Here is a 72,089-nt window from a genome sequence, read left to right on the forward strand (position 1 = left end):
ATATGTGTATGAAATGAAAGATTGTAAGTGGAAGAAGAAACGACTGAGTTCTTCATCATCACTGAGAATTTGTTAGATTTAGAGAGAGGAGATTTTCTACCTATAAGAAGAATTTCAGTTTGATCAGCATTTAATGTGAGAAAATGGTAAGAGAACCATGTTCTTAATTCTATTAGATAATCAGAGAGAGAGGAGGAAGAGTAGCCGTGGGCACAGTGGACAGGTATAGCTCGGTGTCGTCCAAACAACAATGAAATCGAATGTTGTATTTCCTAAAGATACGTCCAATGGAAAGCAGGTAAATTATAAATAGTAGAGGCCCCAGGACAGAGCCCTGAGGGACACCACTAGTAACAGGAGATGACTGTGAATGAAAGTTTTTTGAGTTGAACATACTGTACACGTCCAGAAATGTATGAAGAAAACCAATCAAGCACAGTATCACTAAGACCAATATATGCTAGCTGATCCAACACCTTTTTTTTCAATTCACTTCCACTATTAGCTGATAGCATTCATATCAGGCTCTAAACCTCCTGGTTCTACCCATTATTCACTCCACTATAGATAATCACATATTATTTTTCAGTAATAGTTTAACCTAAAGATGTATACTTTTATTATTACTATTTTCTTTAATAATGTAATAAGTTAATAACTTAATAATTATGTAATTTTATGTCATGTTAGAGTTCAATAAATATTTGAATGATTCAGAATATAGCGCTGTGAGTTTGATTCCCTGAGTGAGAGAAATAATCGGCCTAACAAACTGATCTGTTATGAATCTGGATTTCCTGGTAATTTCCCTAAAAACTGACAGTGGTGCCTGTAATTAATTATTAGCTATTAATTTATTAATTTAGCTTGTTTGGTACAATCTGATGTGTCACACTTGTGTCTAAGCACTGATAAATGAGCAAAGCAGCTCCAACACTGACAGCTTCATTTCTTTGAAATGTGAATGCGCTGGTGTTTTTTTTAGATACTCCTGTCTATTAAAACTCTTCTTACACTCTGAGCACTGATACGGTTTCTCTCCAGTGTGAATGTGCTGGTGTGTTTTGAGAGCACTTTGATGATTAAAACTCTTTCCACACTGTGAGCACTGATACGGTTGCTCTCTAGTGTGAATTCGCTGGTGTTTTTTGAGATCACTCTGTGTACTGAAACTCTTTCCACACTGTGAGCACTGATACGGTTTCTCTCCAGTGTGAATGTGCTGGTGTTTTTTCAGATTATTCTGTTCATTAAAACTCTTCCCACACTGTGAGCACTGATAAGGTTTCTCTCCAGTGTGAATGCGCTGGTGTATTTTGAGAACACTCTGTATATTAAAACTCTTACCACACTGTAAGCACTGATACGGTTTCTCTCCAGTATGTATGTGCTGGTGTGTTTTGAGAGCACTCTGATGATTAAAACTCTTCCCACACTGTGAGCACTGATACGGTTTTTCGCCAGTGTGAATGCGCTGGTGGATTTTGAGATGACACTGGACCCTGAAGCTTCTCCCACACTGTGAGCACTGATACGGTTTCTCTCCAGTGTGAATGCGCTGGTGTCTTTTAAAATGACTCTGTTGATTAAAACTCTTCCCACACTGTAAGCACTGATATGGTTTCTCTCCAGTGTGAATGTGCTGGTGTTTTTTAAAATGACTCTGTGTATAAAAACTCTACTCACACTGTGAGCACTGATACGGTTTCTCTCCAGTGTGAATGCGCTGGTGTCTTTTCAGATCACTCTGTCCATTGAAACTCTTTCCACACTGTGAGCACTGATACGGTTTCTCTCCAGTGTGAATGCGCTGGTGTTTTTTGAGAGCACTTTGATTATTAAAACTCTTCCCACACTGCAAGCACTGATACGGTTTCTCTCCAGTGTGAATGCGCTGGTGTTTTTTTAGATCACCCTGTGTATTAAAACTCTTCCCACACTGTGAGCACTGATACGGTTTCTCTCCAGTGTGAAAGCGCTGGTGTGTTTTGAGATAACCCTGTGTATTAAAACTCTTTCCACACTCTAAGCACTGATACGGTTTCTCTCCAGTGTGAATGCGCTGGTGCATTTTGAGAGCACTTTGTCGATTAAAACTCTTTCCACACTGTGAGCACTGATATGGTTTATCTCCAGTGTGAATGCGCTGGTGTTCTTTTAGATCACTCTGTGTATTGAAACTCTTCCCACACTGTGAGCACTGATAAGGTTTTTCTCCAGTGTGAATGCGCTGGTGTCTTTTAAAATGACTCTGTTGATTAAAACTCTTTCCACACTGTGAGCACTGATACGGTTTCTCTCCAGTGTGAATGCGCTGGTGTATTTTGAGAGCACGCCGGGTACTGAAGCTCTTTCCACACTGTGAGCACTGATACGGTTTCTCTCCAGTGTGAATGCGCTGGTGTATTTTGAGAGCACGCCGGGTACTGAAGCTCTTTCCACACTGTGAGCACTGATACGGTTTCTCGCCAGTGTGAATGCGCTGGTGTATTTTGAGAGCACGCCGGGTACTGAAGCTCTTTCCACACTGTGAGCAGACGTTTCCTTCTTCCTGTGTGGGACTGAGAGACGTGTTAATGCTGACAGTACCAGAGGACGTTTGCTGATTACTGGAGCTTCTGGTTGGCGTCAGATCCTCATGTTCAGTCTTAATCTTCACCAGAGTCTCATATTTATCATGGTTGCAGCTCTTGATGTGATTGTGGAGCTGATTTTGGGTTGTAGAGGAACGTGGACACGAGGAGCAGGAGAAATCCTTGTTCAGTTCTGAAGCAGAAAATAATCAAATACATTTATAACATTATAAATAATCAAATACATTTATAACATTGTAAATAATAAAATACATTTATAACATTATAAATAATCAAATACATTTATAACATTATAAATAATAAATACATTTATAACATTATAAATCATCAAATACATTTAAAACATTATAAATCATCAAATACATTTAAAACATTATAAATCATCAAATACATTTATAACATTATAAATCATCAAATACATTTATAACATTATAAATCCTCAAATACATTTATAACATTATAAATAATAAATACATTTAGAACATTATAAATAATAAATACATTTAGAACATTATAAATCATCAAATACATTTAAAACATTATAAATCATCAAATACATTTATAACATTATAAATCATCAAATACATTTATACCATTATAAATCCTTTAAATACATTTATAACATTATAAATCCTCAAATACATTTATAACATTATAAATCCTCAAATACATTTATAACATTATAAATCATCAAATACATTTATAACATTATAAATCATCAAATACATTTATAACATTATAAATCCTCAAATATATTTATAACATTATAAATAATAAATACATTTAGAACATTATAAATAATAAATACATTTAGAACATTATAAATCATCAAATACATTTATAACATTATAAATCATCAAAAACATTTATAACATTATAAATCATCAAATACATTTATAACATTATAAATCATCAAAAACATTTATAACATTATAAATCATCAAATACATTTATAACATTATAAATCATCAAAAACATTTATAACATTATAAATCATCAAATACATTTATAACATTATAAATCATCAAAAACATTTATAACATTATAAATCATCAAATACATTTAAAACATTATAAATCATCAAATACATTTATAACATTATAAATCATCAAAAACATTTATAACATTATAAATCATCAAAAACATTTATAACATTATAAATCATCAAATACATTTATAACATTATAAATCATCAAATACATTTATAACATTATAAATCATCAAAAACATTTATAACATTATAAATCATCAAATACATTTATAACATTATAAATCATCAAATACATTTATAACATTATAAATCATCAAAAACATTTATAACATTATAAATCATCAAATACATTTAAAACATTATAAATAATCAAATACATTTATAACATTTTAAATCATCAAATACATTTAAAACATTATAAATCATCAAATACATTTAAAACATTATAAATCCTCAAATACATTTATAACATTATAAATCATCAAATACATTTATAACATTATAAATCATCAAAAACATTTATAACATTATAAATCATCAAATACATTTATAACATTATAAATCATCAAATACATTTATAACATTATAAATCATCAAAAACATTTATAACATTATAAATCATCAAATACATTTATAACATTATAAATCATCAAAAACATTTATAACATTATAAATCATCAAATACATTTAAAACATTATAAATCATCAAATACATTTATAACATTATAAATCATCAAAAACATTTATAACATTATAAATCATCAAAAACATTTATAACATTATAAATCATCAAAAACATTTATAACATTATAAATCATCAAATACATTTATAACATTATAAATCATCAAAAACATTTATAACATTATAAATCATCAAATACATTTATAACATTATAAATCATCAAATACATTTATAACATTATAAATCATCAAATACATTTATAACATTATAAATCATCAAAAACATTTATAACATTATAAATCATCAAATACATTTAAAACATTATAAATAATCAAATACATTTATAACATTTTAAATCATCAAATACATTTAAAACATTATAAATCATCAAATACATTTATAACATTATAAATCATCAAAAACATTTATAACATTATAAATCATCAAATATATTTATAACATTAAAAATCCTCAAATACATTTATAACATTATAAATAATAAATACATTTAGAACATTATAAATAATAAATACATTTAGAACATTATAAATCATCAAATACATTTATAACATTATAAATCATCAAATACATTTATAACATTATAAATCATCAAATACATTTATAACATTATAAATCATCAAATACATTTATAACATTATAAATCATCAAATACATTTATAACATTATAAATAATAAATACATTTATAACATTATAAATCATCAAATACATTTATAACATTATAAATAATAAATACATTTATAACATTATAAATAATCAAATACATTTATAACATTATAAATAATAAATACATTTATAACATTATAAATAATAAATACATTTATAACATTATAAATAATCAAATACATTTATAACATTATAAATAATAAATACATTTATACATTATAAATCATCAAATACATTTATAACATTATAAATCCTCAAATACATTTATAACATTATAAATCATCAAATACATTTATAACATTATAAATCATCAAAAACATTTATAACATTATAAATCATCAAAAACATTTATAACATTATAAATCATCAAAAACATTTATAACATTATAAATCATCAAATACATTTATAACATTATAAATCATCAAATACATTTATAACATTATAAATCATCAAAAACATTTATAACATTATAAATCATCAAATACATTTATAACATTATAAATCATCAAATACATTTATAACATTATAAATCATCAAAAACATTTATAACATTATAAATCATCAAAAACATTTATAACATTATAAATCATCAAATACATTTAAAACATTATAAATAATCAAATACATTTATAACATTATAAATCATCAAAAACATTTATAACATTATAAATCATCAAAAACATTTATAACATTATAAATAATCAAATACATTTATACCATTATAAATCCTCAAATACATTTATAACATTATAAATCATCAAATACATTTATAACATTATAAATCCTCAAATACATTTATAACATTATAAATCCTCAAATACATTTATAACATTATAAATAATAAATACATTTAGAACATTATAAATAATAAATACATTTAGAACATTATAAATCATCAAATACATTTATAACATTATAAATCATCAAATACATTTATAACATTATAAATCATCAAATACATTTATAACATTATAAATCATCAAATACATTTATAACATTATAAATAATAAATACATTTATAACATTATAAATCATCAAATACATTTATAACATTATAAATCATCAAATACATTTATAACATTATAAATAATAAATACATTTATAACATTATAAATAATCAAATACATTTATAACATTATAAATAATAAATACATTTATAACATTATAAATAATAAATACATTTATAACATTATAAATAATCAAATACATTTATAACATTATAAATAATAAATACATTTATACATTATAAATCATCAAATACATTTATAACATTATAAATCCTCAAATACATTTATAACATTATAAATCATCAAAAACATTTATAACATTATAAATCATCAAATACATTTAGAACATTATAAATCATCAAATACATTTAGAACATTATAAATCATCAAAAACATTTATAACATTATAAATCATCAAATACATTTATAACATTATAAATAATAAATACATTTAGAACATTATAAATAATCAAATACATTTATAACATTATAAATCCTCAAATACATTTATAACATTATAAATCATCAAATACATTTATAACATTATAAATCCTCAAATACATTTATAACATTATAAATAATAAATACATTTAGAACATTATAAATAATCAAATACATTTATAACATTATAAATCCTCAAATACATTTATAACATTATAAATCATCAAATACATTTATAACATTATAAATCATCAAATACATTTATAACATTATAAATAATAAATACATTTATAACATTATAAATCATCAAATACATTTATAACATTATAAATCATCAAATACATTTATAACATTATAAATAATAAATACATTTATAACATTATAAATAATCAAATACATTTATAACATTATAAATAATAAATACATTTATAACATTATAAATAATAAATACATTTATAACATTATAAATAATCAAATACATTTATAACATTATAAATAATAAATACATTTATACATTATAAATCATCAAATACATTTATAACATTATAAATCCTCAAATACATTTATAACATTATAAATCATCAAAAACATTTATAACATTATAAATCATCAAATACATTTATAACATTATAAATAATAAATACATTTATAACATTATAAATAATCAAATACATTTATAACATTATAAATAATAAATACATTTATAACATTATAAATAATCAAATACATTTATAACATTGTAAATAATAAAATACATTTATAACATTATAAATAATCAAATACATTTATAACATTATAAATAATAAATACATTTATAACATTATAAATCATCAAATACATTTAAAACATTATAAATCATCAAATACATTTATAACATTATAAATTCTCAAATACATTTATAACATTATAAATCATCAAATACATTTATAACATTATAAATCCTCAAATACATTTATAACATTATAAATAATAAATACATTTAGAACATTATAAATAATAAATACATTTAGAACATTATAAATCATCAAATACATTTAAAACATTATAAATCATCAAATACATTTATAACATTATAAATCATCAAATACATTTATAACATTATAAATCCTTTAAATACATTTATAACATTATAAATCCTCAAATACATTTATAACATTATAAATCCTCAAATACATTTATAACATTATAAATCATCAAATACATTTATAACATTATAAATCCTCAAATACATTTATAACATTATAAATAATAAATACATTTAGAACATTATAAATAATAAATACATTTAGAACATTATAAATCATCAAATACATTTATAACATTATAAATCATCAAAAACATTTATAACATTATAAATCATCAAATACATTTATAACATTATAAATCATCAAAAACATTTATAACATTATAAATCATCAAATACATTTATAACATTATAAATCATCAAAAACATTTATAACATTATAAATCATCAAATACATTTATAACATTATAAATCATCAAAAACATTTATAACATTATAAATCATCAAATACATTTAAAACATTATAAATCATCAAATACATTTATAACATTATAAATCATCAAAAACATTTATAACATTATAAATCATCAAAAACATTTATAACATTATAAATCATCAAATACATTTATAACATTATAAATCATCAAATACATTTATAACATTATAAATCATCAAAAACATTTATAACATTATAAATCATCAAATACATTTATAACATTATAAATCATCAAATACATTTATAACATTATAAATCATCAAAAACATTTATAACATTATAAATCATCAAAAACATTTAAAACATTATAAATCATCAAATACATTTATAACATTTTAAATCATCAAATACATTTAAAACATTATAAATCATCAAAAACATTTAAAACATTATAAATCATCAAATACATTTATAACATTATAAATCATCAAATACATTTATAACATTATAAATCATCAAATACATTTATAACATTATAAATCATCAAAAACATTTATAACATTATAAATCATCAAATACATTTAAAACATTATAAATAATCAAATACATTTATAACATTTTAAATCATCAAATACATTTAAAACATTATAAATCATCAAATACATTTATAACATTATAAATCATCAAAAACATTTATAACATTATAAATCATCAAAAACATTTATAACATTATAAATAATCAAATATATTTATAACATTATAAATCCTCAAATACATTTATAACATTATAAATCATCAAATATATTTATAACATTAAAAATCCTCAAATACATTTATAACATTATAAATAATAAATACATTTAGAACATTATAAATAATAAATACATTTAGAACATTATAAATCATCAAATACATTTATAACATTATAAATCATCAAATACATTTATAACATTATAAATCATCAAATACATTTATAACATTATAAATCATCAAATACATTTATAACATTATAAATAATAAATACATTTATAACATTATAAATCATCAAATACATTTATAACATTATAAATCATCAAATACATTTATAACATTATAAATAACAAATACATTTATAACATTATAAATAATCAAATACATTTATAACATTATAAATAATAAATACATTTATAACATTATAAATAATAAATACATTTATAACATTATAAATAATCAAATACATTTATACATTATAAATCATCAAATACATTTATAACATTATAAATCCTCAAATACATTTATAACATTATAAATCATCAAATACATTTATAACATTATAAATCATCAAAAACATTTATAACATTATAAATCATCAAAAACATTTATAACATTATAAATCATCAAAAACATTTATAACATTATAAATCATCAAAAACATTTATAACATTATAAATCATCAAATACATTTATAACATTATAAATCATCAAATACATTTATAACATTATAAATCATCAAAAACATTTATAACATTATAAATCATCAAATACATTTATAACATTATAAATCATCAAATACATTTATAACATTATAAATCATCAAAAACATTTATAACATTATAAATCATCAAAAACATTTATAACATTATAAATCATCAAATACATTTAAAACATTATAAATCATCAAATACATTTAAAACATTATAAATCATCAAATACATTTATAACATTATAAATCATCAAAAACATTTATAACATTATAAATCATCAAAAACATTTATAACATTATAAATAATCAAATACATTTATACCATTATAAATCCTCAAATACATTTATAACATTATAAATCATCAAATACATTTATAACATTATAAATCCTCAAATACATTTATAACATTATAAATCCTCAAATACATTAATAACATTATAAATAATAAATACATTTAGAACATTATAAATAATAAATACATTTAGAACATTATAAATCATCAAATACATTTATAACATTATAAATCATCAAATACATTTATAACATTATAAATCATCAAATACATTTATAACATTATAAATCAAATACATTTATAACATTATAAATAATAAATACATTTATAACATTATAAATCATCAAATACATTTATAACATTATAAATCATCAAATACATTTATAACATTATAAATAATAAATACATTTATAACATTATAAATAATCAAATACATTTATAACATTATAAATAATAAATACATTTATAACATTATAAATAATAAATACATTTATAACATTATAAATAATCAAATACATTTATAACATTATAAATAATAAATACATTTATACATTATAAATCATCAAATACATTTATAACATTATAAATCCTCAAATACATTTATAACATTATAAATCATCAAAAACATTTATAACATTATAAATCATCAAATACATTTAGAACATTATAAATCATCAAATACATTTAGAACATTATAAATCATCAAAAACATTTATAACATTATAAATCATCAAATACATTTATAACATTATAAATAATAAATACATTTAGAACATTATAAATAATCAAATACATTTATAACATTATAAATCCTCAAATACATTTATAACATTATAAATCATCAAATACATTTATAACATTATAAATCCTCAAATACATTTATAACATTATAAATAATAAATACATTTAGAACATTATAAATCATCAAATACATTTATAACATTATAAATCCTCAAATACATTTATAACATTATAAATCCTCAAATACATTTATAACATTATAAATCATCAAATACATTTATAACATTATAAATAATAAATACATTTATAACATTATAAATCATCAAATACATTTATAACATTATAAATCATCAAATACATTTATAACATTATAAATAATCAAATACATTTATAACATTATAAATAATAAATACATTTATAACATTATAAATAATAAATACATTTATAACATTATAAATAATAAATACATTTATAACATTATAAATAATCAAATACATTTATAACATTATAAATAATAAATACATTTATACATTATAAATCATCAAATACATTTATAACATTATAAATCCTCAAATACATTTATAACATTATAAATCATCAAAAACATTTATAACATTATAAATCATCAAATACATTTAGAACATTATAAATCATCAAATACATTTAGAACATTATAAATCATCAAAAACATTTATAACATTATAAATCATCAAATACATTTAGAACATTATAAATAATAAATACATTTATAACATTATAAATAATCAAATACATTTATAACATTATAAATAATAAATACATTTATACATTATAAATCATCAAATACATTTATAACATTATAAATAATCAAATACATTTATAACATTATAAATCCTCAAATACATTTATAACATTATAAATAATAAATACATTTATAACATTATAAATAATCAAATACATTTATAACATTATAAATAATAAATACATTTATAACATTATAAATAATAAATACATTTATAACATTATAAATAATCAAATACATTTATAACATTATAAATCATCAAAAACATTTATAACATTATAAATCATCAAATACATTTAGAACATTATAAATAATAAATACATTTAGAACATTATAAATAATCAAATACATTTATAACATTATAAATAATAAATACATTTATACATTATAAATCATCAAATACATTTATAACATTATAAATAATCAAATACATTTATAACATTATAAATCCTCAAATACATTTATAACATTATAAATCCTCAAATACATTTATAACATTATAAATCATCAAATACATTTATAACATTATAAATCCTCAAATACATTTATAACATTATAAATAATAAATACATTTAGAACATTATAAATCATCAAATACATTTATAACATTATAAATCATCAAATACATTTATAACATTATAAATCATCAAATACATTTATAACATTATAAATCATCAAATACATTTATAACATTATAAATCATCAAATACATTTATAACATTATAAATCATCAAATACATTTATAACATTATAAATAATAAATACATTTATAACATTATAAATAATAAATACATTTATAACATTATAAATAATAAATACATTTATAACATTATAAATAATCAAATACATTTATAACATTATAAATCATCAAATACATTTATAACATTATAAATAAGAAATACATTTATAACATTATAAATAATAAATACATTTATAACATTATAAATAATAAATACATTTAGAACATTATAAATCATCAAATACATTTATAACATTATAAATAATCAAATACATTTATAACATTATAAATAATCAAATACATTTATAACATTATAAATAATCAAATACATTTATAACATTATAAATAATAAAGATTGTTAGTAAATGTTAAACTGAGATCTGATGCTAAAGTCCTGTAACGTGATTCATCCTGCATTCATCATTTCCTGCTCACACTGATCTGCATGAGCACAATACAAGCTTTCACTGTATGATGCTTCATCCCAGCTGCCTCTGATTCTATTCAATACAAATCTTATTTTACTCAAGATAAAAAATATCTTACTGAGATCATCTTTATCTTCAGCTTCTTCCTTCTTCACAGGCTTCATCTGGAAACCTCCACACTGTTGGTCCTCTGGGGTGACGTGTTCCTCAGGGATCGAGGTTCCTTCACCTGAAACTTTGTTTGTTTGTTTTGTGAAGAAAAAAATAATACGTTTGTTATTGTTGGTAGTAACGACCAACTTCTTTATTAAGCACTTAAGTTAGAACTAACAGACACGTACTTCTATACTATCTGTCAAAAAAGACGACCCATACAACCCCCCAAAAAAATACTTGGGACAATATGGAAAATGGAAAATAATAAAACACAGAGTTTCTTATATTGACTTTGACTTTTATTTGATGTCAGACAGGATGAAGCTGAGATATTCCTGCATTTCAGGTCTGCAACACATTCCAAAAAAGTTGGGACCGTTCTTTATTGGGGACAGGTCAGGACTGTAGGCAGGCCAGTCCAGTACCTGTACCCTCTTCTTCCACAGCCACACCTTCGTAATGAGTGCAGCAGGTGGATTTGCATCATCTTGTTAAAAAATGCTGGACATCCCTGGAAAAGACGACGTCTTGAAGGCAGCACGTGTTGCTGATAACAGTCTGGATCCTTTTCGTCTTTGGTCCGGATCACATGCTGTCCATTTTTCCATAAAAAGACCTGAAATGCTGATTTATCTGACCACAATAGATGTTTCCATCTTTGTGCAAGATGGCGGCACAAGCACCCGAGCGTCTCATCAGGCTTAGCGATCTAGTGGTTATTGCCAATTTACTGTGTTATCACTTGAATCACTCCTGCTGACCTGGAAAACCTGCTTATAATGTGTAAATCCTTTATAACCAGTCTAGTCTACACACTGTACAGTCAGCATGATCTGTTTAATATTCTTTACTTCTGTCTCCTCATTTCACTCACCTGCTCACTTATGCACTAAAATACACAAATATTACAAATGATGAGAAATGATTTAATAAAAACATTATAAAAATATCTTACTGAGTTCATCTGTATCTTCAGGTTCTTCCTTCTTCACAGGCTTCATCTGGAAACCTCCACACTGTTGGTCCTCTGAGAAGAGCAGTTCCACAGAAGCAACAAGTTCCGGAGGGATTAAAGTGACTTCACCTGAAATTCATCAATATGAGAAGAAGAAACTCAACAACTGGAGGAAACTGAAGGTTGTGGGTTTGATTTTCAATCACAAATAAATCCTAGTTAGATTAAAACTGAAATCCAGACTGGAGTGTAGCAGCACAGGACAGTACGGTACAGTACAGGTTCTAATCCCACTATCCACATTCTCTTATTACTGATTAGTGACTCCAATACTAACTGTACTGTACTATACCATACTGTACTGTACCATACTGTACTATACCATACTGTACCATACCACACTTTACTGTACCATACTGTACTGTACCATGCTGTACCGTACCACACTGTATGGTACCACACTGTACTGGCATCATGCTCCACATTTACTTACAGGAGAAATCATCATCATCTTCATCCTCCTCCTTTTGTATTATTTTCTTCTGGAATACGTCATGTTGTAGATCCACAGGGGTGACGTCTCCCTCTTCTGCTGACTGCATTATTAAAGCTCTAAAAGACAGACAGACAGTCAGATGTGCTGTATTCATAATGAAAGGTTTTTCATCCCATTATTTTAAATTCCTACAGTAAAATTATCTAAAAATCACAAGATTAGTACTAGAGTAAATGTTCTTTATGATCACAGGGGGTGACACCTGACAACAATTTGATTTCAAATTTTTGATTTTCAAAAAGTGGTATTAACACAATCGAACAGACACTTCACATGAGTTTGAGATCCGATCACAACAAATTCCTCCAGTAAAAATGTCTGAAATGTATTTCGTTAATAACAGAGTCGATGCTCTTCTTGAACTGAGTGGATTTTGTGCATCAGAACACGGTAAATAATGTTTATTAAACTGTAAACAGAAGTTTTACCCTCGGGTACCGTAATACACGGTTTAGACGCGCAGTAAACAGTTTACTTTATCGAGCTAGTACACAATTAAAGACGCTAGCTTACACTTTTCACCTGACTGTGACTATAAAAGTCTACAAACCACCTGTAAATAGTGATGTTACCCTTGAACCTGAAGCTTCGATACGTGCATTAAAAAAACGACACGCGTTGCTTTGAATCACTGTGTCGGTGCTTGATTCGTTTTACAATGATCACGTGACCAATCACATCCGAAGCTTCATTTCGGCACACGACCACGTGACTGCTTCAGGGAAAGATTCAAAAGCAGCGAATCCTGGTTTGCGCTTCCAGGGTCGTTTTTGTATAAATTAACAGAATAATAACATGACAAAGTGAAAGCAGCAACAGTGGGAATGTAATAAGAATAACAACAGTATAGTTTTTAAGTGTGCCTCATCAAGATGTGTTCTGAGTGTATTCTATATGTATTTAGAGTATATTATTGTTTAATGTGTTGTAATACATTACATTACTTAATTCAACTATTACATTACAGTATCCTGCCAAACCATGAATGTATGTACACCTCAGCAAATATATTATGAAGACATTTAGTTTTATCCGTTTTTATTTAAAGATCAAATGTCATGACTGTTTTAATGCACTGGAACAGTTTTTAAAGCTGTAAAAACCCTTGTCCACTAGATACACAAAGCACTTTGAGCTTTTGGCCACCAGATGTCGCTAATGTTCACCATGTTATGAAGCTTCGAGTAATGAACCCTTTTTTGATACAGTTAAGAGGAAAGCTTCAGTGCTTCAGAAAGCTTCGGTTTGCCATCACTACCTGTAAACAAAGTTTAAAAATATCACGTGTTTATATAAAAATGTGAGATTTAATCATGAAGAAACTCAATCAGTTCCGCTCAATTCATTCATTTAGATGGATCGATTCAAATGAATCGGTTCATCAGTACTGAATCATGTGTGATGCTAACAGTTAGCGGAGCAGATAATAGTTTGTGTGTTTGAATGAAAGTTAAATGAGAGTTAAAGCTCCTCAAATCCTCACAATGATGTTTTATTATGAACTCTAGTTTTATTATTGATTAGAATGTAGTTATAATGAAATATAAGGGTTATAATTAAATACATATTTTACTTACAGATGAGGCTCTACAGTACAAACACAGCAGCTTCTTGTTCTTATGATGATTAATGGCGGATGGCAGAACAACTTAAGACGCAGCAGCGCCACCAACTGGACTGGAGTTAAACAGCAGCTCAGCAATAATAAATCTCCACTAGCACATCTGTATCTCTCTATTGCCAAGGAGTTAATGTGTGTTTATATCACTTCATGTATCTATACGTATCTATTCTATTAATATTCATAAGCATGCACACACACACACACATACACACACACACATACACACATGCTTCCACATTCACATGTTTTTGCTGTATGTGTTATGTACGTAGATAATATTTAGGTGATTTGATGTATTTTTTATGTTGTTGAGCTTTGAATGTTATTTTTGCTTCACTGTATGTACGGTGCATCATTAAACTGTTATACATTATTTTATTCTATTTTGTTAGATGAGATGGTTTGTTTTTGTATTTTAAAGGACAGCTAACGATAGTGATCCGACTCTTTTAAGTATTGTGTAAACATATAAAATGTTGACTTCATCAAAAAGAATCGACTCCCTTAGCTTCCAACTGCTCATTGCTGAGTACAATCAAATTAGTGAATCGACTCTTTCGAGTCTATTCCTGTCGTTTCACTTAAAGAACCGGATTAGGGAATCGACTCGTTTGATTCATTTGAACGCGCAGACTCACTCGCTCTCCCGCTGTGCGCTTCTCAAACTGAACTGCGTCTTTCTGTACATGAGGAAGAAATCTATGTAGAGATCTCAAATAACATGAACCTGAAGGTCTGAACTTACATTGTAGAAAAGAAAAACAAGCCAGTAGCAGCAGTGTGCACATTAAACCATTTACAGAAGGGTCATTAAGTTTAGTAAATTGAGATAATGGCATGTTTCTGACCTGAATGAGAGGGGACAATGTTTGAAGTCCAGGTTAATAGGACCTGCTAGTTAGAGAAGAATCACTTGTTTATTAGTTTAAGTCCAAAAGTGTGTGTGGCCCGTACGGGGATCGAACCCGCGACCTTGGCGTTATTAGCACCACGCTCTAATCAACTGAGTGTTACACATCTAGGACACACGATGTTGTAGCAGATATATCCTGTGAAAACAGGAGAAATAAAGACACAGGAGAACAGTAGTTGTGCTTCGTGGACTACACAGTGTTGTGTCTCATATCCGTTTGATCAACAGGCAGGTTGTGCAATAAAAGACACTCGTCCCTGGGTGGACTCGAACCACCAACCTTTCGGTTAACAGCCGAACGCGCTAACCGATTGCGCCACAGAGACACGCGCAGCTCTTTCACATGAGTGAACACACGAGTCACATGACTTGCTAATGTTTACTTCATGCTAATAAACAGTATAACATTTTACTTACGTGTCCAGCCCTGCTACACAAACTGTCATTTTTGTCCCTGTTAAAAACTTTAGCTTAGTTAAAGCAAATAAAGACACATTTAAAATGTTCATCTTTTATTACAGGTTTAAAGTTGCATAAAACAAATGTTTGTACAAATAATATAAAACCAAAGTACAAAATAAACATTTCACTTATTTTAATGATCTCAGAAATTACTCAGTTTTAAAGGTCAAGGGCAGCAGCATTTAGATCAGAACATCTATTAACATTAAATATCACTAAAGAGGAAATCCTGAACACAGCAGTGTAAACCTTTCATTTAAATAAAGTAAAGTTACATAGTTGATGCATGGTAAAAAGAACCTCACAGCTCAGCACAATGGTTAAACTGCACAACCCAACAAGGTAAAATAACCCATCATGTGTTCTGTCCAATATTTACACAGTGCTGTGTTGCCATATAGCACTTTTTCACCTGCATTCGGCCTTTTCTTTCCTGTATACCAAAAACAGTCGCCATTGCAGGTCTACAACACGTTACAAAAACACTTTGGACAAAAGAGCCATAAACACTCTTTAATTTTTATATATTATAAAATCTGTACCCAAGCAACAAGCTGTAATATATTTCTAGCAGCACTAGATGAAGACGATGTCTGTACAACATTTTGAACTTCACTTTAAAAGTCAGTTGAATGTGTTTTACTGTAGTAAGAATGAAAGTTTGAGCTGATCTTTGTGTCATTGTGTAGCTTTGATGAAGAACAGCTGGGTCAGTGTGTAACAGGAGGTTTGGAGTGAAGGTGGGTGTGTGTGGATAAAAGCTTCCAGCACCTGGTATTCCCAGGCGGTCTCCCATCCAAGTACTAACCAGGCCCGACCCTGCTTAGCTTCCGAGATCACGTGTTCTCAGGGTGGTGTGGCTGTAAGAGAGAGACGCTGTTAACAAGCTGCTTCTTCTAGACGTCCGTCGTTCAGCCTTATAAATAAATAAATAAATAAGTAATTAAAACCTTAACATTGTTTAGGTTCATTAAATGTCAGGTGTTTTTTATGTAAACACAAATCTTAAAAGGACAGCTAATGAATTGTGTTTATTGATAAATAGTGGTCTTGTTAGGGTTTTACTCTTTATGTTAATATTAATTAAAAAAATAATAAATAATAATGAAATAATAATAAGTCAGAAGGAAAGATTTATGGTGTTTAGGGAAATTCACATCTTTAAAAGCACCACGTCTTGTTAAACTCTCATGAGTTTTGCTCAATAAAATGCCAATAAAACAGACACAGAGTTTCTTACATTTACACTGATTCTTATTCCACAGATATTTCATGTTTTATCTGGTCAACTGTTATGATTTAAGAATAAATAAAAGCTGATGCTTTTAACCTCATACTTTCCTAATCCTTTTTTCTACACGGTCTACATTTCTTTTAGTCTTCTGCCATGTGCAGTGCAAGAATTCACTAAATTACACAGCAGTTCTCTTTTTATTTATTTATTTATTTATTTTTGCCATTTTCAAAATTGATTGTAAGCATTTATAAAGGTCATGCCACGTTCATTAGGTGAAATGAAGCCAGAAAAACAGGGTGATATTCTCACTTTCAGAGATCAAATTACTCAGGTTAGAAAGTCCTGAAACACAGAACATGCTCACCTGACTCTCTCTCAGCCATGCTACCATTAATCATTAAGGGGTGTGTGGCCCATACGGGGATCAAACCCACGACATTGGCGTCATTAGCATCACACTCTAACCAACTGAGCTAACCGACCAGTATATATACAGTGTATCACAAAAGTGAGTACACCCCTCACATTTCTGCAGATATTTAAGTATATCTTTTCATGGGACAACACTGACAAAATGACACTTTGACACAATGAAAAGTAGTCTGTGTGCAGCTTATATAAGAGTGTAAATGTATTCTTCCCTCAAAATAACTCAATATACAGCCATTAATGTCTAAACCACCGGCAACAAAAGTGAGTACACCCCTTGGTGAAAGTTCTTGAAGTGTCAATATTTTGTGTGGCCACCATTATTTCCCAGAACTGCCTTAACTCTCCTGGGCATGGAGTTTACCAGAGCTTCACAGGTTGCCACTGGAATGCTTTTCCACTCCTCCATGACGACATCACGGAGCTGGCGGATATTCGAGACTTTGCGCTCCTCCACCTTCCGCTTGAGGATGCCCCAAAGATGTTCTATTGGGTTTAGGTCTGGAGACATGCTTGGCCAGTCCATCACCTTTACCCTCAGCCTCTTCAATAAAGCAGTGGTCGTCTTAGAGGTGTGTTTGGGGTCATTATCATGCTGTAACACTGCCCTGCAACTCAGTTTCCGGAGGGAGGGGATCATGCTCTGCTTCAGTATTTCACAGTACATATTGGAGTTCATGTGTCCCTCAATGAAATGTAACTCCCCAACACCTGCTGCACTCATGCAGCCCCAGACCATGGCATTCCCACCACCATGCTTGACTGTAGGCATGACACACTTATCTTTGTACTCCTCACCTGATTGCCGCCACACATGCTTGAGACCATCTGAACCAAACAAATTAATCTTGGTCTCATCAGACCATAGGACATGGTTCCAGTAATCCATGTCCTTTGTTGACATGTCTTCAGCAAACTGTTTGCGGGCTTTCTTGTGTAGAGACTTCAGAAGAGGCTTCCTTCTGGGGTGACAGCCATGCAGACCAATTTGATGTAGTGTGCGGCGTATGGTCTGAGCACTGACAGGCTGACCCCCCACCTTTTCAATCTCTGCAGCAATGCTGACAGCACTCCTGCGCCTATCTTTCAAAGACAGCAGTTGGATGTGACGCTGAGCACGTGCACTCAGCTTCTTTGGACGACCAATGCGAGGTCTGTTCTGAGTGGACCCTGCTCTTTTAAAACGCTGGATGATCTTGGCCACTGTGCTGCAGCTCAGTTTCAGGGTGTTGGCAATCTTCTTGTAGCCATGGCCATCTTCATGTAGCGCAACAATTCGTCTTTTAAGATCCTCAGAGAGTTCTTTGCCATGAGGTGCCATGTTGGACCAGTATGAGAGAGTGTGAGAGCTGTACTACTAAATTGAACACACCTGCTCCCTATGCACACCTGAGACCTAGTAACACTAACAAATCACATGACATTTTGGAGGGAAAATGACAAGCAGTGCTCAATTTGGACATTTAGGGGTGTAGTCTCTTAGGGGTGTACTCACTTTTGTTGCCGGTGGTTTAGACATTAATGGCTGTATATTGAGTTATTTTGAGGGAAGAATAAATTTATGCTGTTATATAAGCTGCACACAGACTACTTTTCATTGTGTCAAAGTGTAATTTTGTCAGTGTTGTCCCATGAAAAGATATACTTAAATATCTGCAGAAATGTGAGGGGTGTACTTACTTTTGTGATACACTGTATGTGTAATGTATGTGTGTGTGTTCAATTCCCAGGTGGAGCGGTCGGGGTTCTTTCTATGTGGAGTTTGCATGTTCTCCCTGTATCTGTGTGGATTTCCTCCGGATGCTTCGGTTTCCTCCCACAGTCCATAGATGTGCAAGTGAGGTAAATTGGAGATACTAAATTGTCCATGACTGTTTGATATTAAAACTTGAACTGATGAATCTTGTGTAATGAGTAAATAGCGTTTCTGTCGTGAATGTAACCAAAGTGTAAAACATGATGTTAAAATCCTAATAAAACATAAAACAAACTTAACATATCTGACTGAATATATTAGCAATTTACCCTCAATCTTTTGATAAAGTGTAAAAAAGTTTTGTTTGCCAATATATCAATAAGTTATCTTTTATTCATTATCAAATGTTATGTCAGACCATCATACATTTTCCTGTCAATTGATTAATTAGATGTTACAGTATTAACATGTCTTTCTCCAAAAAAACATATTTGTTGTAAATGCGAGGAGGAACTTTAATATTTTTTTATTCGTATGTTTATTATAGCAGGTTATCAAGACTTAAAGTCATTACAGAATTTATCAGTGTCAAGCTGGCAGCAATGGGGTAGCAAATCCATATTAAAAAAAAATCCATTTTAAGTTAAATGTAAAAAGATTTTATTTCAAGTCTTTTTAACACCATTCAAGTGGTCTATTCATCATGAAATGAATGCTAAACAACTGCCAGATTCACAAAACGTGAGAAACAGCAAAAACTGTTTTACACACTCAATGTAGAAGCACTTTGTAGTTCAACAATTACTGACTGTAGTCTATCTGGTTCTCTACATGCTTTGTTAGCCCCTTTCACTCTGTTCTTTAATGGTCAGGACTTCCACAAAGCAGGTATTACTTAGGTGGTGGATCATTCTCAGCACTGCAGTGACACTGACATGGTGGTGGTATGTTAGTGTGTGTTGTGCTGGTTTGAGTGGATCAGATACAGCAGTGCTGCTGGAGTTTTTAAACACCTCAGTCAGTGCTGGACTGAGAATCGTCCACCAACCAAAAATATCCAACCAACAGCGCCCCGTGGGCAGTGTCCTGTGACCACTGATGAAGGTCTAGAAGATGACCAACTAAAAAAAGCAGCAATAGATGAGCGATCGTCTCTGACTTTACATCTACAAGGTGGAACAACTAGGTAGGAGTGTCTAATAGAGTGGACAGTGAGTATAGGACATGGTATTTAAAAACTCCAGCAGCACTGCTGTGTCTGATCCACTCATACCAGCACAACACACACTAACACACCACCACTATGTCAGCGTCACTGCAGTGCTGAGAATCATCCACCACCTAAATAATACCTGCTCTGTGGTGGTGCTGGTCATCAAGAACAGAAAGGAGTCTAACACAGTATAGAAAGAAACAAATGAACTACAGTCTGTAATTGTAGAACTGATAAAATAATGTAGATAGAAAGTTTACATATAAAAGGTATGTTTACATAATGAAGAGGCTTTTGTTGGCTTTTTATGCTTTTGTTTAAAAACAGAAAGAGTATAAACTATAATATATATTTACAATATTTAAATGTGCACGTTCTTTAAAAAAATTGCAGACAAAAACGAATGTTTAGCTCCATCCATTGACAACTGGTCCAACCTCACGATACAGTAAACAGCTGATTTATGCTCCCAGAAATGGACATAGCGATCACTGTGTCGTACAACTTATGCTCTTTTACCCGCAGGATGCAGCGTTCAACATGAACCCTGAGAATGTTCCGATCCACCCCGATCTTGTTTTTGAAAAGGCAAAACCTTCTTACTAATTTTAGAACTCAAACTCTATATATTCGCCGCTATACGACACGTTGTGTTTAGAAACTTGCCGGTGTTTAGAACAAACCGGAAGCTAGACTGCCCGACTAACACTAAACGGAAACGCATCACAGAGCTTGCGTGCATAGAGCCTATTAAACTCTTCTGTTTGTGTCTCGTTTTGCCGATCGTGTTTGTGCTCCTTATTTCTCGATATTATCGATACCAACGTTGGTATTGGTATCGGATCGATACTAGTGTGATGGGATCAATACTTTAGTTTTTCTTTTTATTTTAGTTTTTAGATTTTATGGAAATAATAGTGTAAACTATAAGTATAGATGCACCTTATGCACTTTGCGCACCCTAGGCAAATGAATCAGAGCATGTAGTGAGGCTCTTATTCCGTGTTTTGGTGAATGAGAGCTCTTTTCTTTTGACTTTGTGCTTATAAATGTAAAAAGAATAGCATCATTTTTTTATTTTAAATCAACAAGGAAACATACGTATATTCGGTCACTACACACAACACAACTATGAGTGGTGATACTCCATGATGGTAACGTTGTGAGAGAGTAAAGCACCAGAAACAAGAAATTGGAACGCTTTAAACAACTGAATTTATTTACAACCCTTCTGAGAGCAGCTACTTAGAAAAAAAAATGTATTACGAATATACACATAAAGGTCATGAAAATTCATTCAGATCTAGCAATTTAATGATGCATCTACCTTAATTATTAAAAAGTATCGGTATTGGATCGATATCGGCGATACTGGCCCTGTATTTACTTGGTATCGGATCGATACCAAATTTTGCAGTATCGCACAACACTAGCATCAAGTAATCACTCAGCTCAGCTTTGGTTTCGTCCTCTTGTGACTGGGGGGGTGGATGGAGGGGGCACGTTCTGCTTCTAACAATATGGACTACAATTCCCATGCTCCCACGGGCTGTCATGTGACTATCACATGTCCCGGTCAGCCAATCTTGATCACGCTCATCAGCTCCGGAATTTTGATTCAGTTCGGCTGTGTTTGATTCAGTGAATCTTAATGAAACTCTTCTGTTTGTGTCTCGTTTTGCCGATCGTGTTTGTGCTATTTTTTTTCTTAATCTAACCGTTACCGTGTATGACACTTGTTGACTTCTTTTAACTGTTTTAGTCTATCTGGTTTTAGACTAAACCTGATTTTGTACACTGTTTTGCCCTTTTGATATTAAACTTTCCCTGATTTAAATTCCATGAGTGTCTGGTCACTTTCTGCCTCGTGACATGTTGGTATTTTAATTAAAATATAAAGTATGTAAACAATCGTGATTGTCTCATTTCTAACATCGTGTGAAAACGTTCATGCAAATGAACCAAATTAATCGTGAAAATCGCCCAGCACTAGTTTGATTCTCATCCAGTTCTTGATGCTTACATTTAGATTCTGCTTTTCAATATTATTATCAGATGTCTCACTGTAAATAGAACAGGTAGTGACCATACACTTACAGTCAGAAGGGTGTGAGTTTGATTCTCATCCAGTTCGTGATGCTCACATTCAGATTCTGCTTTTCAACATTGTGCCTAAACTACAACTACAAAAACTGTCAGATTCAGTCTAGCGCGTTAGCGCAGTAGGTAGCACGTCAGTCTCATAATCTGAAGGTCGTGAGTTTGATCCTCACACGGGCCAAGGAAGTTGAGGGATCATTGTAGTTACTGTGCCCAATCCAGTGTTTCTCAAAGTGAGTGGCATGACAGGGGAGCCAAGTCTGATGGGCGGAGAAATGAAGTACAAAACCAATGCTTTAACATCAGAATCTTTTTTTTACGGTGAATAATAAGCAAACTGCTTTCAGGTTGGCAGTATTCATTCTGATAGAGAGTCTAGATCAGGGGTGCACACTACGTCGATCGCACAGTACACGCTGGTATATCATTCCTCATTCAAACAGGTCAGCGTGACTGACATGAAATGTGGCCACTGTTTCTTTAATTTGCGGTTTGTTACCATAACTACGCCTCAGCACGTCTAATCACTGCTAATCTAGAAAGTTTTCATTTAGCCAGTTTGCTGACAGAGACATTTTAACCCCAAAATCTGACATTCTTATGAAACGCTGCACTTAGATAAGACAAGACACTTAAATTACTAATATAGACAATTTCACTGGATCCTGTAAAAACTACATTTCTACAACTCTACATGAAAAGGTGCTGTAACCATAAACAAATTAGATAGTAAAGCAATAAGGCACCAGAGACCGTGCACTACTGCTATGATTTTATCACGGGGGAAGTTATCTTTAACATGAAACCCATCTGCAAACTGGGCTTAGATCAGAATCTAAATTCTAAAACTCACACCCTTCTGACTGTAAATGAATGTTTGCTACCTGTTTTATTTATGATGAAAGTCACTAAATGACATGAAACCAGTCTGCTAACTGGGCTTGGATTAGGCACAGTGACTAAATGAGGCCTTGCCCCGTGTGAGGATCGAACTCACGACCTTCAGATTATGAGACTGACACGCTACCTACTGCGCTAACGAGGCTGACAGCAACAGGGCTAGACTGAATCTGGCAGTTTTTGTAGTTGTAGTTTAGGCACAATATTGAAAAGCAGAATCTAAATGTAAGCATCAAAAACTGGTTGAGAATCAAACTTACACCCTTCTGACTGTAAGTGTATGGTCACTACCTGTTCTATTTACAGTGCTGATGAAAGTCACTAAATGACATGAAACCAGTCTGCTAACTGGGCTTAGATTAGGCACAGTAACTAAACTGGTACATCAAGGTCCTTGCCCCATGTGAGGATCGAACTCATGACCTAAATGTAAGCATCAACTGGATGAGAATCAAATAGGGCTGCACGATATATCATTTCAGCATCGTCATCGCAATGTGTGCATGCGCAATAGTCACATCGCAGGACGTGCGATGTCACTTCATGCAAATTAAATCAAATTCGTCATGCTACAAATTTTTTGCTGCTTGAACTAAAATTCATAACTTCTAATTTTCCATGACATATCTACCAGTGTGTTCAAAAACCTAGTGAGCTAGTTAGCGATTCCATCAGGTTTCGCGTTTAGCATTTAGCATCTTGCCATTAAAAACTGTGGAATGAGGTGGGACGGCACTAACAAGTCAATATAACCTCTCGATTCATGTACAGAAAACTGTTTCATTTGCTGACAAGCCCAAACTTGCAAATAAAAACACTCGTTAAAAATCAATAATTATTTATTTACTTTTAAAAAATAACTTCCTGTCCGCACCGTCAGCCATGTTTATTTTTCTGTGAGAGAAGATATGCCGCAATGAATTCTGGGATTGCCTTCATCACTAGGGACGCTTCAGATTCTCACTCGTTCTTAAGTAAAAATAACATTGAAATATTAAGATGCCTCAGTAGTGAGCTTAGTAACTAAGGCATCTCGGATTTTGAACAGGTGTATTAGGTGTACTACTTGAAGAGGTTTTGATTGTGAAATAAAATAATAAATGACCAATTTTGTCAATCCTGTTAATTCCCTCATGTGATATTGAAGCTTTCTTAGTTTAATGCTCAGTTTCAACCCAGTACAAAGATGTAGCTTGTCATAATCTTTTGTATCCTTTGTAGGCACCACCCTTTTTCACAGATGAGCCCTTTATTTAGAGTAAGATATTATTAATAATGTGGTGAAAATTTGTGCACTTTTTTTAATATTGCAATATACATATCGCAGGGAAAAGAAAAATCACAATGTCAGTTTTTTCCAATATCATACAGGCAGGATGGATAAGTGTTTTACTCAGAATGAAAGTGTCAGCTGGCCTTTTTCTTCACGTATTGCTTTGATGATGATGAAGAAAAAAGAAAATGTTCGGCTCCTCCAGCAGGAGGTTGAAGTAAAGATGTGTGATGAAAAGCTTCCAGCACCTGGTATTCCCAGGCGGTCTCCCATCCAAGTACTAAACAGACCCTACCCTGCTTAGCTTCCGAGATCTGACAAGATCAGGCGTTCTCAGGGTGGTATGGTTGTAAGTGAGAGATCCTACAAATAGCTTCACGTTTCTAGTCGTCCATCCTTCAGCCTTTCACTTCGCGAGGTTTAGTCTTTATTTTTCTTTTATTCTACACGCCCCGTTTTAAAATGCGTTCGATAGTCGCAAAACACAACAAGAACAACACACACCACACAGCTGCTAAACCCCTTTTCACCTCAACTGCTCATTTCATGCCTCTTTAACATCTTACAAGAACACTTGGGACGGGGGAGCCTTTATAAACTAATCAAGCTCGCAGTTCATTCTTTTATAGACGGTGGTGTTTATGCTTTTGCACTTCAACCCAGGACAAGATAGTGTTTACTTTTTCTGAAGAGCAGAGACTAATGGTACCATCTCAAATTATATCCACCGCCCTATGTAGTGCACTATGATATGATAGATAACTACTTATTAATCATTCAGTGACTGCTAAAAGAAATGGTTTGTACTGTTAGGAAGTACCCCAAGTAGGGCATAGGCGACATTTGAGATGGGCCCACAGTCTCCTCCTAAACGGCGTTACTAACGAAGCAGAGGCTCTGAACTCTAACTCACCTTCTTTGCTCTTTGGCTATGCTGTAGTTCCTCACTGCCAAACAGGTTGTCCAGTTTCCTGCACTTTCCTGCATCTGTTTGCAGCTTTTTTTTTTTTTTTTTTTTAAATCACGGTGCTTTTTCTGCACCTCCTTTATGCTTTTTCGACCCTTTCTCCATCTCGCACTCATTCATAGTTTTTGTACTGGTGGTTGTGATTACGGTTTATCCTGGGGGAGGGACATTTCTGTGATTGGCCAATGGACATGCAGTGAGGATACTGTGGTGGGCCAATGCACACTTCAGGATTATTTAAAACAGAATGTATTTTTCACTTCCTCAGCGAAAACTCCCGACCCTCCCGATGACCAGTCCATCCCTGACCCTGGTGCATTTCAGACCCAGCAACACCTTTAGTCACCTTTAGATAAACACTGCTTCATCCCAGGGACAAGAGACTTCACACCAATTGGTCAGCCACCCATAAAGCCCTCCTAGTCAGTTTAACCCCAATTCACACCTGGCAGGGTGGGGCAACGACTCTCAAATGAGTAACACCTTGGCTCTTGTGAGCCAAGAAGCAAAAGAGGTCCAACAGAAGAATATTTAAAAGGAATTCTCAGTATGAAATATTCAAACTATGGCTAAAAGTTAGCATATGCAGTGCTTTGCTTGGTGGAACGTGAATCATTTCTAATTAGTTAGTCATTGATGAAGATTTCCGTCTATAATATTTTATCACTTATGTGAACAGTTGCCTGTTCATTTCTGTTCACGTTGTTTAATGACTTATGTGAACAGTTGGGTGTTCTTTTCTGTTTCTGTTGTTAAGCGTGTACAGAACAATGAGAGATCTTTGGACAGACATAAGGAGTGCCAGTGGAAGAGTTCTAAACAACAGTGATGTGCTGGGGAGTTGCACAGTCTTGGATTAAACACATGAAAAGTGTTCCTGTTGATGACCACTGGACTAGAGTTTAGGAGATCAGTGCCTTTATGTTGTGTTTTAAATATTTGTTGTTGGAATGTCAGAACATGTCATATGTAACATGTTTTAATGAACAAAATCAGTTTAGTGAAAAGCTTTTTGTTACATGAGATTAGACCCTCTGCTAAGGTCTAAGGTCAGGTTTACTTTAGTGATTTAGGTGAAATCTTGTTCCCTCGAATGTTGCTGGACAAAATGTGTCTAATTGTCATTTTGATGTGTCAAGGGTCTTTTTGATCATTTCTTTTCATATCCATACATTCTCAGCTGTACAAAACTACAGCTGCAAGAAAAGGTCATTCCAAACTTGTTTAGGATTCATCTACATTTCTGCATCAATTCTTTATAAAATGTGCTCTCCTGTGTTGTGCAAGTCATAAAGTGGGTAAAGAAAATACACACGCCAGTACAAACAGTTTTATTCAATATTTTATTGGTTTTGTTTCATCTCTTGTCTCATACACCACCACAGAGAAGGTCAAAGTGCTTTCAGGACGACAGACGTGGTCGTTGATCTGTAGGGACAAAAAACAATGTGCTGACCGTTAAATGATCATCAACTGCAATCAAGGCACAATACACATGTGTTAAAAGTCTGCAGGTTCCATTCCCAGACACCAACCGTAGATGGTTGTGGTGACTCAAGAACGTTTCATCTTCTGCCAGGTATCAGGGTGCTTGGGCCCAAATCTAATCTGGTTGCTTCTTCCAGTAGGTTAGACTCGTTCATTGATGGGGCTTTCTACAAGACAATTACCCAGAACACACACACACCCATATCAATCATTGATGTTAAATGATGTTAAACTCTTAACTGCCTAAGCCACTTTCTCCAGCACTCACCTTTTTGACCTGGCGTGGTATGTACACGGTGCTGAGGAATGGAGGTGATCTGAACCTCAGCCAGAAACCTCTGGATGTGTTCTTGTAGCAGACCTGGGCTGTGGTGGTGAAAACATAATGTGAGATTGATTTCCCTCATGTGTTAAGGGGATGTTAAGCTAATAATTATCTGAGGGGGGAAACAGATGAAAAGCAGCTTGAAAAACTAAAAAAGTATTATTCAGTCGACTGACTCATCAAGCTGATCCACAAAATGTTGCTGATCTCCAAATCATTCCTGTTGTGTTTTTCTGGTGATCATGCTCTCAGATTACTTTGACATAGCATAAAAGCAATCAGTGGACGGTTTTGTTCATACACATTTAGTCATTGCTTAGTCTCCGATATGCTCACCCATGATTTGTCTGCTACAAACCCGTGCAGGTGCCTGTAAAGTAAAGAAAAAAAAAAAAAAACAGTTTGACATGAGGAATTGTTGTTATAGCTATAAAAATGTATGATTTTATTTGGTTAAAAGTTCTTTACACACCAATTACTAAACTGGTGTCTTTAATGTTATTAGCAAAATGTAACGATGATTCATTGCAACATGTGATCTGGCCTATATGCTAACACAGACTCTTAGCTATATCCATTTAAGTCTATCCTTATGTGTTCTGACTGACCTGGACTTAGTTCCTAAGGATCTCTGGAAACCAGTGGTGCTCCAGGATCATCTCGAGGCTGGGTCTCTTATTCGGATCCTTCGCCAGGCAGCGTCTGATCAGATGACGGCAGGCTGTGCGTGCAGTGATGGGGTCGTTACAACATTGTAATAGAAACTATTTAACATCATTTAAAAAAAACGAAAAGAGACGTGTTTCTTATGTTTCTGCATTTTCTTACCCTTAGACACACCAGCTTTGAAGATCAGGTGTCCAGCAGCGATCTCCCTCTCATTCCAGAATGGCAGCTCTCCACACACTAGAACAAACAAAAGGACGCCCAGGCTCCACACCGTTGCAGCGCAACCATGATACTTACCTTCCTCTATCCATTCAGGTGGGGCGTATAGCATGGTGCCTGAATAAAAGTGAGAGAAACAGGTCTCACACACACGACTTTCCTATGCCATCGCTGTCATCTGTGTGTCATAGCTACTGAACGCCGAGGTACAATTACCTGCAAAACGTCTGTAGGGGGTCGACTTCAGCAAGTCCCCACAGCCAAAGTCTATGAGCTTGACCTCTAAGGTGTGGAAACTGACCAGAAGGTTCTGCTCCTTGATATCCCGATGGAGAACCCCGCGATTACGGCAGTGACAGGCGGCGAGAACCACCTGCCACATGATCATCTGAGCCAGACATTCGGGAAGCGAGCCGTTCCTTCGGTATTCGTAGAGGTCCATGCAGCGGGCGGGTCGCTCCAGGATCAAGACGTAGCACTCGGGCATGTCGAACCATTCCAGGAGCTCCAGGACGTATTTACAGCGAGGTGGCTCGGACACCATCAGCATCAACGCCACCTCTACAGGGAGAGCGTTCTTCTCGCCAAGCTAATATTTGAGCAGACATGGTTAGCATGGGGTTGGAATAGGCAGAGTGACGGTTACATTAGATGCTATTTTGCATTTTAATGCATTATGTCGTTTATAAGATAAGGTTTTTTTATATGGTTGATGCATCTTTGTTATATTTCACAAGTGAAACAAATGTTACTTACAATGGTGATGAATCTGTCACAGCCACTCTTCAGCACAACCTTAATAGCAACCTATAAAACATGCAAAACAAAACGATTCAAATCAGGAACGAATATTACGGGAACGTACTTTACAGCTCGGCCAACAATAACCAAAAGGGCCGTTGGCTTTTTAACTGCAAGTTTGATGACGTGTGTAGTCATTGTAATGATCGACAATTCTCGTGTCACTCTGAGCAGAGCTGAGTAAATATCTCACCTGTTTTCCATCGGCCTCACAAAGTCCTGCAAACACAGAACCGCAGCCTCCTTTCCCCAGAAGCTTTCCCACTCTGTACCGGCTATTGAAGCACTCTGTAAAGCGGGGCGTGTTGTTGATCTGATAGAAACTGCAGTGTTCTCAGTAAAACTCGTGAGCAGTATGATTTAAGCTCTAGAAAATATTTGTTCTATGAAAGTTGTGAGGCTGGACAGACCTTCAGATGGAGCTCTGCCTCTCTGAACCGAGTGCTTTCCTGTAGTCGTGCTCTCATCACCAGCTGTTGTTCACATAAATGTTATTTAATCGCTGTTAGTCAATGATCTCTAACACATCAGATGTACAACAAGTGTATAGAGCTTTACAGAGTCATACGTTACAAATGTTTTATCATTAAATCCTACCAGTTCACGATATCATTGAATGGTTCAGTAAAGCTCTGGCTGACCTGTGTGGATGGAGTCGCTGGAGGAAGTGCTGCTGCTCAGTTCCTCCGGGCTCTCTTCAATGTGTGAGGTCCCTCCAACTGTAGCTTCAACGCTCTCGACTTAAAAGACGTGTTTTGTGTTAGAATCAGCGTTTTATATCGACTTTCAAACAGTCACAGAGTGAATCTTTCAAACCCACCTGAAGTTCCAGAAGCGGATCGTGGACGTAGCGAGTCTCTCTGTGTGTGTTGTGATCCACGTGATTTAGAGGAGCTACTGGATCCTTCCTGTTCTGGGCTCAAATCCACCACCTCATCTGATCGGGAAGTGATGGAGTCATCTGTTCTGTCACCATCGGTGTTAGCAACCATGTTCTGAATGGTTCTGATCCAAGCCTCTCTATTCTCCTCTGAATCAGTCTGCAATACCCAGATCCTACACACACACACACACACACACATACACACATACACACACCCTGAACATGGCACGAATCTACAGCACAACAGAGTGCTCTGGTTTTCATGTCATTTCTATTATAAAGAGAGTAAAATGTTCCTTTTTCAATTCATCTTTCTTTGGCAGAACTGTTGCACAGCCACGCCCTTCAGCGTGTCGTAATAAAAGAAAGAAAATGAATTTTCATGCCTGATGGTACACTGGACTTACTTTGTAGGTGAAACCACCTGGAAGCAGCAACGGCGTCCGATGCTCCTGTAGTGTTTGGCCGTGCACTGGCGTAAATCGGCTATGTCCATCATGCTATTCTGCTGGTTCACAATAGGTTTCTCAAACATTTCGTTACCTCTTATATTCCAGTTTTAAATCAAAGCACAAGCAAAACAACTCAAACTTTAGCAAACGAGTGCTTAAAGCTGACTGTTCAGGAGCAGTTTCTCCTTTTCATGTTGATTTTGATGAAGGCCACCATTGCTACTGATTTTACTTTAGACAAAGGACACGTGACTAACCCTGGATTTCTTCTTGTACATAAGGTGGTTGTCCTGAATCAGGAACCAGCGCCTGAAGGAAAGAAACAGAAACAAAAAGAAATCACAGAAAGAAAACAAGTGCATAGTACTGAAATGGTTCTGCAGGGTTTCACCTGTAACTAATACAATGATATAAATGAGCTTCACATTAAATCATTCAGAGTTGAATCGTCGTGTATTCTGATTTAACAAGCCGTTGATCAGTCTGAGTCAGTAACATGTACAATGTTTAGGAAACGATTGCTGTGATGGTTAAAGGTGTTTAATTAGCCATTCATTTCTACCTAAATGTTTGCTCATCGTGTGTTCTAGCTCTCTACACACCTGTTCCATGTTTTAAATACATTACTGGCCCTCTTCAACAAGTATCCCTCTATAACTATCTGGTTCTCTGCGTCCACGCTGCCCTCCGGTTCGATCTCGCCACCACAGACGTCCTGAAAAGACATCTGAGGACGAACTCCACCGAACGGCCAGCACAGACGTAGACTGGTCAAAAAGCGTCGCATTAGAGAAGGACGGTCGGTAGCACGTCTCTCCTGTTCAGCAGCCATCGTGAGAAATGATGTACAAACACTGAAGGTTCAACTAAACTGAGCTCTCATAGAACACTCAGTGTCATCACAATGATGTCACAAAGGCAGAAGGTCTCAGTGCTGCAGCACAACAGTGGTGATGGTGTACATTTAAATTTCACCATTTGTTAATTTTTCAATATTTTAAATATTAAATATTTTAAATTTTATCCCCCCCCACACACACACACACCTAATTTATAAAAAAATGTCCCTCTTTGATTTTACAGTGTTTATTATTTCTTTTATTTGTGCTGTTAGTGATAATTACTGTAACCTTGCACAACATGTGTATCAAATACATTTACACCAATTATTTTTAGTCAAAGAATAAATAATGAATGATTAGAAACAGCTGCTGAAGAAACACTTTTTAACTTTTTCAAATGCTCCAATCAGTGTTATGAAGGCGGCAGAGAGGAGATGGCTCCATCTGGCCACACTTTAACTCCCTTTGTTTTCACACGTTTGCTCAGCGGCACACACACACACACACACCTGGAACAAAGAAAGGTGATCAGACCTAATCATCAGATCCTCTAGATTGGCAGATCAATGACTTTTAGATACAGTTGAGTCTGTAAACCTTGATTTATTTACATGAATGCACAGATCCTCGATTCCTACCGGAGTTTACTGCCACTCTGTCCGCTCTGAACATGCTTCAAACATCCAGCTCCACCGCGCTGTTACAGTTCAACCACGTCTCCGCTCATCCATTTTGTTTGCCAGAGGTTGTACTAAAAAGTAATTAAGGGAGACGAGACTAGACACAAGTATTGGTCACTACATGGTACTAAGTAAGTAAGTGGTAGGTCAGGAAGATGACATTTCTTATATGCAGTTAGCAGTATAGGGTTTGTTGTAGCAGCAGAGCTATAACAGGAGTAAGATGCAAAAATGCACAAACTTGTGCAAATTGCAATATTGTGCAAAGATGCAAGTAATACAGTCACAGTAGTAAGATACAGTAGTTATATGTATTTAAGTTGTCCAGCGAACAACTGTGTTGGTCGTGTTGTGCATGTGCGTGTGTGAGCGAGTGTCTGTGCATGTGTACAAGAGTGTGTATTCTGTGTGCATGTGTGTGTGTATATATATATATATATATGATTGTGTCAGAATCTGAGCATGCTGGTGTATGTATGTCTATATGCAAGTGTTTGTGGATTTATGTGTGTGTTTGTGAGTGTGCTTATGTTAGTGTATGTGCATGTAAGTTAGTGTATAAGGGGGTGTGTGTATGTTTATGTGTGTGGTTCTGTTGTGTGTGATTATAATGATGCGAGTGTGTATTTGTTTGAGGTGTGCATATCATTTAGTGTTAGTGTACTGTATATGTGCATGTGTGAGTGTGTTTGCATGAGTCGAACTTTGTTAGTGTGTGTATGTATGTATGTGTGTGTCAGAGTCAATCATGTATGTATGTGTGTGTGTGTGTGAGTCCATCATGTGTGTCAGAGTCCATCATGTGTGTGTCAGAGTCCATCATGTACAGTGTATCACAAAAGTGAATACACCCCTCACATTTCTGCAAATATTTTATTATATCTTTTCATGGGACAACACTATAGAAATAAAACTTGGATATAACTTAGAGTAGTCAGTGTACAACTTGTATAGCAGTGTAGATTTACTGTCTTCTGAAAATAACTCAACACACAGCCATTAATGTCTAAATGGCTGGCAACATAAGTGAGTACACCCCACAGTGAACATGTCCAAATTGTGCCCAAAGTGTCAATATTTTGTGACCACCATTATTATCCAGCACTGCCTTAACCCTCCTGGGCATGGAATTCACCAGAGCTGCACAGGTTGCTACTGGAATCCTCTTCCACTCCTCCATGATGACATCACGGAGCTGGCGGATGTTAGACACCTTGAACTCCTCCACCTTCCACTTGAGGTTGCGCCACAGGTGCTCAATTGGGTTTAGTCCATCACCTTTACCTTCAGCTTCCTCAGCAAGGCAGTTGTCATCTTGGAGGTTGTGTTTGGGGTCGTTATCCTGTTGGAAAACTGCCATGAGGCCCAGTTTTCGAAGGGAGGGGATCATGCTCTGTTTCAGAATGTCACAGTACATGTTGGAATTCATGTTTCCCTCAATGAACTGCAGCTCCCCAGTGCCAGCAACACTCATGCAGCCCAAGACCATGATGCTACCACCACCATGCTTGATTGTAGGCAAGATACAGTTGTCTTGGTACTTCTCACCAGGGCGCCGCCACACATGCTGGACACCATCTGAGCCAAACAAGTTTATCTTGGTCTCGTCAGACCACAGGGCATTCCAGTAATCCATGTTCTTGGACTGCTTGTCTTCAGCAAACTGTTTGCGGGCTTTCTTGTGCGTCAGCTTCCTTCTGGGATGACGACCATGCAGACCGAGTTGATGCAGTGTGCGGCGTATGGTCTGAGCACTGACAGGCTGACCTCCCACGTCTTCAACCTCTGCAGCAATGCTGGCAGCACTCATGTGTCTATTTTTTAAAGCCAACCTCTGGATCTGACGCCGAACACGTGGACTCAACTTCTTTGGTCGACCCTGGTGAAGCCTGTTCCGAGTGGAACCTGTCCTGGAAAACCACTGTATGACCTTGGCCACCATGCTGTAGCTCAGTTTCAGGGTGTTAGCAATCTTCTTATAGCCCAGGCCATCTTTGTGGAGAGCAACAATTCTATTTCTCACATCCTCAGAGAGTTATTTGCCATGAGGTGCCATGTTGAATATCCAGTGGCCAGTATGAGAGAATTGTACCCAAAACACCAAATTTAACAGCCCTGCTCCCCATTTACACCTGGGACCTTGACACATGACACCAGGGAGGGACAACGACACATTTGGGCACAATTTGGACATGTTCACTGTGGGGTGTACTCACTTATGTTGCCAGCTATTTAGACATTAATGGCTGTGTGTTGAGTTATTTTCAGAAGACAGTAAATCTACACTGCTATACAAGTTGTACACTGACTACTCTAAGTTATATCCAAGTTTCATGTCTATAGTGTTGTCCCATGAAAAGATATAATGAAATATTTGCAGAAATGTGAGGGGTGTACTCACTTTTGTGATACACTGTATGTGAGTGTCTCAGGGTCCATCATGTGTGTGTGTGTGTGTGTCAGAGTCCATCATGTGTGTGTGTGTGTGTGTGTGTCTCAGGGTCCATTATGTGTGTGTGTGTGTCAGAGTTAATCATGTACATGTACAGAGTTCATCATGTATGTATGTGTGCGTGTGTGTATCAAAGTTCATCATGTGTGTTTATGTGTGTCAAAGTTCATCATGTGTGTTTATGTGTGTCAAAGTTCATCATGTGTGTTTATGTGTGTCAGAGTCCATCATGTTTGTCTGTGTGTGTGTGTCGGAGTGCATCATGTATGTGTGTGTGTCAGAGTGCATTATGTATGTGTGTGTGCGTGTGTGTGTCAGAGTCCATCATGTATGTGTGCGTCAGAGTGCAACATGTGTGTGTGTGTGTGTGTGTGTTTGTTTAGATCATCAGTTTAGACCTGAGTTCAGGACTCTGACGGCTTGTGGTATGAAGCTGCTGCACAGTCTAGTCGTGTTTGTGTGGATGCTGCGGTACCTTCTCCCAGACGGCAGGAAAGTAAAGCGTCCACGTGATGGATGTGACGGATCCTCCACGGTGCTGAGGAGCTTTGCGGATGCAGCGTTTGTTGAAGATGTTTCAGTGAGAGATGGAAGTGAGACCCCGGTTTCACCTGGAAGTATGGAGGGCAAAAAACTGAACAACAGTAGATTAATAACAACTAAAGAGCAAAGTCTGGTGAGAGACGCTGAGCCTCGTGCTGTGCACACACCGCCATCTTGGATACATATAGACAGCTTCCCTGAAGTCTTCATTGTTTTGGGGGTAAAGCTTATTGTTGGGCATTTAGTTCTCACAAATCCTGATTATAGGGGCAAACTGTAGCCTGACCTTTCAAGCAAAACAACAAACTCTTAGGCAAACCAGGGACCCCCGCCAAGCCTCGAACTTGGAGCTTTTACTCAGAGAGTAAACGTGTTTAGCATTACACCACAGAGATTTGATGTTGGTTTGCCCTCGAGCGTTTGCTTCATGTTGGAACGTACATATTAAAGACAGTTACCTAAATGAGCTTGAAAAATGTTTTTGCAAAATGTATCAAATTTAGGTCCAAACTTTAGAATTTAGAAAAATGCCAATTTCAACAACACCGTCAGATTTAAAGATAATAAAATCATATACAATTCATAAAGAATAACACGTATAATACACATTTCAAGTGTGTACACACACACACACACACACACACACCTAAACACATAAACGTACTACAAGTACAGAACTAATTGACTATATATAAGCTATACATATGAAATAGTTTAAATGTCATGTCGAGTTTAGAAGAGCTATAAGCATGTATGAAATGTCAGATGTACACGTGAACAATACCTAGAGAACATTACACACATTAAATGACATGAAGAATGCCTTTAAAAAAAAAAAAAAAGATTTTGTCTCTGACAAATCATGCGCACATAGATAAACTCGTACTGACCTTCACTGTGGCTCCAGTCTGCATGTACAGACAGATGCACAGCTGGAGGCTCCTGGATGCAGTGTGGTGCCATTTCAGCCTAAAGAAGATTTCTTTGTCATGTCGCCAACTCTTACACTGGATGTCCGCCTGACGTCCGAGGTTCTTTCGTCTCGTTTTCAGCCAATAGACATCCAGAAATACCGGATCGAAGAAAATATTGTTGTTTCGGCGTTACACCAAAACCAACACCACCAAGGCAAGCTGGAAGTGGAGCTATACACAATTGGCCACTTTCCCACAACAGACCTGTGGTCATGTTGTACAACAGAGCACTAGCTCAGCATAACAGTAAAATGCTTTTACTGGGAGAACTGGGGGAATTGTATAATGCTTACGGTTTCCGGCATCTTAATATTAATCTGCACCTTAATATGTATATTGTTTTTCAGCTACATATCTTGTTTATAGTATAGTTTATAGATCCTGTTTATACCACTGCTATTTACCCACTGTAAATAATGTATATCATAAATACTGTTTATTCTGCACTTTCTGCTTATTGCACTTCTGGTTAGATGCTAAACTGCATTTCGTTGCATTGTACTTGACAATAAAGTTGAATCTAATCTAATCTAATCTAATCAATGTGATGATTCAATAAAAATTACATTAAAAATAAACATAGAAGTAGAATTGTAATTAAAATTCACTATCTAGCCAGTTACTGACATATTTAATTTCATGTTTTATTTGTTTATTTTTAATATTTTTCTTTGCCGTGTGACAAGACTGTTTCCTCATGGAAAGTGACATGGTATGTTAAACTGTGTTGAAGCGTGTTTTTAAATACTTGTTTGTGTGGGTGGATATTTAGCAAGTTAGCACAGTATCATGTCAGCATGGCAAAATTACAACACACTTTGGAGTGAAAAGATCTCAACAAAAAAAAGTGGTATCATATGTGGTTAGCATGGGAAGAAACAGTGAAGACAGCTTTAGCGTAGAGCAGGTCTTTGAGGACATACATACTGAAGATGACTGTAATATTGGAATACAGCGTGCTTGTGCAAAATCTGAAAGTTTGGATGATGATTCCAATTACTACAATTTTGATTGTTCAGGAGTAGATAGTCCACCCTCCTTAAGGGACAGTCTTGCACAGTGGACCTTTGAATTTCAGGTCAAACACAATGCGGTTGACAGTCTTCTTAAGATTCTAGGAGAACATCACCTAGAACTCCCTAGGACAGCAAGAACATTGCTTGGCACTTGTGAGACTATTAATATCGAGATGAAATCTGGGATGAAGTATTACTATTTTGGGATTAGGGAGCAGATGTTCAAATACTTAAATATGTACCCCAGTGGTGTCATTGCCCAGACTGACTGTCTGGATATTTCTTTGAACATTGATGGCTTGCCACTGTTCAGAAGTAATAACCAGAGTTTGTGGCCTATACTGTGCAAATGTAACTTATCTCCTCCTGTTGATCTTCCTCTCGCTTTTTGCCTTGGTGTGTCAAAGCCAAACAGTCTTGATTTTCTGACAGATGTTGTTTGTGATCTTAGTGAAGTATTGCAGAGTGGATTAGAGACAGACAGGGGACTCATGAGAGTTAATCTGCGCTGTGTAACATGTGATGCCCCAGCTAAAGCACTCATTAAGTGCACAAAGCAGTTCTCAGGTTATCATGGGTGGGATAAATATACAGAGCCAGGTTTTTGGGATGGCAGTCGAATTATTTATCCAGAGATCACTAATCTAACTCTGAGAACAGATGCATCTTTCCGTGAGCAGCATCAGGAAGAGCACCACCTACCTTCAGTTGTATCACCTTTTTGTATGCTCCGAATGGACATGGTCAAGCAGTTCCCTGCAGATTATATGCACCAATGCTGTCTTGGGGTGATGCGCAAAATGATTATTTTGTGGTTGCGTGGAAAACGTGGGGTCAGATTATCATCAGGCCAAATAAGGGAGATCAGTTCCCGGCTTCTTGGTTTGAGACCTTTCATACCAAACCTTTTTGCAAGGAAGCCACGTGGTCTGGACGAGATTGATCGGTGGAAAGCCACTGAATTGAGACAGTTTGCTCTTTACACAGGCAGAATTGTACTTAAGGACATTCTTTCTGATACATTGTATGAGCATGTTATGCTGTTTAGTGTGGCATTGTCGATTGCAGTGTGTCCAAGGTTGGTAAAGCAGTACAATGCTTTTGCACAGGATTTGTTGGTGCTTTTTGTTGAGGAGGGTAGGAAGTTGTTTGGGGATGAGTTTCTTGTGTACAATGTGCACTCTATGGTTCATCTGGCTTCTGATGCATATGTATTTGGTGGGCTTGATGAGTGCAGTGCATTTCCCTTTGAAAATTACCTGCATCAGCTGAAAAGGTCAGTTAGATCAGGTAGGAACCCACTCTCGCAAATAGTGAAACGACTTGGTGAGATTGACAACCACAGAGAGAAATTAAAAAGAAAAACTGTAGTGGGAACTCAAAAACCCAACAACGCTTTTTCCCTGAGTGATGTGCAATGCTGTAAGGTTGTGTCTGTCGTAAGTACTTCAGGAGACAGTGAGAAAATGCTGCTTTGTCGTGTTTATGACAAGCTTGAGCCCCATTTTATGCAGCCTTGTGACTCTAGGTTGATTGAAGTTTACAAAACCAATGTGAAAGATGCTGTCATGAAAAAGCTGCCCGAGAGGCAAGTTAGTAAGACAGGCATTTTTAATTGAGGGACAGAGTAGTGCCCGGATTGTCCTCATTCATGCTAAATGCAAATTAACTAAAACAAAACAAAAGTTTCATACGTTTACTTAGACATTTATTTAATTGCAGACAGTTTGAACCCAATATAATTTATGTTTTATCTGGTCAGCACGGTGGCTAAGTGGGTAGCACTGTCGCCTCACACCACGCCTCAAGTCCTGGTTTTGATCCCGAGGTGGGGCGGTTTGGGTCCTTTCTGTTCTCCCTGTGTCTGCATTGGGTTTACTCCGAGTGCTCCGGTTTCCTCCACAGTCCAAAGACATGCAAGTGAGGTGAATTGGAGATACAAAATTGTCCATGACTGTGTTCGATATAATCTTGTGAACTGATGAATCTTGTGTAATGAGTGACTACCATTTCTGTCATGAATGTAAACAAAGTGTAAAACATGACGTTAAAATCCTAATAAACAAACAATTTATCTAGTCGGCTTTCTTGCATTTCAGGCTTGCAACACATTCCAAAAAAAAGTAGGGATGGTAAAGAATTTACCAGTTTTGTAAGGTTGGCATTTTTCCTCACAACACTTAAAAGATGTTATGGTAATGAGCATAGCAAGAAATGAAGTGTTTCTGGTGTTATTTTGTCCCATTCTCCTTGCACACATGTCTTAAGGTTGTCGTTTTCAAAATTTTCATTTTATGTATTGTAGTGCTGGACAAAGTTTTACCAAAGTTTTACCACAAGTCTTATCCATGTGGTTATATCAGCTATAGATGAATGGTAGTTCTTGAGATACATTGTTTTTAAACATTTCAATCATTTTCTCATGCTTTTGATGCCTTTGCCTTTTATGGGTACTGCTTTTGTACCAAATCATGATTACAATCACCTGTTGAAAAGTAGCCCCATCCCAACTTTTATGGAATGTGTTACAGGCCTGTAGTGCAGGAATGAAACATCTAGGGTTCATACTGTCTGCAGTTAAAAATAAGTTAATGTTAGAAACACCACAATTTTTTTTTATTCCACTTTTTCTTATTTGGGGTTGTACTTCCTCCACTCTCCACTTTGCCTCACCACTTTTTTGTCTCGAGGTTAAAGCAGTGATAGCTTAGTGGTTAAGGTACTGGACTAGTAAACAGAAGGTTGCCGGTTTGAGCCCCGCCACCACCAAGTTGCCAGTGTTGGGTCCCTGAGCAAGGCCCTTAACCCTCAATTGCTCATTGTGTAAGTCGCTTTGGATAAATGTGTCTGCTGAAAATTTACATTTATCCCGCATATAGTTTTTCTCAATTTTTTTATTTTTTTTTATTCTGTATATGCATCCAAGGGCAGTCATTTTCTACACAACCAGGTAACTTTCATTTGTAAGTTAAGGCTATGTGGCTGTTTTATCATTATGGCTTGTTCAGATAATTACAGTAGTCAAGTGTTATAGTAGCATTTGTTTCTCTATTTAGTATTGGAAAAACTCCATATTTTGAGTTAGGTCACTGCCCAGTGGTTATATTTCATATTGCAAGTTTAAGGCACCACCTGCTTTATTAACTTCAGTCTGGCCTAGTGGTTAGGGAACCATTTTGTGACTGAAAGGTTGCCGGTTTGATCCCCAGCCAGGCCATGACTGAAGTGCCCTTAGGTAACATTTTACATTTTAGGTAAGGTACCTAACCCCCAATTGCCTCCCCAGCCTTGAACTAACTAGTGAAATAAATATATAAACAGAGAACTAATACTCCAAAATTAACATGCTGAATATTATGAAAATGATACGATATTATTGTTAAGGATAGTTTGAGTATTCAGCCTCTACAGTGCTATTTGGGCCAGCATCACTTAACAGTGTTCTCACTGCTACACTGTGATTAAATTCATTCAGGACAACACTGTAGATGTTGTTCCGTCTACATGGATTGAGACAACAAAGGAGGTATTTCCATTGAACATGATAGTTTCTATGTTTCCCCTAAAAATAGATCCAGGGTTTTTTTGTAATAAACATGTGTATGTATGTATTCAGATACTTTTGTTTTTGTCAATTAATAGATTTCCAGTGCATTTATGTGTCAAATTTACAAATAAAATGTCTTTTGATTGTACTACTAATATGTTTTTATTCGAAACCTAAATATTCATGTATTTTTATGTGCTAATCTTTTTCCTGTTAATGTTTATTACACAAATGAATACATACATACTAACTAGTTTGTATACAAAGTCAAAAGACATGTTTATACATTTGATGGGGATAATATGCTCTGGAAGTTATATTATTAATTAACAAATACAAAAGTGTCTGAATGCTTGTCTCTTTTACTACATATTGTTCTTTTTGCAGGCCGTGTATTGCTACTGGCCTCGTAAAAACTTTACCACTAAGGTGAAACGGAGGGATACACCTGACATTGCTCAGTGGTCGAAACACGTTGCCTCTATTCTGGGATATGCAGGTATGTTGCTTAAATATGTTATCTTTCTCATTGTTTTTGTTTTTAGTTTTGTAGTTTTTGTGAGAATATAGTGCGATTTAGAATATGGAATATAGTGCAAACCTTGTTTAAGTAAATAGCCTGTAGATTTTACACTACGTATTTAGACAGCTATGAAGAAGCCAGGGCAAAAGCAAAATCAGGCAACTATGACATCAAACTTGGAAAGTGAGTAAGAGGATCTGCCACACAGGCAAATAAGAACTCCTGCACGATATAGAAGGCAACTGGACAGTGGTAAATACTTGCAGACACTTAAATTCTGTTTTTGAGTTTCTTTTTGTTGTGTTTTATAACAAAATATGCAATAATTGTGCAATACTATAGGTGTCTTCCATTTAGAAGGTAGCTGCCTAGTTAGTCATTGTCATCAAAAGCAGGTCCCTCGCTAGGCAGCATTTTAACTGACACGTAATTTCAGAAGGCAGCGCATTTGGGGCACTCTTCAGAGCAACTATGACATCAGTGGGCCGCACTTGACCTCTATTTACTCTCTTCTTAGGCAAGTGCCTTCTAAATGTAATGCACCATATATTATATTAACATATTGTATGTATCAATTATTTTTCCCAAACAGATGATGATGAAAACCTTCCAGTAAAAAGAAACTGCTGACCTCTAGCACGCCCACCTGTGAGTTATTTTTCTTTATGACGTTATACTGCAAGCATAGTGTTTTCATTCAAGCAAGCCATACTGTGGTTTAATATTTACTGTTTTATTATGTTTAATGCATTTGTAGATACACCAAGAACTGAACTTTTTAGTGACAGAGCTGGACAGAGACTTCCATGTGAGTTTTGTACAGATTCTTAATTCAGATTTCTGTCAGATTTCCTTTTATTCTATGACATGTAGACTAAGTGACTTGCAAGATTATTAGATACACCTCTTTTAATTTTAGACTCACTTGCAAAAAAAATATGTACATAAATTTTAACCATTTTTTAGTGGGTCTGTCCACAGATGTCCCACAGTCAGAGGCTACTGTGAACTCAGGGGGGATCACTGGCTCATGGTGAGAAATTCATCATTGTATTTATGTTGTGCAGTTAAATTAGACTGTGATATACTGAATATAGAAACACTCAACACTGTCTGTCTTAAACGAGGCATTGAAAACATCTAGCTTTTAATTAACCTTTAATTTAATCAGACATTAGGAAATAGTTCTTCTTTACAATTAAAGATCAGTCGTTGGTAGAGAATATAATAAAAAAAATATCCAGTTTGTGTTAATCCTTTACAGAAATTAAGGAAAAAAGAATATTAGGCTGTTAAAAAAATAGCAGAGCCAGCATTTATATTTTTAATGAATTGTTTGGCACACTACTGTATAAACAGTTACATATTTGTTACAGCTTCACTGCCATACATTTGGTCTTGTGTCTTTTATATCAGTTTTAATTTGACAATTAAATACATTTCAGGAAATTCTGAACTGAAGAGGGTGGAGCGGGCCATATTTGTTCATTTGGACAACATTGAACAGAAGCTTTCAAATCTCGAAAGCATCCTTAGACGTCTTGTTCCTCAGAGTAGTGACTGCAGTAATTATATTTTGGAGACTCCTTGCTGCAGCAGAGATGAACTAAATGATCTCTGCCAGAAGCTGAAGCGACTACAAGAATAAAATGGCAAGTCAGACGAAAATAGTATCAGATGATAACCTCATGATAATCATTTCAGACTGCTATTAACTTTACCAGACTGTAGTATGTCTCTTTCTCTGCAACCTGTGTTAACCCCATTTTACCCTGTTCTTCAATGGTCAAGACCCCCATGGGACCACTAGAAAGCAGGTGCTATTTGGGTGGTGGATCATTCTCAGCACTGCAGTGACACTGACATGGTGGTGGTGTGTTAGTGTGTGTTGTGCTGGTAAGAGTGGATCAGATACAGCAGGGCTGCCAAAGTTTTCAAACCCCTCGGTTTCACTTCTGGACTGTTGGAAGGACTAGAGGATGACCAACACAAACTGTAGCTACTGTCTCTGACTTTACATCTACCAGGTGAACGCACAAGGTTTATTAGAGTGGATAGTGAGTGGCTGCAGTGTTTAAAAATTTCAGCAGCACTGCTGTGGCTGATCCAATCACACCGGTAGAACACACACTTAACACACCACGTCAGGGTCACTGCAATGCTGACGGTGATCGACCACCCAAATAATACCTACTCTGTGCTGTTCCTAGGGGGGTCCTGACCATTAAAGAACAGGATAAAGTAGGGCTAACAAAGTATGTAGAGAAAGAGACAGACTACAGTCTGATATTGTAGAACTACAAACTGCACCTTATATGATCTGTGGACCTGATAACATCCACAAAGAGAATAGATACAAGGGGTGGTCATAACAATGTGATTCAATCGTATATTTGCAATGTATTTCAGATCAATCACCTGAGTCTCCTTGGAGGAAAAACACCAGGCGAAGCTGTGAGGAGAGCTTTGCGAACTGTTGCCACAGATAATTTGTGGTGTCAGTTTAGCATGAAAGTTCGTAAGGGAAAAATGAGATTTGAAGACATGGAGATCTGCAGCGTGATCATTCGTACGTACTTAATTATATTAAATGTGTAGTGTACAATTGTAGTGAACAATTCTTAATATTTAAACCCAACAGCAAAACAAATACACTCCTCTCTTCAGAAGCATATTGCCAAGTTGAACAATACTAGGCTAGCTTATATTGTGCTTTTTAGATCTTTGTGGCCATAAAATCCTTCGTAAACGTTTTACTGACAAATTCCTTGAAGTCACATTAGAGCAAACAAGGACACGGCAAGTAATCTAACCAGAGCTGGTTCATGGGGAGCCTGGCCACTGCCTATTTCCACTGTTTTATCAAAAAATAAGTGTGAAAAGCCGGATGGCTCTCCCAAACAAGTCCAAAATGAAGGTGGGTGAATGACTAAAAACTCAAAATAGTTTCTAACCACCTATCCAGGATCTTCCTTTAAATTTGGAAAATAGAATGATGTATTTCACTAAAAGCAAGCTACTACTACTGAATGCTGATCGGTGGGTGAGCTGACGCTGGAGTTATGGCCAGATATGACACAAAGCTGATGTGTGTCATAACTGGCCGTAACTCCAGCGTCAGCTCACCAACCAATCAGCGCTCAGTAGCAGTAAAGCTAGATTCTCCATTATCGAAAACCCATTTGCTGTAGAATAATGGAAATATTAATGTTAAGTCTTCTTTGTTTTTTTTATTGTAATACATCATTATATGGTTATAAACAATTTTTCTGGCCGTTGGGCTTACACACATTAGAATTTGACCTCTGCATTTAATCCATTTGTTTACATTTACATTTGTGCAGTGAGAACGCACACATACACACACTAGTGAACACTAGGGGGCAGTGAGTACACATGTGCCTGGAGTGGTGGGCTGCCCTAGCTATGGCACCCAGGAAGCAGTTGTGGGTTCCTTCCTCACCAGCACTTCAGTCATGACCTGGCTGGGTAACAAACCCATAACCCTCCGGTTAAAAGACCCAGTTCTCTAACCACTAGGCTACGACTGCCCCAAAGACTGTGACCCAGATTTGAACCAGGGTTGTGTTAGGTTTTTCGGAACATAAAAACGTACATTTAATATGGGAAGTGTTCCGGCAATCACCCACGTGCTCCCTTTGTTCAAAATGGCGCCGGCCTTGCTCCCTTTGTTCAAAATGGCGCCGGCCAGGCTCCCTCCCTGACTCCTACCGAAGGGGGGGAGGCAGAGCCCTGGGTTTTTTAGCACATTTCATTGGCTCCAACAGCAGCGGCGGAGGAGGAGCCTAGACTAGTTTAAAAGAAGGGCGCGCTCAGAGGCCGGCTCTCTTTCTTGGTGGTTGTGTTTCTAGACTGCAGGAGAAAGGAGCGCCGATTGGCTTAGCTCTGACATATATTCACAGATCATTTTTACACTTAATAAAGTGTTTTAAAGAGTACTTTCTGGACTTCCCGACTGCTTTCTTCAGGACCTCTTGAACTAAAAGATTCGTCCTAACAAATGGTAGCAGAAGGATGGTTCAAGAGGCCTGAGGTAGCATCAGATCGATTCAGCTGATCAAGGTAGGACCTGGAATTCTGAGGATCTTTTGTACTCAGTACAAGGCGCGCGCCTACTTAAGGTAAACAGACGTTCTCTGTATATATATTAGCTGCATTTATTATTTTGCGTACTGAGTGTGAAATTGAATCTCAGAATCCGTAAGTGTCTGATTAAATTACTAAAGTATCATTAGATAGTTTAAAACTGTGAATATATGTTGGAGCTAAAATGTGTGTTTCCTGATTGCTGAGTTCGAACCAGACCGGTTAAAATAAATGGTAAAGGGTGCCATTGTGTTTGGCAGGGCTCCACCCGGAACACCATTGGAGCGAAACGTGTCTGTCTGTTTCAAAAGCAGGGGCGCGTGATTCGAATGATCTAAGTTTTAACGAGTCTGGGACTGGGTTAATTCTATAGATCTAAAATTTTCGAGCGTTGGAGATCTAAAAGTCTGGCAGTTCAAAGAACGGGATTCTATGATTCGAGCGTTGGAAATATTAGAATCTGGCAGTTCAAAGAACGGGATTCTATAATTCGAGCGTTGTAAAACTTAGAATCTGGCAGCTCCAAGAGCGGGATTCTATGAATGAGCGAGCGTTGGAGATCTAGGAGTCTGGCAGTTCAAAGAACGGGATTCTATGATTCGAGCGTTGGAAATCTTAAGGGTCTGGCAGTTCAAAGAACGGGGTTCTATGAATAAGATTGTCCTAAAATTCGGACTTGACTGTTATGGGAGCGGAGTTCGGTTAATTAGACTACTTTAAATTCTAAATTCGGTTCGAAAATAGTACATCAGGAGTTTTGTTTGTCAGTAAGTCTCTGTGTATGTTTGTCTGTGAACCGCGGGTGAAACCGTGTGTGTGCTTTGTGTTATTTCGTGTGTGTGTGCGTGTATTCTTTTGTTCGGCGGCCATATTGGCTCTGAGAGAGCAGCGTGGTTATCTTTTGTCCGCCGGCGCCATTTTTGTCTTGGGAACGCAGCGTGGTTTCCCGTCTATCCGCCATTTTTGTCTTGGGAACGCAGCGTGGTTTCCCGTCTATCCGCCATTTTGGTCTTGGGAACGCAGCGTGGTTTCCCGTCTAACCGCCATTTTGGTCTTGGGAACGCAGCGTGGTTTTCTGTCTATCCGCCATTTTGGCTCTGAATGGGCAGCGTGTTATTTCTGTCCGTCGGCCATTTTGGCTCTATGTGCGCAGCGTGTTATGTTTGTCCAACGGCCGTTTTGTCTTTGTATGCCTGGATTGGGTAAGTGCTGCAGTTAATTTTATAATTTAATTTAATTTTATAATCTTAAGATAACTGAGTTAAGATGAAGTATTTGTTATGGTACCTTATTAAGTGTGTTTTAAGGTAGATAGCGTTCTTAAACTTTAAGGTTCTTAAACCAGGAAAGGGGGTACTTAGAGTGGAATTCATCCATGTGTGACATAGGACATTTTCACACATAATTAAGGAAAATCTCCTTAATCAGAGTTGTTATAGTGAATAAGATTAAAATTATGTGAGTAACACAGCGCTTGTTAGTCGTGGTAGGAGATTTGCTGGGTGTATTGGTGCATGTATTATTGAGAGATTGCTATATTGTTTCTTTGTTTAATGTGTGGGGTAGTGCTGGACAGTGATTTGATGTCGATGTATGTCGCGATGGAAAATGTTTCAATAACGGTGATATGATTTTTGGGCAAATTCGATCGGTGCGCATGCGTCGGTGCATGATGACGTACGCCGCATACACGAAGCCAGTGCTCAGTGTTAAGGCTCTGTTTACACTGGTTACTATAACAGAGTAGTTTTTAAAGCACATTTTGCAGACTGTGATTTTGCTTTTTGCTTGAGTATGTTTTGCATTAGTAATTGCTACATTTTGAATAACATCTGTTACTGAGCAAAGTAAAAAAAAAAAAAAAAAAAAAAAACGCTAAAGAAATCGCGGCTGTGAAACTGCTGCAGCGAATTTTGCGACAGTGAGTCGAATCTTTTGTCTCGGTTCCATTTGAAAAGCCGTATATTCGCATAACGACTCCCGGAAGAGTCGGTTCCTTTGTTTCGGCTAGAAGAGCCGGTTCATAGATTCGAATCATTTTACGACACATCGCTAGTGATTATACAGTTTGAAAAAGTTTTATGTCATTTGAAATGACACATTACACATCCCTAACTGTTTTAATTGTTGCATCAACATGTTTCTTCTATTGCATTTGAGTTAAGGACAACGTTTCTTCTATTGCATTTGAATTAAAAACTACTGTTGAGGTTTGTATTCACTCCTGTTTACATTACACAGAGGAGACCCCCTGCTGTTTACTCGGTGAGTACATTTTAAATGAGTTACTTTCTACTTTTTGCTTGAGTGGATTTTCAGAGTAGTAACTTTACTTGTAATTAAGTAAAGATTAATTAAAGTAATAGTACTTTTACTTGAATACACTTTTTGGTACTCTTTCCACCTCTGATTAAGACATGTGTTGATATATTGGATTATATACTGTCAAAGCTTGTGTTTATTTGTGAGTGATGTCGTGTTTTTCTCTGTGTACAAATGCTGAATACAAGTAAAAGGTAAAAGCTAATATGTTACTGTTTCTAAAATATTGTGTAGTTGTAAAGAGTGAGATTTCATAGACTGTTGCAGGGTTCAGAAGTTTACAGGATACAAAGTCAACAAAGCCAAACTGCAGATATGCCGACCTGTCGTGACATTTCTAGGATGGAGGGTTTCCAGCAAGGGTCACTCCCTGACTGCTGACACCAGAGGTTGCATCATGAATCACCCGAAGCCAACTACCGTGAGTCACCTTCTGTCTTTTCTTGGCTTGACAGGTTATTCCAGGAACTACATCCCTAATTACTCAGGCTTGGTTGCACCTTTGAGGGCTGAAATTACCAGGTTAGGTCAAAGAAACCTAACAACCTAAGTAGAGTGGGCCAAGCCCCTTGAGGCTGCTTTTATTGAATTAAAACAGCAACTGACCTTAGCCAGTGACCTACAACAACCGAAATACTCTGACCCTTTCTATTTGGATGTTTCTGAAAAGAATGGCATTATAAATGCAGTTCTTTTTCAGAAAAGGGGGGAGTGGAGAGCTGTACCCTTGTACCATAGCTCAAACAGCACATTTGGTCATGTCATCCTCTTATTGTCAATACAAGTCATGGTGTGAATCCAAGATGGTGGCGCGTTAACACGCAGCGGCCGCTCTGGGGTCGAAAAACGGTGTTTTTTTGTTGTTTTCAGAAAAAGTTTGTAAGTTTGTTTAGGACAGTTTTGTTTATAAACGTATGGAAACCACTTTTGACTCAGTTTACAACCGCCAAACACTGCTACAACTGAGGAAACAGTCAGAAACTAACCTGCGGGATGATCTGCGGCGAACTCTGCATGGACTCTGCCTACTTCGCGAACCAGGCCTACAGTCCTCGGTGTTACCTGAAGCAGGTGACCGGGGGAGGGGGCGCCGCAAGCGGTGCTCGAGGAAGCAGAAGCGTGGAAAGCGAGCCGGGGTCCGTGCTAGGCTAAAAGCTAACCCAAGCCGGCCGGCTCTACCATCGTTATTCCTCGCAAATGCATGCTCTCTGGAGAATAAACTGGACTGTATCAGACTTCAGCGAACGACCCAATGTGAGTACAGAGACTGTTGTGTTTTAATTTTCACTGAAACATGGCTTAGCGACAACATTCCAGACAGTGCCATTCAGCTAGACGGGCTAGCATCGTATCGCGCCGATAGAAATGCAGCTCAGTCCGGTAAAACACGAGGAGGAGGCGTTTGTGTTTACATTAACACCGAATGGTGCAAGGACTCTGTGCTTGTTGTGGCGTACTGTTCTCCGATGGTGGAATTTGCTATTGTTAGATGCAGACCTTTTTATTTACCACGGGAATTCACCAGCGTGCTTATTGTCGCGGTGTATCTCCCACCCAGCGCGAACGCGAAGGAAGCATTAAGCGAACTCTACAGAGCCATCAGCGAACTACAGACCATTCATCCAGACGGACTGTTTATTATCGCTGGGGATTTTAATCATGCAAATCTCAAGTCTGTTCTCCCTAAATTCCATCGGCATGTGGACTTTGCTACGAGAGGAGCGAACACGCTGGATAATGTTTACACGAACATTGCCGGTGCGTACCGGGCGGAGCCCCGCCCCCACCTCGGATACTCAGACCACATCTCTGTAATGCTAATTCCAGCATACAGAGCACTCGTCAGGCGCTCCAGACCTGTACAGAAACAGGTGAAAACCTGGCCAGAAGGATCCATCTCTGCTCTTCAGGACTGTTTTGAGTGCACTGACTGGGACATGTTTAGGGAGGCTGCAACATACGGCGATTACACTGATCTAGAGGAGTACACGACTTCAGTGACCTGCTACATCAGCAAGTGCATTGAGGACGTCACTACCACTAGAACCATCACTTCCAGACCCAACCAGAAGCCGTGGATGACTCCAGAGGTGCGTGCACTGCTGAGGGCCCGAGACTCCGCTTTTAAAGCAGGTGACCAGCCGGCTCTGAGAACAGCGAGAGCCAGACTGTCCCGGGCGATCCGAGAAGCAAAGCGCGCACACGGCCAGAACATCCACAGCCACTTCCAGAACAGCGGTGACACACGGCGCTTGTGGCAGGGCATCCAGGCCATCACCAACTACAGGACGACTCCACCCGTCTGTGACAGTGATGCCTCCCTTCCAGATGCGCTGAATGACTTCTACGCTCGGTTCGAGGCGCAGAACAACATGTTGGCAAGGAAGATGATCCCACCTTGTGACGACCAGGTGCTTCGTCTCACCACAGCGGACGTGAGGAGAACTCTGCACAGAGTCAACCCACGGAAGGCTTCTGGACCAGACAACATTCCTGGCCGAGTGCTCAAGGGATGTGCAGACCAGCTGGCAGATGTATTCACTGACATCTTCAACATCTCCCTGAGCAGCGCCATCGTTCCAACGTGCCTCAAGACGACCACCATCGTACCCGTGCCAAAGAAGTCATCTGTGTCATGCTTCAACGACTATCGTCCCGTAGCACTCACGCCTATCATCACGAAGTGCTTCGAGAAACTAGTCATGAGGCATATTAAGACACTACTGCCTCCCACCATGGACCCACTGCAGTTTGCGTACCGTCCTAACCGCTCAACGGACGACGCCATATCCACCACACTTCACCTGGCTTCTACACACCTGGACAGAAAGAACACTTACGTCAGGATGCTGTTCATAGACTTTAGCTCAGCATTCAACACCATCATTCCTCAGCATCTAATTGGAAAGCTGAGCACGCTGGGCCTGAACACCTCTCTCTGCAACTGGATCCTGGACTTCTTGACTGAGAGACCTCAGTCCGTCCGGATCGGTAAGAACACCTCCAGCACCACCACACTGAGCACCGGCGCTCCCCAAGGCTGTGTGCTCAGTCCACTGCTGTTTACTCTGCTTACGCACGACTGTACAGCTATGCACAGCTCGAATTCCATCGTTAAGTTTGTAGACGACACAACTGTGGTGGGACTCATCAGCAACAACGATGAGTCAGCGTACAGAGAGGAGATACAACATCTAACGGACTGGTGCCAAGTCAACAACCTGTCTCTGAATGTGGATAAAACCAAAGAGATGGTCATTGACTTTAGAAAGACACTAAGGGACCACTCCCCACTGCACATCGACGGCTCATCTGTTGAGATCGTCAAGAGCACCAAATTTCTCGGTGTTCATCTGGAGGAGAATCTCACCTGGACCCTTAACACCAGTTCCATCACCAAGAAAGCCCAGCAGCGTCTCTACTTTTTGAGAAGACTGAGGAAAGCTCATCTGCCACCCCCCATTCTCACCACGTTCTACAGAGGAACAATCGAGAGCATCCTGAGCGGCTGCATCACTGTCTGGTTCGGAAATTGTACTGCGTCGGACCGCAAGACTCTCCAGCGAGTAGTGAGGACAGCTGAAAAGATCATCGGGGTCGCTCTTCCATCTCTCACGGACATTTTTAACACCCGCTGCATCCGCAAAGCTCTCAGCATTGTGGACGATCCAACCCATCCATCACATGGACTTTTTACTCTGCTCCCGTCTGGGAGACGATACCGCAGCATCCGGACTAACACAACCAGACTGTGTAACAGTTTTATCCCTCAAGCAATCAGACTTCTAAACTCAGGACTGTAACAATTTCCTCCGGAAATTTTCTGCTGCCACACACTGATCTGTATTGACTGTTACTTGCATTTTTGACTGTTACTTGCATTTTTGCACACCTCCTGGAAATGCACAATAATTTCTGCACCTTACTTGTATTTTGCACCATATTTACTTTTTAGGCACCTTATCTGCATTGCCAATTTTACGCTGCTAATGTACAACATGTCACTACCTCATGAACCATTGTACCATCTATTCACCATCATGTACTAACACTTGTCTTTAGTCCTGTCTTCTAAGTACTTGTTTAGATTAGGGATAATTAGGAATATCTTTTGTAGTTATTTATTATAGGATTGTTTGTATTATTGTTGTATTTGCACTGTTTTGTATTGTCTTGCACTTTTTGTACCGTGTTACACCGTGATCCTAGAGGAACGCTGTTTCGTTTCAATATGTACTTGTATGTAGCTGAAATGACAATAAAACCTCTCTGACTCTCTGACTCTGACTCTGACTCTGGTGTGACTGCATTTTTGATTTCCACAGCCTTTACCCTGTCAAGAGCGAGAAAAGACAGAATCAATAGTATTCTCACTCAACCTCATATCTCATACACTACAGGGAAGATGGTGAACATCATGACTGTATTACTCTATCTATTTTTTTCTGGGCCTGATAGGAATCCTGAATTGGAAATGTTTGTGAAAGGATTTGCATCCAGAGATTCTGCAACAGACAGGAAACAAGTGGGCTTAGTTAAAATTTTAGCAAATGATACTTTGTGTCATTGTCCCTCCTATTCAATTTATTGGCTTAAACTGTTGAACTACATGCTTTAATAACAGCCTCTAGACTGGCTGAAAGCAAAACTGCTTACATGTTTATGAACTAAACTTTCACATATGGAATCGAACAATTGGTTGTATTTGGTGGGAGAGTGTCTTGTTTTGACTAATTTAAATTTGGAAATCGCCCACCATACCTTGTTGCACAACTTGTGGGTGCAATTCTGCCGCCCAAACAGAGAGCCATTTTGTAAATTGTGCATATTCTAAAGTTTTGTTCCAATTTTACAGGACAATGCCAGAGGTGACACTGCCGACAAAGCTGTTGCACACCTTCCACTGCTTACTAACGACATTATTTGTTTACAGGTCCAGCTAACACCAGACTTTGATTGAACTAACTTTAAAATTCTGTGCTTTCCAACAGGATAAACACATTTAGAAGGTTCTGATTGTGTGTCTCCTGATGTTTGGAGATGTCCAGTGGGCAAACCATGTCTTACTAAAATACTATACCATACCAAATTGACCCATGAGTAGAACCATGTGTCAAACAGGGGGGACACAATAAAACAATCTATGCAAATCTAGATAATAAAAACCTGCCAAATGCAACAAGGGCTCCTAGTGAAGGACATCCTGTCTCTAATAATCTTTTGAACTGAGACAACATTGTGTCTATTACCCAGCTACTGGAGGAGCTGTGGGAGGAAACCGGAGCACCCGGGGGAAACCCACACGACAACATGCCGGCTCCGCGGAGGGGGACCTTCTTGCTGTGACAGTGTGCGACGGTACTACCCACTGAGCCACCGTGTCACCCAACTAATAAGGTTAAAAACAAAAGGAATAGGGAAAATGCATTGAAAAAATCAAAGCTCGGGTCTCAGGAGATTAAATATAATTGCTTACACGTAAGATTCAATTTAATTGGTAATATTTTTTGGAAATTGTTAATTGGCAATTGTTAATATTTGATGCTTGTGTTGTATCCGATGAATCTTTTCTAGCTAATTGATCAGGTCAACTCACTCATTTTATATTATGTAGTTTATTGAAGAAGTTAGATTGGTTCAATGTGGTGCAGTAAACCTTGTGGCAATACTATGCATGATCATAGATGAGTGCAGCTTAAAGATTGAGGGAACAGTGAAGAAAATAACTTGGTAGGTGAGAAGTATCGAATAGTCTAGTAGACAGTTAACTAAGTGGAACTATTTAAGTAGAGTTTAATGTGATTCAAAAAAGCCAAAGTGGATCAAAGCGCTGGTGATGATGAGCATGAGGGATTGGCTGACTAGGAGCAGGAGATGGTCATGTGAGAGTCTGTTGGATTGTGGGAAATGGAGTCTGTATTGTTAGAAGCAGGAGGTGTGTTAGTACCAGTGACCAAAAGTTGGGGTAAAAATCTGAATGAATAAATAATATAAGTCAGGGGTTTGTAGGACTGATGGAAGTTGATATAGCAGAGCTGTTGTTATTTTAAGTATGGCAGAGTAAATAATAAATAGTGGATTGGTGATTTTGTATTGGGAAAAATGTGATTTAGAAAATTTGAAGGCTCTCTAGCATGCGGCGATGATGAAGTAGAATAAGTGTAGAAAATGTTAGATGTAATGTGTATGCACCTTCTGCTCTGATCAGTTTGAACTGTTTGAAGTGGAATTTTATATAGCAGGAAGGGTTAATGCAGTATGAGAGACAAATAATGAAGTATATGTTTGTTTCCATAGGACCATTGTCGGTCGCTGTGAAGTAATTGTTTGTTTCCAGGGGATCACTGTCGATTGCCCTGAAGTATATGTTTGTTTCCATAGGACCATTGTCGGTCGCTGTGAAGTAATTGTTTGTTTCCAGGGGATCACTGTCGATTGCCCTGAAGTATATGTTTGTTTCCATAGGACCATTGTCGGTCGCTGTGAAGTAATTGTTTGTTTCCAGGGGATCACTGTCGATTGCCCTGAAGTATATGTTTGTTTCCATAGGACCATTGTCGGTCGCTGTGAAGTGACTGTTTGTTTCCAGGGGATCACTGTCGATTGCCCTGAAGTATATGTTTGTTTCCATAGGACCATTGTCGGTCGCTGTGAAGTGACTGTTTGTTTCCAGGGGATCACTGTCGATTGCCCTGAAGTATATGTTTGTTTCCATAGGGCCATTGTCGGTCGCTGTGAAGTAATTGTTTGTTTCCAGTAGACACTGTTGTTGTACTGAGGTTTACGTTCTTTTGTCTGAGTTGTGTTTGGACAACCGAGTGAGTTGTGCCAGTGAATGTTAAAAGAATACTCGTATTCTTCGACTAGGCAGGAATCTTCTGTTCTAGGGTGTGTCTCGTTAAAACCTATCAGTTTATCTTTTTCTTAATACGTGTTACAGATTTTGCTCGAAAGGTTGTTTAAAGCGGTCTAAAATGTCTAATTTAACACATAGAGAATTGAAACAAGTAGTTGTTAAGCGACTGGTGGAAACCTCCTCTGTCAAAGAGAAGGCAAAAACAGGCGCAAAAGTTGAGGAACTGAGTTGGACAGAGGTTGGTCTCTATCCACTGGAAACTAAAGCCCCACCTGGTTCTGAACAACGTATTAAAAATTTTCTAAATTTATCTAAAACATAAAGTTGACAAATGTAAAAGGGAATTGGAAGGTGCCCCTGCAGTAAAGAAATTGAGCGTGGAAAAGCCCTTAGCGAAAGTCGTATGCGCAGCTGCAAAACCTAATTTGGCCACACATCCAGTAATTTCAGGAAATTGGACATGCCTACTCTCATTGTTCAATGAGATGGAGCCAGTAGGGTGTGAGAACTTATCCAGGTCCCACCCATTAACTCAGGAACCAACCCCAACCAACATCAAAGCCTATAAAGGCAATTACACCTGTTTCAGGAGCAACAAACCAGGACCGATAAACAGGGAACATTTTTCAGAAGGTTGGTGTAAGGAAAACCATTATCCTGGATAGTGATGGGAATTATACAGGCAGCCAGCTGAATGCACAAAAATTCAGTAGGGCGGATTTAGTATGGTTGTGTGGAGATATGAGAATCCGGCGAAGATTGCATGGGAATTGGTCTGGGGAGTGTGCGTTGGTCTTTCTGATTATGCCTTTCAGAATTTACAAGCAGCACGGAGTGGAGGATGCCGTGGACGTCCTGACCAATCACCACAGCCATCGAAGAGACACCCGAGAGGTCAAACCTGGCGGATCCTTCGACAAGACCGTGTGGATTGATGGTATAGGGGTCCCAAGGGGGGTCCCAGATGAATTTAAGGCTAGGAACCAGATTGCTGCAGGGTTTGAAAGTGCACTCTTTTGGTGGGTAACTATCAATAAGAATGTAGACTGGATAAACTATCTCTATTACAATCAGCAGAGATTTGTTAATTTCAGTGTTCAGGCCATTGAGGGACTGAGAGACCAGCTAGACCAGACTTCACTTATGACCTTACAGAATAGAATGGCATTAGACATGTTGTTAGCAGAGAAAGGTGGAGTTTGCCAGATTGTGGGGTCATCGTGTTGCACCTTCATCCCTAATAATACTGCACCCGATGGTAGTGTGACACGAGCTTTGGAAGGATTGAGGGCTTTGTCACGAGAATGGAAGGAAAATTCAGGGATAAACAATGAATGGGTTAAGTGGCTAGAAGGGATATTTGGACCATGGGAGGGAGTTATTGCGAGTTTGGTGATGTCAGTATGTGTAGGATTGGTAATTTTAGTGATATGTTGTTGTTGTGGTATCCCGTGCATCAGGGTATTAATAGAAAGATTTGTAATAGATATAGTGAGTAGAGGAAGCAGAGGGGGGCAGGATCCACCAGTTATCCAGATGATGTTGGCTGATTTGTCTAGATATCATGTAGATGATGAGGAGGAGGATACCCTTGAAGGTGGGCCGGAAGACCCACTTCGAGCAGTATAAGTGCTACTAACTCTGCTTAATTAAAGGTAAAACCGACCAGACAAGACGAGGAGAGAGGACCAGCACTACTGATCACACACCGTGATGAAGGAAGGAGACTTGGAAGGACTGGCAGAGGCAGACACTGAGGGGGCTGGAAGACCCACTCCAAGGGACAGAAGTGCCACTAACTGGACCTGCCTACAGGGAACTAAACACAGCAGAAAGCCCGACAAAACCGACTATGTGGAAGAAGAGTCCAGCGGAATCAACGGAACGGAACAAGACGAGGGGGGAGAATTTAGTTAGACTAGGAGAGAAAAACATAAACATATAGTTTGCAGACACATAGACCATCTTTGAAAACACTAGTTAAGTGCAACACACATAGTTTAGCTACAAAACGCAAGGGGTTAGTTCAGGATTGTTTACAATGTATATATGTTTGGTACTCTGCTATTTTTAGGAAGGATATTCTCTGTGTTACATCGTTTAAATGTTTGTGCTGCTGTGGAAACAGGTAAGACCGACAGGGGAGAATCCATAAGACATTAGGAGTCATGCAGAGACACAGGAGCTATGGGCCCCTTCTGAATATCTGCAGCTCCGTCTGGTGGAGGACAACCTGAACGGACTTCCTGTAGAAGCCACGCACCCATTGTTTTTATTTTATTTTTCTCGTTTTTGATTTCCTATTTTTAAATTGCTTTATTTTGTTTTCCTATTCTTATTTTATTTTCTATTTTTTGTTTGTTTGTTTGGTTTAAGGGTAGGAGCTGTTGCGATAGGTACGGTTCCTTTAGTTTAACTGGTAGCCTTTTATTTTTTAGATACCTTTTATTGTAAAAAATTCAGCCCAGTGGCCATGTAAGTCAGAAGGGGTTAAATTGGGGGGTTGCTGACGGCTATCCTTATCTCCTGGAATCTAGAAACACCTAACCTATAGTTAAAAGTTAATGTGAAAGCATTAAGATGCTTTTAAGGGGGGATGGTTAGGTTTTTCGGAACATAAAAACGTACATTTAATATGGGAAGTGTTCCGGCAATCACCCACGTGCTCCCTTTGTTCAAAATGGCGCCGGCCTTGCTCCCTTTGTTCAAAATGGCGCCGGCCAGGCTCCCTCCCTGACTCCTACCGAAGGGGGGGAGGCAGAGCCCTGGGTTTTTTAGCACATTTCATTGGCTCCAACAGCAGCGGCGGAGGAGGAGCCTAGACTAGTTTAAAAGAAGGGCGCGCTCAGAGGCCGGCTCTCTTTCTTGGTGGTTGTGTTTCTAGACTGCAGGAGAAAGGAGCGCCGATTGGCTTAGCTCTGACATATATTCACAGATCATTTTTACACTTAATAAAGTGTTTTAAAGAGTACTTTCTGGACTTCCCGACTGCTTTCTTCAGGACCTCTTGAACTAAAAGATTCGTCCTAACAGTTGCTGTGGCCATAACACAGATTAGAAACCACTATACAGTAACGGTTCGCCACTGTCACCCCACTGACCCCACTGCTGCCACATCACCACCCCACTGCTGCCACATCATCAACCCACTGCTGCCACATCACCACCCCACACTTACATACACACACATACACTCATATCCACATACTTTTGGTTACACAGCTCTACACTAGAGAGAGGGGTCACATATTTTTGGCTGTACAGATTAGCGGGCGTGGCCACACCTGAGGTGAATGTTAGTGAGACTGAGTGCTGCTCTGCTCTCAGCTCCAGCTCACACTGTGACATCATGATGATGTCACAACATTCTACAGGCTCCTATATAAGCTCCGCTGCTGCTGCTTCATTTTGAGTCTGAGCATCAAAGAGGCAACATCTAAAATGTCCTGGTTCAGGAGGCTGTGGTGTTTTAGCGTCCCGGCCGACGACGACGACGAGCCACTGAGACCCAGACCTGAGAGGAGGGTGAGAAGGAGGAGATGGTGGAGATGGTGGAGACACAACAGGACAGAGCGACAGGAGAACACCAATGTGGAGAAACATCAGAGGATGGGAAATGAAGAGAACCCAGAACCAAGCACACAGGTTCTGCCGGACCAAGGGCAGGACCTGGAAATACAGGCAGTTCTGGAGAATTACATCCAGGAACTGGAGGGGCAGGCGATTCGGATAAACCGAGCCCAGGTCCTGGAAGAGCAAATGTTTCTGTTGAACCGAGCCCAGGTCCTGGATGAGCAGGTGGATCAAACTGACCAAGCCCAGGTCTTGGATGATCAGGTGGATCAAATTGACCGAGCCCAGGTCCTGGATGAGCAGGTGGATCAAATTGACCAAGCCCAGGTCCTGGATGAGCAGGTGGATCAAACTGACCAAGCCCAGGTCCTGGATGAGCAGGTGGATCAAACTGACCAAGCCCAGGTCCTGGAGGATCAGGTGGTTCTGATGGACCAAGCCCAGGTCCTGGAGGATCTGGTGGATCAAATTGACCAAGGGCAGGATTTAGAGAAGCAGGATCAGGTGGAAATTGACCCAATGCAAAAAATGGATGAGCTGCTTGTTCAGCTGAGGCAGGTGCACGAACGCATAGCGCATCTGGTTCTGGGGAAACAAGCAGAAGAACTGGAGGAGCCGGTGGTTCTGAAGAACCAAGAGAGGGAACAGAAGGAGCAGGTGGTTCTGGAAAGCAGAGTGAAGGAACCGAAAGAGCTTGGGGTTTTAATAGACCAGCTTCATAAAATGGAGGAGCAGGTAAGTGTGCTGGACCAAGTGCAGGACCTGATAGATGATGTGATTCTGAAAAACCAGAAGCAGGATGTTCTTATGGACCAACTGCATAAACTGGAGAAGCACCTGATCCTGGAGGTGGGGAGCAGGAATCTGGAGGAGGTAGCCACACCAGATATGACAAGGAAAGTGAACTGGGTGGCTGAGGAAGAGATAAACCTGGATGAGGAGGACTCAGAGGAACAGCTGGTCCTGGAGGTGGAGAGCAGGAATCTGGAGGAGGTAGCCACACCAGATCTGACAAGGAAAGTGAACTGGGTGGCAGTGGAGAACCAAGAGGAAGAGAACCCAGAGGAGCAGATCTCGATTACAGAAGGTATTGAAGGTACATCTTGAGGGGGTTTATGAGCTGTGTGGTGTCTAATACATCATGGCGTTAAATCAGGTTTCATTTCTCCAGCAGATCCACTTCAGGCTGATGTTCTGGAGAACGTCTTCGGGTCCTCATCTGACGTCGAGCACGTTCTGATTGCTCCCACCTTCATGAACCAAGAGTGTGTAAGACTGATGGAGACCACGGTGGAGAACCCAGGTGGATTATTAACAGATCTAAATCTTCATCATAATGAGCAGATGAAGGCTGGAGTGTTCCTCTAACACGTGTGTTGTGTGTGTGTGTGTGTGTGTGTGTAGGCGTGTCTGTGCCCGCCAATGCTCCTGTGCCCCCAGTCTCCATGATGAAGCTGAAGAGGATAAGCTCTGCATGCATCGTTTCTCCTGATCATCTGGAGAACCTGGAGGAGCCGAATGAAGAACCACCAGACAACCTGACAAGCTCCAGAAACTTTCCATCGTCTAAATAAAGTTATTTAAAAATAAACAGCTGGATTTAGTTCTGGTGCTTATTAAAGGTGGAAACATCTGGTGAACATGGAGGAACCCAGCTGAACTGCCATCTTCAGATCTTCAGAGGTTCTTCTGCAGTTTTCTCAGCGGTGCTACCACCTCACCGCTCTGTATAAAGATCTGATCTGTGGAGGCTGCAAAAATAACCCTCCGTTCAACAGGTTCAACATGTTCTCCCATCTCAGGACCTTCAGAACTGCTTTAGAGATCCAGCTGGGTTCTTCTTTACCTCCCTGATTTGGGAAGGTTCAGAGTCGTACCAAAGTTCTTCTCTATCAGAAGAATTAAGGAGACGGTGGTGCTGGACATTTAGATCCTTAAATATGGTTTGATATTCTTGCCATGATGTGATAGAGGAGGTTCAGAAGTGGTTCCTCAGGCCTGGTGGTTCTTCAGACCTGGTGGTTCCTCAGGCCTGGTGGTTCCTCAGGCCTGGTGGTTCCTCAGACCTGGTGGTTCGTAAGACCTGGTGGTACCTAAGACCTGGTGGTTCCTTAGACCTCCTGACTTTGTTCTCACATTATTTTAATGTTAAATGAATTAAATTAATCATTTAATTTGCACTTAATCACCCGACATAAAAATCAAACGAATGTTTAACAATTAAAAAGTAAAACCTCAAAAATATTGGACATTTTATTCAGAAGTCTGTGGACGCCACTTTGACAGCGATTACAGCTGCAGGTCACTTGGATGCGTCTCTACAAGCTTCACACATCTGGATTTCGGCGGTTTATCCCGTTCGTCAAGCCAGATCCTCTCAAAATCCGTCCAATTGGATGACGGGCGTCTGTGAACTGCTTCTGGTCTCTCTATATATGTTGTGGGTTTTGGTCGAGTCCCTTTAGTACATTCGGAGATTCGCCTCAAAGCCGCTCCGGCTCTCAGACGAGCTCATGATCAGGCGTCCCAATACTTTTGGCCCTGTAGTGTACACAGTAAAAACAGAACTGTTCTGGGGTCAGTGAGTTTACGTTATCAGCATGCTTTATCCAAAGTACTGTGACAGTATACAGTGTAAACAATTGAGGGTTAAGGGCCTCGCTCAAGGGCCCAACAGAGGCAACCTGGTAGTGGTGGGGCTTGAACCAGCAACCTCCTGATTACTAGTCCAGTACCCTAACCACTAGGCTACAGCGGTTCATGTTTTGTTTTGATTATAACGTGTTTAGAGGAAGGATTTGGGTTTCTGTGCCACCACACGCGACACCGTCCACAGTCCAGCCAGCTTTAGAGTGACGTGGGTGAAGAGGCTGCTGATGAATCATCGACTGTCCATATATTTATGATGCAGCAGATTTCTGAGAGGCTTACAATAAAAGAACTTTCTGATCCTTAAATTAAAGTAAAAGTCGAGCTCGGCTGAAGTTCTGGTGAGTTTGGAACCTGGTGGTGATTGGAGACACCAGAACAGATCACATGATCAAAAACATCAAACATTTTCTCTCTGTACAGAAAATCTAGTCTCAGTATAAAAGAGGAAGACGAGGAGAAGTAAAGAGACGTGAGCGAGCTCCGGGGTCCGTGAGTGACGTGCTTTAGACCGGCGGTAGCTCAGATCCGAAGCACTTTCTGATTGGGTGAGGGGAGGGTCTGGGCCTGGGTGGGCGGCGTCTCTCAGATATTCAGCTGCTCATTAAGCTTGATGGTGACGGCTTTGACCTCACAGTATTCCGCCAGCGCGTACTCGCCCCTGCACACAGAGCGCCGCTACGGTTAGCATCTCACCACCGCCGCAGCGGTACAAACCACACAACAGATTAGCTTCTCATAACGACTGAAAATGGAACCACGATCAAACAATATCAGCACCCATTAAAAACAGGAACAATAAAACCCAGATCTTCTAGTTCACATCAGAGGGAGGAACCGTCGGGCGTTTGGGCGTCGCCTCGGTCACTAAAATTGTTCCTCAGGCTAATCAGAAAAACAGAATCTGATTGGTTCTCCATCTGAGGAACATAAAATGGATTTTTAGGCCCAGCAGAAGGACGAGGAGCTCGTTCTGGCCACTCCACCAATGTTTCCTTACACAGAGCATGAAAAATAAAATAAAATAGTGTTTGAGGTCATGGGTTCGAATCTCAGCAGTGCTACCAACCTGGCCAGGTGTCCAACAGACACATATTGGTGAGCACAGCGTGTCTCTCCTTATGCAAACCCACAGGTACAGTGTGTGTGGTCTGAGGCTCTATTTAACCAGAATGTAAGTGGAACGAGTGGGTTGATACACACTCAGGAACTGGATATGACTAAAAAGGTAACAGGCAATCTGGGAGAAAATCCTCTCAGTTCTGAAATCGGTTCCATTTTCAGTCACTTGAATTCTTTAGGTTTAATAATAAGAGCAGAATTGAGGGACACTCACAGCTCTCGTCCGTTCCCCTACATCTTATAACCACCGAACGGAGTCTGGGCATGGAGGGCGTTATGACAGTTCACCCTAAAACCAGATTAAACACAATCATCACCCTGATAGTGTTCCATCTCCGACTGTATTCACTCACACACGACGGTTCCTCAGCCCGACGGTACGATCACTCACCACACGGTGCCAGCCTCCAGCGCAGCAGAGACACTCAGTGCCCGCTCCACACTCCGGTTAAACATCGCCACTGCCATGTCGTACTGGGTACTGTTCGCCCGCTCGATCAACTCCTCCTGAATCTTAAACTTCTAAATACACTGAACCGGCCCAAAGATCTACAACATCAAGGTTAATTATATTATTATTATATTTATTATTATTATCATCATTATCATTATTATATTTATTATTATTATATTATCATTTCTATATTTATTAATATTATATTTATTATTATTATTATTAGCTGAGCGGTGTGTGTGGTTCTCTGTGTGTTTTGTCTCTGTTTCAGGATCTTTTATTTGAAAAGCTGCGTGTAGAACAGAGAAAGTAAAAGACGACACACAGTGGAGTGAAAGGCTGAACGACGGACGTCTATAAGAAGCAGCTTGTTTACAGCTTCTCTCGCTTACGGCCACACCACCCTGAGAGAACCCCTGATCTCGTCCCATCTCGGAAGCTAAGCAGGGTCGGGCCTGGTTAGTTCTTGGATGGGAGACCACCTGGGAATACCAGGTGCTGTAAGCTTTTATCCACACACACCCACCTTCACTCCAAACCTCCTGTTACACACTGACCCAGCGGCTTTTTCTTCATCAAAGCTACACAATGACACAAAGATCAGCTCAAACTTTCATTCTTACTACAGTAAAACACATTCAACTGACTTTCAAAGTGAAGTTCCAAATGTTGTACATCGTCTTCATCTAGTGGTGCTAGAAATAAAAATTAATTAAAATAAGTGAAATGTTTATTTTGTACTTTGGTTTTATATTATTTGTACAAACATTTGTTTTATGCAACTTTAAACCTGTAATAAAAGATGAACATTTTAAATGTGTCTTTATTTGCTTTAACTACGCTAAAGTTTTTAACAGGGATAAAAATGACAGTTTGTGTAGCAGGGCTGGACATGCCTCACTATTGAAGTGGAAGGTAAACCCACACTCCTGCAAGAATGGAAATAGTAAGTAAGTACAATGTTTTTATAAATCTATAAAACTACTTCCACTGAACAAAGTACACAGCATTCATATGAAGAACAAAACACAGACCTCAAATAACACGGTATGTTATTTGGTATTTGGTAATGTAAGGTATGAACTTACATTGTAGAAAAGAAAAACAAGCCAGTAGCAGCAGTGTGAACATTAAACCATTTACAGAAGTGTCATTAAGTTTGGCAAATTAAAATAATGGCATGTTTGGAGTTGAACAGCAGCTTAGCATTAATAAATCTCCATTAGCCCTGTATCTCTCAGGTAGCTTTAGAGAGGACTACAGTCAGTCCTAGACGTTCTTCCAAGCAGTTCCTCTAATGTCATGTTTAGTTCTCCAACATGCTTCTCTAACTCTGTTCTTTCTTTCTTAGACCTTTTACAATCTGATCATCTGAGTTTGATTCCTGTGTATTACAGTGTTTACAGAGTCCAGATACAATTTATCTCCAGTGTGAATGCGCTGGTGTAATTTGAGATGACAATGTTGATGAAAACTCTGAGATCCACACTGAGATCACTGATACGGCTTCTCTCCAGTGTAAATGCGCTGGTGTATTTTATGGTCACTTTGTATATTAAAGCTTTTCTCACAGAGCACTGATACGGTTTCTCTCCAGTGTGAATGCGCTGGTGTAATTAACTCGATTCTGCCACCTTTATACGCCCTGCATAAACTGGCAGATAGATAACTCCTCCACCAATCACCAGGCCGTAGAAGGTGTTTAGTTCAACTCTGTTTAATGGCAAACTGGAAGTAGGGTAAAACTACAAGAAGTAAAAACAACATGTTTATAAACTTCAGCACATCAAGACATGAATATCAAATGATATTTAAGTTTAAAGTCCATATGCATATTATTCCAAGTTATGCATTTTAATACTAATAAGCCAACATGTGCAAATTCATTTAACTTAATGCATCATGAGCTAACCTGATTCAAGCATGTAATACAAAATCAACTAATACTCTTAATAAACATCAATTAAAACGTCTATTAACAAATAAACATACCCACAATGCATCCAAAGGCATGAAATGAACTTCACGAGGCTCCACTACATTCTCGTGCACGAACCGCTGCTATGAATCATCATCAGTTACCAAACAACTCTTAAACAAACAGTAAACATTTACCACATGAACTGTATTAACAGCACAAACTCTGTTGATTAAAATCTAGTACAGACTCTGTTAGTATCTGATTCCGGATGCAGATAATGTTTCTCTCCACTGTGAATGCGCTGGTGTATTTTAAGCTCACTCTTTATATTAAAACTCTTTCCACACTGTAAGCACTGATATGGTTTCTCTCCAGTGTGAATGTGCTGGTGTCTTTTGAAAGCACTCTGTTGATTAAAACTCTTCCCACACTGTGAGCACTGATACGGTCTCTCTCCAGTGTGAATGTGCTGGTGTCTTTTGAAAGCACTCTGTTGATTAAAACTCTTTCCACACTGTGAGCACTGATATGGTTTCTCTCCAGTGTGAATGCGCTGGTGAGGTGTGAGAGCACCCTGGGTCCTGAAGCTCTTTCCACACTGTGAGCACTGATACGGTTTCTCTCCTGTGTGATTGCGCTGGTGTATCTTGAGAGCACTCAGGCACTTGAAGCTCTTCCCACACTGTGAGCACTGATACGGTTTCTCTCCACTGTGAATGCGCTGGTGTACTTTGAGCTCAGTCTTTGTCTTAAAACTCTTTCCACACTGTGAGCACTGATACGGTTTCTCTCCAGTGTGAATGCGCTGGTGGATTTTGAGCTTACTCTGTGAATTAAAACTCTTCTTACATTGTGAGCACTGATATGGTTTTTTTCCAGTGTGAATGTGCTGGTGTATTTTGAGACGACACTGGTACCTGAAGCTCCTCCCACACTGTGAGCAGACGTTTCCTTCTTCCTGTGTGTGACTGAGAGACGTGTTAATGCTGACAGTACCAGAGGAAGTTTGGCAGCAGAAATCCTTGTTCAGTTCTGAAGCAGAAAAAATTCAAATACATTTATAACATTATAAATAATCAAATACATTTATAACATTATAAATAATCAAATACATTTATAACATTATAAATAATCAAATACATTTATAACATTATAAATCATCAGATACATTTATAACATTATAAATCATCAAAAACATTTATAACATTATAAATAATCAAATACATTTATAACATTATAAATAATCAAATACATTTATAACATTATAAATCATCAAATACATTTATAACATTATATAAATAATCAAATACATTTATAACATTATATAAATAATCAAATACATTTATAACATTATAAATCATCAAATACATTTATAACATTATAAATAATCAAATACATTTATAACATTATAAATCATCAAATACATTTATAACATTATATAAATAATCAAATACATTTATAACATTATATAAATAATCAAATACATTTATAACATTATAAATCATCAAATACATTTATAACATTATAAAAAATCAAATACATTTATAACATTATATAAATAATCAAATACATTTATAACATTATAAATAATCAAATACATTTATAACATTATAAATAATCAAATACATTTATAACATTATAAATAATCAAATACATTTATAACATTATAAATAATTAAATACATTAATAACATTATAAATAATCAGATACATTTATAACATTATAAATAATCAGATACATTTATAACATTATAAATAATCAGATACATTTATAACATTATAAATAATCAGATACATTTATAACATTATAAATAATCAGATACATTTAAACATTATAAATAATCAAATACATTTATAACATTACAAATCATCAAATACATTTATAACATTATAAATAATCAAATACATTTATAACATAAATCATCAAATACATTTATAACAATATAAATAATCAAATATATTTATAACATTATAAATCATCAAATACATTTATAACATTATAAATAATCAAATACATTTATAACATAAATCATCAAATACATTTATAACATAAATCATCAAATACATTTATAACATTATAAATCATCAAATACATTTATAACATTATAAATCATCAAATACATTTATAACATTATAAATAATCAAATACATTTATAACATTATAAATAATCAAATACATTTATAACATTATAAATCATCAAATACATTTATAACATTATAAATAATCAAATACATTTATAACATTATAAATCATCAAATACATTTATAACATTATAAATAATCAAATACATTTATAACATTATAAATCATCAAATACATTTATAACATAAATAATCAAATACATTTATAACATTATAAATCATCAAATACATTTATAACATAAATCATCAAATACATTTATAACATTATAAATAATCAAATACATTTATAACATTATAAATCATCAGATACATTTATAACATTATAAATCATCAAATACATTTATAACATTATAAATAATCAGATACATTTATAACATTATAAATAATCAGATACATTTATAACATTATAAATAATCAGATACATTTATAACATTATAAATAATCAGATACATTTAAACATTATAAATAATCAAATACATTTATAACATTACAAATCATCAAATACATTTATAACATTATAAATAATCAAATACATTTATAACATAAATCATCAAATACATTTATAACAATATAAATAATCAAATATATTTATAACATTATAAATCATCAAATACATTTATAACATTATAAATAATCAAATACATTTATAACATAAATCATCAAATACATTTATAACATAAATCATCAAATACATTTATAACATTATAAATCATCAAATACATTTATAACATTATAAATCATCAAATACATTTATAACATTATAAATAATCAAATACATTTATAACATTATAAATCATCAAATACATTTATAACATTATAAATAATCAAATACATTTATAACATTATAAATCATCAAATACATTTATAACATTATAAATAATCAAATACATTTATAACATTATAAATCATCAAATACATTTATAACATAAATAATCAAATACATTTATAACATTATAAATCATCAAATACATTTATAACATAAATCATCAAATACATTTATAACATTATAAATAATCAAATACATTTATAACATTATAAATCATCAGATACATTTATAACATTATAAATCATCAAATACATTTATAACATTATAAATAATCAAATACATTTATAACATTATAAATAATCAAATACATTTATAACATTATAAATAATCAAATACATTTATAACATTATAAATAATCAAATACATTTATAACATTATAAATCATCAGATACATTTATAACATTATAAATCATCAAATACATTTATAACATTATAAATCATCAAATACATTTATAACATTATAAATCATCAAATACATTTATAACATTATAAATAATCAAATACATTTATAACATTATAAATCATCAAATACATTTATAACATTATAAATCATCAAATACATTTATAACATTATAAATAATCAAATACATTTATAACATTATAAATCATCAAATACATTTATAACATTATAAATCATCAAATACATTTATAACATTATAAATAATCAAATACATTTATAACATTATAAATAATCAAATACATTTATAACATTATAAATAATCTAATACATTTATAACATTATAAATAATCTAATACATTTATAACATTATAAATAATCAAATACATTTATAACATTATAAATCATCTAATACATTTATAACATTATAAATAATCAAAAACATTTATAACATTATAAATAATCAAATACATTTATAACATTATAGATAATCAAATACATTTATAACATTATAAATAATCAAATACATTTATAACATTATAAATAATCAAATACATTTATAACATTATAAATAATCAAATACATTTATAACATTATAAATCATCTAATACATTTATAACATTATAAATCATCAAATACATTTATAACATTATAAATAATAAATACATTTATAACATTATAAATAATCTAATACATTTATAACATTATAAATAATCAAATACATTTATAACATTATAAATCATCTAATACATTTATAACATTATAAATCATCTAATACATTTATAACATTATAAATAATCAAATACATTTATAACAATATAAATAATCAAATACATTTATAACATTATAAATAATCAAATACATTTATAACATTATAAATAATCAAATACATTTATAACATTATAAATAATCTAATACATTTATAACATTATAAATAATCAAATACATTTATAACATTATAAATCATCAAATACATTTATAACATTATAAATAATCAAATACATTTATAACATTATAAATAATCAAATACATTTATAACATTATAAATCATCAGATACATTTATAACATTATAAATAATCAAATACATTTATAACATTATAAATAATCTAATACATTTATAACAATATATATAATCAAATACATTTATAACATTATAAATAATCAAATACATTTATAACATTATAAATAATCAAATACATTTATAACATTATAAATAATCTAATACATTTATAACAATATATATAATCAAATACATTTATAACATTATAAATAATCTAATACATTTATAACATTATAAATAATCTAATACATTTATAACATTATAAATAATCAAATACATTTATAACAATATAAATAATCAAATATATTTATAACATTATAAATCATCAAATACATTTATAACATTATAAATAATCAAATACATTTATAACATAAATCATCAAATACATTTATAACATTATAAATCATCAAATACATTTATAACATTATAAATCATCAAATACATTTATAACATTATAAATAATCAAATACATTTATAACATTATAAATCATCAAATACATTTATAACATTATAAATAATCAAATACATTTATAACATTATAAATAATCAAATACATTTATAACATTATAAATCATCAAATACATTTATAACATTATAAATCATCAAATACATTTATAACATAAATAATCAAATACATTTATAACATTATAAATCATCAAATACATTTATAACATAAATCATCAAATACATTTATAACATTATAAATCATCAAATACATTTATAACATTATAAATAATCAAATACATTTATAACATTATAAATAATCAAATACATTTATAACATTATAAATAATCTAATACATTTATAACATTATAAATAATCTAATACATTTATAACATTATAAATAATCTAATACATTTATAACATTATAAATAATCTAATACATTTATAACATTATAAATAATCTAATACATTTATAACATTATAAATAATCTAATACATTTATAACATTATAAATAATCAAATACATTTATAACATTATAAGTAATCAAATACATTTATAACATTATAAGTAATCAAATACATTTATAACATTATAAGTAATCAAATACATTTATAACATTATAAATAATCAAATACATTTATAACATTATAAATAATCAAATACATTTATAACATTATAAATAATCAAATACATTTATAACATTATAAATAATCAAATACATTTATAACATTATAAATAATCAAATACATTTATAACATTATAAGTAATCAAATACATTTATAACATTATAAATAATCAAATACATTTATAACATTATAAATAATCAAATACATTTATAACATTATAAATAATCAAATACATTTATAACATTATAAATCATCAAATACATTTATAACATTATAAATAATCAAATACATTTATAACATTATAAATCATCAGATACATTTATAACATTATAAATCATCAAATACATTTATAACATTATAAATAATCAAATACATTTATAACATTATAAATCATCAAATACATTTATAACATTATATAAATAATCAAATACATTTATATCATTATATAAATAATCAAATACATTTATAACATTATAAATCATCAAATACATTTATAACATTATAAATAATCAAATACATTTATAACATTATAAATCATCAAATACATTTATAACATTATATAAATAATCAAATACATTTATAACATTATATAAATAATCAAATACATTTATAACATTATAAATCATCAAATACATTTATAACATTATAAAAAATCAAATACATTTATAACATTATATAAATAATCAAATACATTTATAACATTATAAATAATCAAATACATTTATAACATTATAAATAATCAAATACATTTATAACATTATAAATAATCAAATACATTTATAACATTATAAATAATCAAATACATTAATAACATTATAAATAATCAGATACATTTATAACATTATAAATAATCAGATACATTTATAACATTATAAATAATCAGATACATTTATAACATTATAAATAATCAGATACATTTATAACATTATAAATAATCAGATACATTTATAACATTATAAATAATCAAATACATTTATAACATTAAAAATCATCAAATACATTTATAACATTATAAATAATCAAATACATTTATAACATAAATCATCAAATACATTTATAACAATATAAATAATCAAATATATTTATAACATTATAAATCATCAAATACATTTATAACATTATAAATAATCAAATACATTTATAACATAAATCATCAAATACATTTATAACATAAATCATCAAATACATTTATAACATTATAAATCATCAAATACATTTATAACATTATAAATCATCAAATACATTTATAACATTATAAATAATCAAATACATTTATAACATTATAAATCATCAAATACATTTATAACATTATAAATAATCAAATACATTTATAACATTATAAATAATCAAATACATTTATAACATTATAAATCATCAAATACATTTATAA

General features: G+C 35.4%; 1 protein-coding gene, 2 non-coding genes and 3 pseudogenes across 3 annotated transcripts; 1 reads left to right on the forward strand and 5 right to left on the reverse strand.

Moving 5' to 3' along the window:
• Nucleotides 1-16,761: 16,761 nt before the first annotated feature.
• On the reverse strand, nt 16,762-16,835 carry trnan-guu (transfer RNA asparagine (anticodon GUU)). Its single transcript has one exon. It is a non-coding gene; the product is annotated as a tRNA-Asn (tRNA).
• Nucleotides 16,836-17,730: 895 nt separating this feature from the next.
• LOC134329650 (5S ribosomal RNA) lies at nt 17,731-17,839 on the reverse strand (annotated as a pseudogene).
• A 6,779-nt stretch (nt 17,840-24,618) lies between these two features.
• trnam-cau (transfer RNA methionine (anticodon CAU)) lies at nt 24,619-24,691 on the reverse strand. Its single transcript has one exon. It is a non-coding gene; the product is annotated as a tRNA-Met (tRNA).
• Nucleotides 24,692-26,055: 1,364 nt separating this feature from the next.
• Nucleotides 26,056-26,174, reverse strand: LOC134329766 (5S ribosomal RNA; annotated as a pseudogene).
• Nucleotides 26,175-28,115: 1,941 nt separating this feature from the next.
• On the reverse strand, nt 28,116-30,755 carry LOC134328336 (serine/threonine-protein kinase pim-1-like). The gene is made up of 10 exons (XM_063009441.1): nt 30,699-30,755; nt 30,482-30,601; nt 30,244-30,294; nt 29,704-30,076; nt 29,428-29,604; nt 29,208-29,320; nt 28,936-28,969; nt 28,543-28,640; nt 28,322-28,441; nt 28,116-28,214 (listed from the first exon to the last, which is right to left on the reverse strand). Exons 1-6 carry the CDS (start codon nt 30,753-30,755, stop codon nt 29,214-29,216), a joined length of 885 nt encoding a protein of 294 aa, XP_062865511.1. The 3' UTR covers nt 28,116-28,214; nt 28,322-28,441; nt 28,543-28,640; nt 28,936-28,969; nt 29,208-29,213.
• A 32,914-nt stretch (nt 30,756-63,669) lies between these two features.
• LOC134329763 (5S ribosomal RNA) lies at nt 63,670-63,790 on the forward strand (annotated as a pseudogene).
• The last annotated feature ends 8,299 nt before the right edge of the window (nt 63,791-72,089 follow it).

Source organism: Trichomycterus rosablanca, chromosome 15, assembly GCF_030014385.1.
Source record: "Trichomycterus rosablanca isolate fTriRos1 chromosome 15, fTriRos1.hap1, whole genome shotgun sequence".
NCBI lineage: Eukaryota > Metazoa > Chordata > Actinopteri > Siluriformes > Trichomycteridae > Trichomycterus > Trichomycterus rosablanca.

Coding starts and splice junctions, on each gene's coding strand:
- LOC134328336 (XM_063009441.1), bottom strand. CDS start 30,755: ATGAGAGCACGACTACAGGAAAGCACTCGGTTCAGAGAGGCAGAGCTC. Junction 30,295..30,481: donor GTGAGGCCGATGGAAAACAG/GTGAGATATTTA, acceptor CATGTTTTATAG/GTTGCTATTAAGGTTGTGCT. Junction 30,077..30,243: donor GTGACAGATTCATCACCATT/GTAAGTAACATT, acceptor CTCAAATATTAG/CTTGGCGAGAAGAACGCTCT.